General features: G+C 35.1%; 3 protein-coding genes and 1 pseudogene across 3 annotated transcripts; all 4 read left to right on the forward strand.

The window, feature by feature from the left end:
* Positions 1-220: 220 nt before the first annotated feature.
* On the forward strand, positions 221-916 carry LOC150037693 (uncharacterized). The gene has a single exon (XM_090310984.1). The coding sequence runs from the start codon at positions 221-223 to the stop codon at positions 914-916; it is 696 nt and encodes a 231-aa protein (XP_090167110.1).
* Positions 917-21911: 20995 nt separating this feature from the next.
* LOC120071764 (F-box protein PP2-B10-like) lies at positions 21912-23573 on the forward strand. The gene is made up of 3 exons (XM_039024145.2): positions 21912-22370; positions 22684-22802; positions 22906-23573. Exons 1-3 carry the CDS (start codon positions 22068-22070, stop codon positions 23429-23431), a joined length of 948 nt encoding a protein of 315 aa, XP_038880073.1. The 5' UTR covers positions 21912-22067; the 3' UTR covers positions 23432-23573.
* Positions 23574-27911: 4338 nt separating this feature from the next.
* On the forward strand, positions 27912-30200 carry LOC120071760 (F-box protein PP2-B10-like). Its single transcript, XM_039024136.2, has 3 exons — positions 27912-28400; positions 29362-29480; positions 29583-30200. Exons 1-3 carry the CDS (start codon positions 28080-28082, stop codon positions 30055-30057), a joined length of 915 nt encoding a protein of 304 aa, XP_038880064.1. The 5' UTR covers positions 27912-28079; the 3' UTR covers positions 30058-30200.
* A 2970-nt stretch (positions 30201-33170) lies between these two features.
* LOC150037694 (putative F-box protein PP2-B12) lies at positions 33171-44585 on the forward strand (annotated as a pseudogene).
* Positions 44586-72089: the final 27504 nt, after the last annotated feature.

Here is a 72089-nt window from a genome sequence, read left to right on the forward strand (position 1 = left end):
GACCTCCGCAGGGTAGAAAAGGAAGGCTGAGAACAGGACTCTTGAACATCAGCAAAGGGGTCAGAACACTGTACATGCTCCACGTCAGTGGGGACAACAGAGTACCCAGGTTGGGAATGGCAGGGAGGATAGACCCATATGCACCACTTACGGTAAGCAACACTGGGGACGTTGTTTAGCCGGCTCTGGGAATTGTTTATGATGTGGCCAGAAGGGACATATGGCAGATAAATGCCCAAGGAAGAATGTGCCTGAGCACAGGAGCCAGCCCGTAAGATCGTTCCAGGGAGGCCCGAACCGCCAGCAACAACAGGGAAAGGTATTTTCTACCACTTGGCGTGAGGCCGAGAAGTCAGGCACCGTGGTGACAGGTACACTTCCCATTTTGGGACACCATGCTTTTATTTTATTTGACTCTGGTTCTTCGCACTCGTTTATATCTGCTATATTTGTGAGACATGCCATGTTAGACTCAGAATCGTTGCCATTTGCATTGTCTATTTTCACTTCCTCGGGAGAGAACATGTTAGCAACAGAAAAGATAAAGGCATGTCAGGTAGAGGTAGCCAACCGCGCATTAGATGTAACCCTGATAATTTTAGATATGCACGATTTTGATGTTATATTATGCATGGATTGGTTAGTTGCTAACCATGCCAGCATAGATTGCTCTCGTAAGGAGGTTATCTTTAAGCCTCCTACAGGAGCCAGTTTTAAGTTTAAAGGGGTTGGGACCGTAGTCCTACCCAAGGTGATATCCGCATTGAAGGCCAGTAGGCTATTCGACCAAGGAGCCTGGGGCTTTATGGCCAGTGTGGTAGACACTAGGGAGAACAAAGTTACGTTGACTTCAGAGCCAGTAGTGAGGGATTTTCCAGATGTGTTTCCAGAAGACCTTCCCGGATTGTCCCCGTAGCGGGAGATAGATTTTGCCATTGAATTGGAGCTAGGCACAACCCCTATTTCGAGGGCCTTGTACAGGATGACCCCGACAGAGTTGTTGGACAAGGGTTTCATTCGCCCTAGTGTGTCACCATGGGGTGCACCCATTTTGTTTGTGAAAAAGAAGGATGGATCGTTACGTCTGTGCATTGACTATAAAGAGTTGAACAAGGTGACCGTCAAGAACAAATATCCCCTTCCCAGGATCGATGATTTGTTTGACCAGTTACAGGGAGCTACAGTATTCTCTAAGATTGACCTCCGATCAGGGTACCACCAGTTGAGGATAAAGGACAGTGACATACCCAAGACAGCCTTTCATTCGAGGTATGAACATTATGAGTTCATAGTGATGTCATTCGGCCTAACGAATGCACCAACAGTGTTCATGGATCTGATGAATAGGGTGTTCAAGGAATTCCTCGAAACCTTCGTGATTTTTTTTATTGATGATATTTTGATTTATTCCAATTTAGACGCCGAGCATGAGGAGCATTTGCGGAGAGTTTTAGAGTCATTGAGGGCCAATAAGCTATATGCTAAGTTTTCTAAATGTGAATTTTGGTTGAAGCAGCTGTTCTTTCTAGGGCATGTGGTATCCAAGGAAGGTGTCTCAGTGGATCCTGAAAAGGTGGAGGCAATTACGGGTTAGGCTCGTCCAACCACAGTCAGTGAGGTGCGCAGCTTCCTGGGGTTAGCAGGCTACTACAGATGGTTCGTGAAGGATTTCTCTAGCATAGCCGCCCCATTAACTCAGTTGACCCGGAAGGGGGCAGCATTTGTTTAGAATAAGGCTTGTGAAAGCAGTTTCCAGGACCTCAAGCAGAGGCTGGTTTCACCCCCAATTCTCATAATACCGGACGGATCAGGTGGTTTCGTCATTTTCAGTGATACATCCAAGAAGGGGTTGGGATGCGTATTGATGTAGCAGGCTAGAGTAGTTGCTTACGCTTCACGTCAGCTGAAGAAGCACGAACAGAATTATCCCACGCATGACTTGGAGTTAGCAGCGGTGGTTTTTGTTCTCAAGATCTGGAGATATTACTTGTATGGGGAAAAGATATAGATCTTCACCGACCACAAGAGTTTGAAGTACTTTTTCACTCAAAAGGAGCTAAACATGAGGCAAAGAAGGTGGTTGGAACTAGTAAAGGATTATGACTGTGAAATTTTGTACCACCCGGGGAAAGCAAACATAGTGGCAGATGCTTTAAGCAGAAAGGTGGCCCATTTCGCAGCTCTCATTACCGGACAGACTCACCTATGCAGGGAATTAAAGAAGGTAGAGATTGTAGTAGTCGTGGGGAAGGTCGCGGCACAGTTAGCACAGTTGTCGGTGCAACCAAGCCTAATGCAGAAGATTATTGATGCGCAGCGAGACGACCCTTATTTGGAGGAAAGAGTTCGTAGAGTGGAGTCAGGCCAGGATAGCGAATTCTCTATGTCACCAGAAGGTGGCCTCCTTTATCAGGGGCGTCTGTGTGTGTCGGCGGTTAGTGACATTGAGGAGGAGCTGTTGTCAGAGGCTCATAGTTCTCTATTCTCGGTCCACCCCGACAGCACCAAGATGTACCAGGATCTAAAATGTTATTATTGGTGGAATGATATGAAAAGAGAGGTTGTGGAGTTCGTCAGTAAGTGTTTGGTGTGCCAGCAGGTTAAAGCTCCGAGGGAGAGGCCAGTAGGCTTGTTACAACCATTAAATGTACCAGAATGGAAGTGTGAGCATGCGTCTATGGACTTCATTGTGGGGTTGCCTCGAACAGTTAAAGGTTTCACTATAATATGGGTCGTTGTAGACAACCTTACCAAGCTAGCACATTTCATCCCTGGAAAGTCCACCTTTTCAGTGAATAAGTAGGCACAGATATACATGAAGGAAGTGGTAAGATTGCATGGAGTACCCGTGTCCATTGTGTCGGACAGAGACCCTCATTTCACGTCTAACTTCTGGAAGAGTCTCTAGGCGGTATTGGGAACCCGGTTAAACTTCAGTACAGCGTTCAATCCTCAGACTGATGGATAGACAAAGAGATTGAATCAGATACTGGAAGACATGTTGCGTGCCTGTGCCATAGAGTTTTCCGGAAGCTGGGATGGTCACTTGCACTTAATGAAGTTTGCGTACAATAACAGCTACCAGTCCACTATTGGGATGTCACCCTTTGAGGCCCTATATGGGAAGAGTTGCAGGTCCCCTATGTGTTGGGATGAGGTAGGAGAGGGGAGATTATTAGGACCTGAATTAGTGCAGACCACATATGAGGCCATACAGAAGATCAGGGCTCGTATGCAGACAGCCCAGAGCAGACAGAAGAGCTATGCCGATGTAAGACGTAAGGACCTGGAATTTGAGATTGGGGTGAAAGTGTTCTTAAAGGTGGTACCCATGAAGGGTATTCTGAGGTTTGGCAAGAAAGGAAAGTTGAGTTCGAGATTTGGACCTTTCGAGGTCTTGGAACAAGTTGGCCCTGTAGCTTACCGTTTGGCCTTGCCCCCAGCATTGTCTTCAGTTCATAATGTCTTCCATGTTTCGATGCTAAGGAAGTATGTGGCAGACCCATCCCATGTAGTTGACTACGAGCCCTTACAGTTGAATGATAACTTGAGCTACAAGGAGAAGCCCATAGAGATTCTTGCCAGAGAGGTAAAGACATTGCGCCGTCGAGAAATTGCTTTTGTGAAAGTTCTGTGGCAGAACCACCAGTTCAGGGAAGCCACCTAGGGTTCAGAGAAGCCACCTGGGAACGAGAGGTTGAGATGAAGGCCCAGTACCCGGAGCTTTTTCAAGGATGAACTTTCGAGGACGAAAGTTTTTTGAGGGGGGAAGAATGTAACATCCCACAGCTTTTTATTTATATATTTATAATGTAAAACTTTTCCCTTTTCAGTAATTGTCCTTAGTTGAAGGACATGTTTGGAATTATGAATTTAAAGTATAAATGCGAGGATTTAAGTGTTGTCGTGGAATTTATTCAAAAAAATTTCAATTGGAAACGTTATGGCAGGAATTAATTATTTTTGGAAAAAGGAAAGGAATTAAATAGTATAAAGTGGGTTAAGGAAAAGATCTAATTAAAATTATACTATTTTCCTTTTATTATTATTATTTTTTTTATTATCATTATGATTATTATTATTATTAGTATTTTTTTTAATAAAAAGGCCACCCCCTTACCTTTTCCCTCACCCACGCGAGCCCTCCGTTTTCTTCTTCCTTGCCGTACACTCAGCCGCCACACCCCAGTCACCGTGCGCCTCCAACCGATTGCCGTTCGTCGACCTCGAAGCGTTGCACGTCTGCTTTCAACCGGTCGAACCACTGGATCCAGCCCCTCCCCCCCCCTGCGTGCCACCAGGCGCCCAGCCGTCGACCTCCCTCCAACTGTGTTGCTCGCCATTCGTGGGTTTCGACCGACCAGATCTCGCTGGCCAGACCACGCCGCTCGCCGTTGCGTCGTCCCTTTCAGCCGTTCGTTCCGTCCGCAAGCAACCAGAAGCTCTCCAGCCGCTGCCGTGAGCTTCCGTCTAGTCGGGCCGCTCGTAAAAATTCCCTTCAGCTGCGCGTCCGCGGCCTCAGTCTCACTACTACCAGTCGCTGTCGTCCCTACCGCGTTGGGTCCACTTTGGTCTTTGTCGAAATCTTGAATTAAGGGTAAGTGTAAATTTTTTTTGAATGGATTCCTTGAGGATTTTGAGCAATCACTAGAATTTGGCCTTAAATTGTTGGATCACATCATGTTTTGGATGTAGGGCAAAATTTTTAGGTTGCTGAAGTTGTCGTCCAGTCGAGTAAAGGGGTAGTCGGCGAATCTTGGTGAAGAGTAAGGCTCTAAACTTATGTGGGTTGTTAAGCATGTTGTATGTTTATGAATTTCTCGATTTAAGTTTAACTGAACCATGGACTGCGGCCTAAAATAATTTGCCATGATGTTGAGTGTTAGGTTTGGATCTTGAGGTGTCCTGGTGTCTTTGTTTTGGGTGTTTTTAAGTTTGATCCTGTGGGCTTTCGGTTTCGTTGGACAAGGAAGAGGTTGAGCTTGTTAGTTTCTGAAGTTTGCAAGTAAAGGTAAGTAATCTTATCACTAGAACTGCCCATGGGCCAGGCTCTAGTTGTATGCTAGCATGATAAGTGTATGTTATGGTAAATGTTAGCATGTTGATTGACAGTATGACTTGAATCAAAGTATGTTCTGGCACAAATTCTGATTTGTTTACATACATACTTAAGTGCTTGGTCGTAGTATGTGATAGTATGTGTTTTCATATGTCGATGTCTGATCTGCTGGCGTTGAGGCATACTTGTATGTTGTGGCCTTATGATATAAGTTATACATGGATGATATATAATATGTTGTTAAGAATTATGTGTATGTGATGTAGCCATGGTATTAAGGATTTTTATGTGTGCTTTAGAACCGTACAATGTTGAATCTTAGCACGTTAAGACTGTGTGAATATCCTCATTGATTAGTTAGATGCTCACCAGTTTTATGTTTCCTTCGGGATTCACCAGTTTTGTGTTTCTTTCGGGATTCACCAGTTTGTGTTTCCTTCGGGATTCACCAGTTTTGTGTTTCCTTCGGGATTCACCAGTTTGTGTTTCCTTTGGGATTCACCAGTTTTGTGTTTCCTTCGGGATTCACCAGTTTTGTGTTTCCCTCGAGATTCACCAGTTTGTGTTCCTTTGGGATCCACCAGTTTTGTGTTTCCTTCGGGATTTACCAGTTTTGTGTCTCCTTCAAGAGTCACCAGATTTGTGGGCATACTTAACTACAATAGGATAGGTTTAAGTCTCTTATATGTTACATGTATTTATGTGCCTTAGGCGGGTATCTAGAGGACATAGATGTCTAGCCTGACCCCAGTGGTGGGGTTACTTACTGAGTATTTCATACTCATTCTTTCTTATGTTGATGTTTTAGGTAAGGGTAGAGATGCACCGGCGATGGCGCAGCGAAATTCATGATCGAGCCACTGGGATTAGTTTTTACGCTTCCGCATCATGAGATTTAGAGTTCTTTTCATGTTTCCCTTAATGTTTAGTTTTGATGTTTGAAACTTATTATTAAGAATTGTTTTTCATATGTACTTATTAACCTTTATGATTTATGGGTACCCTATTATTGTTTTTAACAATTGCATTTAATAAATGTCTTTTGAACTTCTCTTGTTTTTAATTAGCATTTATTTCAAATGACTGAGCGTCGTTTTAAATTCTTTGCATGCATTTATTTTAGTAATGGCCTTACCTAAGTCCTAGGGGGTCGGGTCGTTACATATCGCATGCATTACAAAAATAGAAGTCGTAGCATTTGCATTTAGATATGATTTGCTATTGTATGTGTGTAGCATGATCGCATAATATGAACGCAATCCTAGGAAGTGTTAGCTAAACCTCTTCTCAACCCGTTCCCCTGCATACTCATCGCATCTTCCATATTATTAACGTTTTTCTCAACTCTGCCGCATACATTTTATACTGTAAACAACAAACCAATCAACTCCTTGATTTATTTTTTATCGAAAAGTGATCTAAAAATTACCATCGCATAGTGTTTTCCATAGTCCCTGAGTTCGACCCTAGACTTACCAGGAAACTCAGTAGGATTTATACTTGGATCATGCTGAGAAAACTTGCATGCTCAATGCATTTTCCATCATCGCATCCTTCTCCATTATTCCATCGCATAACAACACGCATCAGTACTTAAGGAGTTAGATGTAACTACAGGAACAAAATGGTAATATGACCCAGATGTACTTACGAGCAATTTATGAAGAGTCATCTACTGTTGATTGGTTATATAGAAATATATCTGTAGTGCGAAAAGTACAACTGTTAGTCTTTATTGGAGTGTCTGATAGTCAACGGTTGGTGGATAATGTAATTAAAATATTTAATTAGTTATTCACGTACCGTTGGAGGTTCAAGCTACAGTTCCATAATGTCCCCTTGGTAGCTCAAAAGGATCCCGTTGAGAATCAATTTTTGGGTTAATTTGAATTGTTCAAATTAATAAGAAGAAATTTTGTTATATATGATATAATAAATTAATTAAATTATATATGATATAATAGATATAATGAAATTGGTACATTAATTGGAGGAATAAATATTTGAATAAGATTCAAATAGTTGTTAACTTAATATAAATATAATTTATATTAAATGCCAAAATAGAGAAAAAAATTATAGTTTATATTGTATGTGATGCAATATTAAAACTATAGGTTATAAATATAATATGATAAGTTAGTTATCATATTTATTTATATTATTTATTATTCTGGATAATAATCTTTTTTCTCAAAAACTAACTTAGTAGGTGGTTATGGAAATTTTATGGAAATTGGAATAAAATGAAAAAGAATTTTTCATTTTTAGAAAATACATTAAGGCGACTAGAAATAAAACACAAAGAGAGACTATACGATAGTTTACACGACAAATGCAGTTTCTATACGATAGGCTTTTTGTCTATGCGATAACAGACTTATCTAAACGATAGTCTATACGATTGAAAGTCTTTAACTATGTGATAGCCTAAAGGATCGACAAGTTCCTATGTAATAGTGCTTCTTCGATTGTCTTCCTCTCCAAACTCACCAACATCCTCTTATCCAAAATAGTCAGAGCCCACCTCTCCTGGGTTCTCATCCTGAGCATACTAAGGAATCCGAGTGATAGTGTCCCTGTTAGTTCGAGGATCAAGTAGTTGTTTGCTATTTGTTCAAGAGGACTGTTGATGACTTATTTGAAGTGTTCATGAACAAGTTGGATTGAGGGATTACTTTAAGAATCGTTCTTCAAAGGTATAATCTCTCAATTCTTTGTTTTATTTGAAAAGCATGTTGTAATTTACGTTGATTGCATAATCTGTTGTATGACTGTAAATGTATGCGTTCAATCATAAAGGAATTTGGATATTCCGCTTCCGCTCAAGGAACTCCTCATGTTGAGTTCCCTTCAGTCAGCTGGAGTCCTCCCACTGCCACAGTTGAGACGACGTGCCTAGTTCCAACACGCATCGTCATCTCCTCAGCTTCCAGTTGCCACTAGGAACTAATTCTCTTAAATGAAGAACAATCATGGTTAGTGACGTCTGAATCAATTATCTAGGCATAATCATCGTGCTTCACTAAATAGGTCTCCAATACAAGTAAATCATATTTACCTTGCTTGGCCTTCTTCTTTTCTGCCAAGTATTTAGGACAGTTCCTCTTCCAATGTCCCTCGTGGTTGCAATGGAAATAGATTCTTTTTACAGCATTGGCTTTCTTGTCCATCTGGGCAGCATCTGATGGGTTAGCTTTCCCCTTTCCACCTTTCTTCTTCTTCCACTTTTTGGTGCCGAAAAAAGAAGGCACAGACTGTTGGATTTTATGTCCTAAAAACTCGTAATTTGTAAAATGATAAACATTTTCTATAGTCAATATACTTGTTATTGATCTCATAAATTGTATGAAAGTCTAAATCCAATAAACTAAGACCTATGACTATTGTATGAGTATTTGAACTTTATATGGAGACATAAGAGTGGATCAGGTTCAAGTAAATAGTCAAAATGATTTAGGTACATGAATAAGGTTGGGTATCTTATTCTAGTAACATCATTGGATGCGGCCTACTCTGTAGTTGTTACAAAGAGTTGTAAAATGTGATTCTAATTTGTACATGTTATGACATGAGGAGTGGAGGCGTCCTATGCAATGAGTTTGCATAAGATTAGTACCAAGAAATAATTCACTCTTACTTTATAATGTTGTTTACTGTTTAAGACTGAATATTTCACCTATATGACCTAGGTAACTCGATCTTAATCCTGAGCTAACTATGAACTCTTGTTTATTCGGGATTGCCCTTAAATTTGCATAGTTGAGGGTTGACTCAACAGCGCCGGCTCAATAAGACTCCCATTTCAGGGGCAAGACCAGATAGATAGCTGGGGACATAGGGTGCAAGATGGAGTTCACGCCTACCCGATTTAAGGATAGGAGAAAGGTTGTTGTCTTAAGTACTGAATCCAGGTCTTGAACAAGCGGCCCCACCCTCTCACTGGGCTAAGAGAGTTTGGTTTAATGATTGGATCACAAACCAATTGTTCATTAGATGACCAGGAGGGACTTAAGGAATAAGTCGTAATCTCGGGGGTAAAACAGATATTTGACCCAACCGTTATTATGAACACCCTATAAAGGATCAACTTGCTGATTATGGTTAAATCATGTGGACAAAATATATCTATAGTGAGGGGAGTGCAACTTTGTACTTTAGTAGAGTGACCCATTAGTTAACGAATGGAGATTAATTTGGTCTAATGAGTTTAGCTAATTAATCTCGGATCGTTGGAGTCCATGATCACCCGTGGGGTCCCCCTACTAGCTCGTAACGGACTAGCTCTAGAATAGCGTGATAAGTTAATTTGAAACGTTCAAATTAGAATTAAGTGAATTAGTAATTATATGAGATATAATTACATGTTTAATTTGAGAATTAAACGAAATAGGAGAATTTATATATATTTAAATATGATTCAAATATATAAAGATGGATATGTGTTAAAAGTAATTTAATATTTGATATTAAATTAATTAAGTTTTATTTAATAATTAATTTATGAAATTAATAAAATTTTCATTTTTAAAATCAAAATAGATTTTATAAAATCAAATTTTGATTTTTGAGATAAAATTTGAAAATTAGAAAACAAAACACTTAAATGGAAAATGAAGATTTTCCATTATCCATCTTTGAAGTAGCTTACACATAATGCATCTTCTTGGCCTTGTCTTCTCCAAGCATGAGATGAAACTCATGCAAGTCTCTCCTTTGCATGTTGATCTGCAATATAATGAAGAGATTGGAGTAAAAATCGGTGATGCAATCTATAGAGATATTGAGAGAAAATTTGGTTTGAAGAAAGAGTTCTTCAACTAGTTTTCTACAGTGAGCATATCTTCTTCATCCCTTGATTAAAGCTTGTTTTGAGTCTCATAACTCAATCTAGAGCACCAAGAGAATAGTGGGGAAGATCTTGAGGTGATCTACAACAAGATTTGAAGAAGATAGCAGCTGGAGAATGAGCTTTGAAGAAGTTCTACAAGAGGTATGTCTTGAAACTCACTTGTTTTTCTGCAAGAGCGTTCTTTATATTTTGCCAAAATTAGTGAATTTGAATGCTTAGATGATCCTTGTGCCTCCACTATTGTTGATACATTCCTACAATTGGTATCAGAGCATCAAATAAGCATTTAATTCGGTTTAATTTTGGTTTGGTGGGTGTTTTATATAAGAAATATGAAATTGGTGCACTGATATGCTTAGTTCCAGAGGATGATCCTGAAGGAACTCTTATACAAGAGTACCTCTAAGCGGAAGCGGATCGTTCCAAATACATTGTGACAAAATTACCACATTTACATTCAAACAGACAAGTTATGCAATAAACAACAAATTACCGGTATGCTTTTAGAACTAAACAATACAGAGAAGAGATACATACCAGTTGAAGAACACTTCTCCACAGAAAATCTCATTATCTCCAAGGGACTGCTTTTCTCGCTCTCACTAGAATGTCCAAGCAATTGTTCACCAAATCACCTGGTCGTCTACTCACGAACGACCTCCACATGAACACAAGAATGAGGATGACACCACCACTTAAAACCCTCGGTGTAAGAATCCAGAAGTGTGGACTTTGTTGGATTTGGTAGAAGGAATGAGGAAAAGAAGATCGTATACAATGACCAAACAAGTGGGAGAAGGTTGGGTCTATTGTATAAACAATGCTTGATCGTTTAGAAGAAAGTACATGATCGTTTAGTAAATAAGTTGTGATCATATAGACGATCATTTAGTAAACGCTCGGGCGCTAGACGGTCGTTGAGAAAAACTTATTCGATCGTTTAGAAAGAAGTGCACGTGTATACGATTGTGTGGCAACGTTTCATCAATATCTCTCTATCAAAATGAAAATGATTGTCATTTTATTCTTCAGTTACAAAAACCGAATGAAACCTCCCACTAACACACAGTTACAGAGAAAACGCCGACACTATTATCCCATAATTGTCCAATTAAAAATAATAAATATAATCATATTATATTCATTAACCTACAGTTTAATATCACATATAAACCATAGTGTTTTCTCATCCGCTAGATATAAATCATATTTATATCCATTTTCCTCCAAATAATGTATCTCATACATAAAGTCAATCATATCATATATAATGTTGGGGATGATGCCTTAAACTCTCATGTCCTGTAGTTTATAAACACAGTTTTGTACGAACGCTTGTGATGTATAATTTATGATAATTTTTTCACTACTTATCTTTGGACATTGGATGTTTTATTTACTTTACCACAAACCAATAAACTAAAATCCCTGGTTGTCATTATGTGACTTAAGCATGTATGTGGAGACATACAAGTGGATCATGTCTTAAGTGATAACCAAAATGGTATGTAGTATATAGATATAGGAGGGAAACCTTATCCTGGTAACGCTATGGATACGGCCGGCTTTGTAGAATAGTTACAAATGTTGTGACTTGCTACAGATAGTCTGATCCTGATCATTCATGTAGGGATATGCAAGCGGGGGCGTCCTATACAAAGAGTTTGTATAAGATCTGACCACGAAGTGTTAAAGTCTCGTTATATAACACCATTCATGACAGAGACTTCACTTCACTAGGATAACCTAGGTAACATGACCTCAATCCTGAGTGAGTTGGGAACTCCTGCATTTGAAGACAGTCCTTTGATTTGCATGGGTGTGAGTGGCCAGGTCACCGAGTCAAACCTACCACTTTGGGGATTCGTCTGATTTGGGAGCTGGGAACTCAGCTACACAAGATGAAATTCACTCATTCCCCGAAATAGGGGTAAGTAGATAGATTGCTCCCTTAAGGGCTGATCCCAGGGCTTGAACGATGTGGCACTATACACCTTCTTATAGCCCGAGAGGTGTCCACACATAGTAGGACTATGTCTTATTGTTCATTAGAGGGATCAGTGGTACTTAAGGAGTTAGATGTAACTACAGGGAAAAAAATGGTAAATTGGCCCAACTATACTTACGAGCATCTGTGAATAGTTCTCATACATTTGGTTATCATTTATGACATGATCCACTTGTATGTCTCCATATATATGCTTAAGTTACATAATGACAACCAGGGATTTTAGTTTATTGGTTTGTGGTAAAGCAAATAAAACATCCAATATTCATAGACAATAAGTGAAGAAAATATCATATATTATATATTACAAGCGTTTGTTCAAAACTGTGTTTACAAACTATAGTACACGGGAGTTTAGAGCATCATCCCCAACGGATCCTCTTTTGAACTTCTTTGAGGATGAGCCAGCATTTGCCTCTCCCTTTTTTCTTGCTTTTAATCAAGGATTGAAAAGTTTGAAGCTCATTGAGCAAGGTGATTAGGTTGTAGTCAATCCCGTTCATAACAGTATTACTACGAAACTATAAGAAACTTTCAAGTAAAGATTTCAAAATTAAGCTGACCTGGCTGGTTTCATCAATGACAGACCCATCTTTGCCACGTTGAAGTGGACCATCATGTTGAGACATTTTAAACAACTTTGGTTAATTTTTATTAAACATTTTAATAAAATTTAATCAATCATTGCATGCTTGTAACAAATCTATCTAATTCACCTTTTTAGGTAAGTTCCCAGGTATGGGTGTTACGTTTCTGTCAACTTAAATACCACAGCTTAGACAGAACTAGACTTAGACAAAAGGTCCCTTATAGATACATTTGCTACAAATTTAATCTTTTAATTAAGACCAATTTAATCAAATTAAACTGACTAAAAGATTAAACTTAAATTTATAATCTTATTAGAAAAGTGATCTTAGATCTATATGAATCATATTTGAAAACTGTTTTAAAAAATGATTTTGACTTAAGATTTGGATGCAATTCTGAATTATTAATTTTAATTCCTAATTTCATTTAATTATAACTTTTATAAAATAAATAAAATTATTTAAAATCATACATTTCATGTGAAAACATACTTAGGAAAAATTATAACAATTATAAATTACCCTAAAGTGGTGACCTGTTTCATGCAATTCTATTTCATTACTAACATACATAATATTTATATACTAAAGTAATGAAATAAATAATAACATACATCCAAACATACATCCATACTCTATATTATAACTCTTGTAATATAATTGAGGCATGTATATATATCTATGCATGCATGCATATATTATAACATTTATACTATATGATGCATGGACATGCTATATTAATTAAATCATGCAATTATATATATTATCACACTTATAATATAAATGATGCATGAAATTAAATGCATAACTTATGGTGAGATTTAATACTATATGACATATATATTTAAATAAAAATCATACATCAAATGTATAATTAATAAATAAAATTATTGGACTGGGATTGGACACTTCAACAATTAATTAAATTAATATAACACTTATATTAATTTAATTAATCAAAGTAACTATCTATTACATAAATAAATAGTTAATGGGTTCAAGCGAATTGGGCCTTGAACCACTCGAACCGAACCATTCAGCCTTCGAACTGGACTTGGACTCGAACTGACTGAACTGCAAGCGAACCAAATGAGCCACGAACTGAACCAGACAAGAATTGGTTTGTTCTTTCCATCTTGGAGCGTTGCAATGCTACGGAAAAAACAAAGTGTTGTTCTTCTTTGCAGTATTGCAACGCTGCGATACAATCTCCACTGTATAGTCACGATCTTCTTTGTTTTTCTGCCGAATTTGGTCTCGATTTCTCCAGAACACGACCGGAACAACCAAGAATGACTTAAGAACACAAAAATACAGACTCGATCGAAATAATATGCCCCAAAACATGGGCCCTTATAAATTAAATTGTAAAAACAAATCGACCAATCCTGAAAACATCCAATAATCTTAAACCAACACATTTAGAAACATTCATCACATGAACATACATAATGCTTAAATCCCACCATTAACCTGTAAAATTAATTTCGAAAATTTGAAAAATTTTGTGCCAACAACCCCACTTGATACCAATTGAAGAAACCATTGAAGGTCCTTGAATGGAAACATGCATCTAACCCAAATCCCAATTTTACAGAAAGTAAACAGAATGTTATGCATTTAAAATAAATATACAACATGCTAAAAAAAAGTGAAAGGGAGATGATAAGCGAAGAGACAGTAACCCCTGAAGAACTTTTCTTCTTGTGAGAAGTCTCCTTTACCAAATGGCCATGAACTCGAAACCATAATTTATCTCAAAAGGTAACCACCAATTAGATTCCTCTATATTCTTTAGGATAAGAATCCATGAGTTTTGTGGGCTCTGACTTTTTGGTGAGGGAAAGAATCAAATATGAGAGGATTGAGAGATTGGGAGAACTGAGATTTTTCTTTAGAGAAAAACTTGGAGGGAGAATTCTATGTGAAAAAACAAAGCAAATTGAAAAGTAGAAAAAACGATACCCTCCCAACCACGTACATTGGTTGAGAGAGAATAGGGGAAGGAAGTTATCTCCCTCCCATTAATTAAAATTAAATTATCATTAATTTAATTTTAATTAATTAATATTATATATATATATATATATATATATATATATTAAATAACAAATTTATTATATATATATATATATACACATAACTAGATGTTATAGTTTCTATATTGTATTAAATACAATATAATCTATAGTTTCAATTCTCTCACCAATGGCATTTAATATAAATCCCATTTATATTAAATTAATTATATGAATCCAATTCATACAATTAGTATTAAGATCATATTCAAGTACTTATTTCCTCGCAAATAAACTTTATATTATAATGTATCAAATACATTATAGTAATTATATCATAAATAATTAAATTAAATTAATTACATCACATATAATTAATTCCCTCAATTAATTTGAACAATTCAAATTAATCCCAAAATTGATTCTCATAAATTCCCGTTGAACTATAGAGGGGACCTCATTGACCTGTAGCTTCAAGCTCAAATGGTACGTGAATAAAAAATTAAACTCCTTCAATTAAATTATTTACCATCTGTTAACTGTCAGGCATTCTGCTAAAGATTGACAGCTGCACTTTTCACATTATAGATATATTCTGTGTCCATTGGATAAAATCAGTCAATAGGGAGATGACCCTTCACAAATTGCTTGTAAGTACAACTAGGCCAAAATTACTGTTTTACCCTTGTAGTTACCTCTAACTCTTTAAGTATCATCTAACATTGTTCAAGGCCCAAAATCAACCCTTAAATGAGTAATTTATCTACTTTCCCCAACATTGGGGATAGAGTGAATTTCTTCTTGTGTAGCTGTGTTCCTAACTTCCCAATTAGACAAATCCCTAAAATGGTAGACTTATTGAGTCGACCATGTGGCCACTCTCACCCATACAAATCAAAGAACCGCCTTCATAGGTAAGAGTTCACCCATGATCATCCTAATGAAATGTAAGTTTCCATTTGAACGACGTTATATTATGAGACTAGTCATTTTGTGGTCCAGTTTTATACAAACTCCTTTGTATAGCATATCCTTACTCACATGTCTCCACATGAATGATCAGAATCAGATCATTTGTAGCACTTTACAACAATTGTAACATCTACAAAGCAGGTCGTACTCGTAGTGTCACCAGGATAAGGTATCTAACCTTATCCATCTACTACAGACCAGTTAGGTTATAACTTAAACATGATCCACCTATTTGTCTCTACATACATGTTAAGCTACAGAAGATAGCCTTGGATGTTAGTTTATTGGTTTATGGCTTTAATGCTACTAAATGTTAAATAAATCATCTCATATTTTATTAAATAAATAAAATGTTTGTACAATGCAGTTATAAACTACAGAACCTTACGACATTTATGGCATCAACCCTAACATGAGACAAATCCTAAGAAATTGGAACCTCGTTCAAAATTGTGCCTATTTGTAGGCTACCTTAAAGGAACGAGAGATGGTTACTTCTACGATCCTAAACATAATAAAGTGTTTGTGTCGATAAACATTACCTTTTTAGAAAAGGACCACATATGTAAGCATAAACCCTGTAGTAAGATAGTGTTAAATGAACTTTCTAGTAAAACTACTGGACCTTTAACAAGAGTTGTTGAAGAGCCCAATACCTTAACAAGAGTTGTTGAAGTTGGTTCATCTAGTAGGTCACATCCACCTAAAACATTGAGGAAGTCTCGACGTAATGGGAGAGTTGTGAATCTGCTTATTCGTTACATGGTTTAACAAAAACCCTAGCTATTATAGTTGACAGAGATGTTGAGGATCCATTGTCTTACAAGAAGGCAATGCAGGATGTTGATAAAGATGAATAGATTAAAGCTATGGATCTTGGAATAAAGTCTATATACTTCAATTCTATCTGGGATCTTGTAGATCAACTTGATAGGGTTAAACCTATAGGTTGCAAATACATCTAAAAGAGAAAACGGGGCATTGATGGGAATATGCAAACCTTCAAAGCTAGACTTGTGGCAAAAGGTTATACCCAAGTTGAGGGAGTTGACTATGAGAAGACTTTCTGACCTATTACCCTATTGAAGTCTATCTGGATACTCCTGTACATTGTCTCATATTATGACTATGAGATTTGGCAAATGGACGTCAAAACTGCTTTTCTAAATGGCAAACTTGAGGAGACATATATATGGAGTAGCCTGAAGGATTCATAACCCAAGGTTAAGAGAAAAAGGTTTGCACGCTTAATCGGTCTATTTATGGATTAAAACAAGCTTCTCAATCTTGGAATATAAAATTTGATACTGCGATCAAATCTTATGGCTTTAATAAGAATGTTGATGTACCTTGTGTTTACAAGAGAATCATCAACGTTCAGTAGCTTTTCTTATGTCGTATGTAGACGATATCCTACTCATTGGAAATAATATAGGTTTACTTATTGAAATTAAAAATTAGCTAGGGACCTAATTCCAAATGAATGATTTGAGAGAGATGCAATTTGTTCTAGGAATTCAGATCTTTAGAGATCGAAAGAAAAAAACGTTGGCTTTGTCTCAGGCATCATACATTGACAAGATACTTGTCAAGTTTTCGATGCAAAACTCCAAGTGAGGCTTGCTCCCTTTCAGACATGGAGTTATTTTGTGTAAGGAACAGTATCCTAAGACACCTCAAAAAATTGAGGAAATGAGATGGATCCCTTATGTATCGGCTGTTGGTAGCCTGATGTATGTGATGTTATGTACTAGAACTGACATCTGTTATGCAATAGGGATAGTCAGTAGATATCAGTTTAATCCATGATTTAATTACTGGACCACCATTATGAACATCCTCAAGTATCTTTAGAGAACGAGGACTACGTGCTCGTGTATGGTTCTAAGGATTTGATCCTTACTAGATACACGGACTATGATTTCCAAACTGATAAGGATTCTAAAAAATCCACATCAGGATCAGTGTTGACTCTTAACGGAGGGGCAGTAGTTTGAAGATGTACCAAGCAAGGATGCATTGCTGACTCCACTATGGAGGCTGAGCATGTAGCAGCTTGTGAAACTGCAAGGAAGTTGTGTGGCTCAAGAAGGTTCCATACATGTTAAAGCCCATCACCCTTTATTGTGATAATAGTGGCATTGTGGCTAAATCCTGAGTGCCTAGGAGTTATAAACGCGGGAAATACATAGAGCGAAAGTATAATCTCATTCGAGAGATTGTGCATCGAAGGAACGTATCATCACACAAATAGCTTCAACGTACAATGTTGTTGGTCCATTTACAAAGGCCTTCATGAGTAAGGTGTTTGAGGGTCACCTGCAGAGTATGGGTTTATGAGACATGCCACATCTAGTTTAGGACAAGTGGGAGATTTTGTACTGGGCGCATATTATGCCATAGTTTCTTGTTTTGTGTACTTTTGTATTGATATGACTTTTATGATGTACACCCCACTAATTTTAGGACAAGTGGAAGATTGTTGGGGTTGATGTCCTAAATCTCGTGGGTTCTGTAGTTTGTAATTGTAATGTACAAACAATTTATTTATTATTCGACATTTTGTAGCATTAACCTATAAAATCAATAAACTTACATCCATGGTTATCTTCTGTAGCTTAAACATGTATGTAGAGACATACAAGTGGATCATGTTTAAGTGATAACCTAAATAGTCTGTAGTAGATGGATAAGATTGGGTACCTTATCCTGGTGAAACTACGAATATGGAAAGTTTTGTAGATGCTAAAGTTCTACAAATGATTTGATCCTGATCATTCATGTAGAGACATGTGAGTAGGGGTATTCTATACAAAAGAGTTTGTATAAATAGAGACTTACATTTCACTAGGATGATCATAGGTGACATGACCTGAATTCTGAGTGAGTTATAAACTCCTGTCTATGAAAGAAGTCCTTTGATTTGCATGGGTGAGAGTGACCATATTGCTGACTCAATATGCTTACTATTTTGAGAATTCTTCTTATTAGGGAGCTGGGAAGATAGCTATACAAGATGAAATTTGCTCTTCCCTTAATGTCGGGGTAAGTAGATAATTTGCTTCTTTAAAGGCTGATTCTGAGGCTTGAACAATGTGGCGCCACACCATCTTTTGGCTCGAGAGGGGTTTGGTCATAGGTGGACTATGACTTATTGTTCATAAGAGGGATTGGTGGTACTTAAGAAGTTAGATGTAACTACAAGGGCAAAACGGTAATTTTGACCCAGCTGTACTTATGAGCAATTTGTGAAAGGTCATTGGACTGTTGACTTATTATATCCAATGGACATAGAAATATATCTGTAGTGTGAAGAGTGCAGCTGTCGGTCTTTAGTGGAGTGACCAACAGTTAATGGATATTGAATTATTTAATTAAAAGAGTTTAATTAATTAAAATACCATTGGAGCTTCAATCTACAGATCTATAAGGTCCCCTTTGTAGCTCAACTGAGATTATTTAGAATTAATTTAGAATTAATTTGAATTGTTCAAATTAATCAAGAGAATTAGTTATATATGATATAATTAATATAATGTATTTAATACATTATAGTATAAAGTTTATTTTGAGAGGAATTAAATATTTGGATATGATTCAAATATTAATTATATAGATTATATTCAGATAATTAAATTTAGTATAAATGTGGTTTATATTAAATACCATATATTATCTAGAGAAATACAGACTATAGGTTATATTATATTTGATATAATATAAACTATAGGTTATGTGTTATATTTTGATATAACATATAGTTATATAATAATTTAGTTATTATATTTTAATTTAAATTAAATTTTGGTTTTAATTTAAAGTAAAGGGAGGGAGTTATTAAATAACTTCCCTCCCTATTTTTTCTCTAATAAGACGTGTGGTGGTGGGAGGTTGGAGGATCTTCATCTTTCTTTTGCCTTTTACGCGGAGGGACTTTGGTATGTTCTTTCTAAGAAAAATACACAGTCTCCCAACAAAATTCCTCTCTTCAAAATCTTACTCCATCTCCCGAAATCAACAAAGTCCATACAACTCCTATTAATTCTCAGCCCCTAAGGAGAATACGAAAGGCTCACTTGTGGTGGTGTCCACATTGGTTTTTGGTTCTGTTTGAGTTTCAATTGGAGAGTTCATGATCAATTGGAAGAGAATTCGTGAAGATTAATTTATTCTTCAAGGGTAAGTATAATTCTAAACCCTAATATCTTTCTCTACTTAATTCAAAAGCATGCTATAAAATTGTTGATATGCATAATGTTCTGCTGTATTTTAATTCACTGTGAAATTTAATATTGGAACACAATCCACGCTTCTGCATCAGACATCACAGTCTTTCAATTTTAACACAACAATAATTTTCTTCTTCACTTCTCTGCTTGTAGACGTTCTCTCTACACTTTTATCAAGTTTTACGATTTCCGAGCAACTTATATTGATTTGAAGGGGGTGAGTTTTTCGATCAATTCCAGTGCAACTCTGATGAGATAGATTTATTTCTTTTGAGTTGTTTTATCCTAAGGACAACTTGACAATTCTGTAGCATTTCTTGCACATTTGGGTAGAGCTGCGAAACATCTTAAAGAGAGCGAGATACACGACTCAGCCTATAACAATTTTTTTTTTGTAGGTTCTATTTTTTGATGACTACCGTTCGTGAGCATTTGTTGCTATCATCTTCTGTCTATCAGAGAGTAGCCGTTCCAACAGAGCAATATCAAATATATCTCAAGCCACATTATCATTTAAAAAAGGGCTTTCTACACATGAAACCCTGATAAGGGACCTATATTTCATTAGTGTTTAAGTTTTTCCTTATTTATAAGAATGTCCATCTTTCTTCGAAAATTACAATAAAATTAGGGCTAGATTACCATTTAGTCTCAATAAATTAATTATATATTTTTTTTAATATAGGAAAGAGAAAAAGAGTTTTAAATGAGACGTGGAGAAAAAGAGTTTTAAATGAGACGTGCTTTTTTAGGAAAAAAAAATCATAATAAAACCTTCATATATATATATATATATATATATATATATATATATACACACATATTTTATATATACTGTGATATATGCACTTTTTTCTTTCTTTTTTTTTTTTTGTAGTGTTTATAGGAAATTTGATATATATTGTGATATATATATTCGTTTATTTGATATAAATGAGAGTTTTTTTTATTATTATTATTATTTAGATTTCATGTATTATGATATATACACATTGTGATTTGTTGAGATTTTTGACTACCTAGATGGCATATATGATATATATACTGTGATGTAAATAAAATTTATGATATATACTGTGATTTATGTCGAACATTAAACCAATATGTGATTTATATACCTTGATAATTTCACATATTGATTTATACTGTGATTTATGTCAAGCATTGAGTCAAACTCTACTTTATATACTATGGTATATTTCATATATTGGTTAGGATATTTTCAGATATCTAACAAAATGTTGTAAGGTATATTTAAAATAACCATGAATCCAACCGGTAAACCAATAAGTTGATACATGGAACCAACGTAAATAGAAAATAAAATTTTATTAAATACATTTTCTCTCTCCAATTAAACAAAAGGAATAAAATCTCAATAAATAAATATATTTTCTCTCTTCAATTAAATAAAAAGAATAAAATCTCAATAAATAAATGTATTTTCTTTCCCCTAAATTAGGATGCTTTGTAGATATGAATTTTTTTTTTCCAATGCCTCATTCTCTCTCCAACCGTCCACAACACTCAAGGGTATTTTAGTCCAAAAGATTCATTAAATCTTATATACGAAAATATAAAAAAATTTGAACATTTATGAAAATAAATTTTGAAAATGAATTGAATCTATAATAATCCATTTAAAAAAAGAAAATTGAAATAAATTTTAAAAAGTTTTTGCTATTTGTCCAAATAGAAATTTAAATTCTCTATTTATCTGGTCAGCCCAGGAAAGAATTTGGCCCACCATAAACTATGATCGAATAACTAATTAGCTACACAATGCACCCAATTATGTTTTTTTAGGATTGACTCATTCCACACCTACACCTTTACCACTATATGGTGGGGAATTACAAAGGTCACTTTTTTCTTTATCACTAAATTAATTTCTTTTTATTTATACGGGTCTTCTTATTAAATAGTACACAAACACCCATTAAGATGAATAATAATCCGTTTAGATTGACTTGAGAAAAAAATATTTTTTTAAAAAAAATCATTTTTATTTAAACCCTTTTAAAAAGAGTTGAGAATATATTTCAAAAGTTATTTTTAGAAGTTGTCAAATATTTTGTTTTTTCATAAAATAACTCATTTTTTTAAATTAAATACTTGTAAATTTCCTATGACTTTGCTGTAATTGGATTAAGAAAAATTAAAACCTCTTCAAGTTTTGGTTCCGTTGTCCAGAAATTAAGGGGGGAAATGGAAAAGAAGGAGGTTGCAATTCTATAAAACATAATTTGTGGTTCAAATTTGCAAATAGTTTTCAAATACCTCACATATTTGCTGTTTATTTTTATCGGCCCTAATTGACCCCCAATGCGAATAACGCAATGGAATACGAAACAAGGATGGAAACGGAGCGCGAAGAAAATGGCGATTTGTCCTTTATGCCCGAAGGAGTAATAGCTAACCTCTTGTCTTTCACAACTCCAATCGATGCCTGCAGCTTGTCGGCGGTTTCCCGAATATTCAATGCGGCGGCGCAGTCCGATTTTGTGTGGGACAGGTTCCTGCCTACCGATTGTGATGTTTTGATTGCTCAAAGGAAATCTGTTGATCCAATCTCGAGTTCGAAGAAGGAGATCTTTTTCTCCCTTTGCAACAACCCGGTGCTAATTGACGACGGCAACAAGGTAAGCTTTCCGATTCCTCCAATTTCTCTAATATGAAGGTGGCCGGAGTTGGATGACAATGGATCCACCCGTGCCCATCATTGGAAGTCGCCTTCCGAATTGACCTTCAAGGCCCCATTTAATTCTAATTTATATCTAATGTATTCATCGAGTTTAAATTTTATTAGAAGATATGAACTAACAGCCTCTGCTGGCCCCTATTTCAGGTCTAGATCATTAAATATAGTTTGTATAACTTTTGTTGTATCAATCTTTTGTGCACTTTATTTGTATGGACATAAGTTGAGTGGGTTGAATCATTGGTCTATTACAGAGCTTGTCATTGGAAAAATGGAGTGGTAAGAAATGCATAATGCTCGGAGCTAGGGACCTCTCGATCATTTGGGGCGATACCTCTTTATATTGGAGCTGGGATCACCATCCTCGTTCGAGGTTCAAAGTCTATGAGATTGGAGCAAATCACGTCCCTATCTTTTTTTTCCCCCCTGCCCCAATCTAATACTCTGCTTTTTCAATGTGGGTGTGTGAGGATCAGATTTGCAGAGGTGGCTATACTGCTCAATGTGTGCTGGCTTGAAATACGTGGAAGAATAAGTTGCAGAATATTGTCTCCTAAAACAACTTATGCAGTTTACTTTGTATTCAGAATGAGGAACTGTAATTACGAAGGATTCAATGTTCATCCTGCTGATGCCACAGTTAGAATTATTGGGACTGATAACCATGGGAGGAGAAGCGTTTGTTTGGACCCTCATTTGGACAACCCTCGACGGTGGCAGCGACGCCAGCATGCACCATGGTCGATGAGGCCTCCGCCTGGACCATCTCTAGACATATTAGGGTTAGAGTGGCCACAGGAGAGACGTGATGGGTGGTTTGAAATTGAGTTGGGAGAGTTTGAAAATGGTGATGGAGATGATGAAGTTGAAATAGCTCTTATGGAGGTCAAGAGCCATTCTGCCAAGACTGGCCTTGTTGTTGAGGGGATTGAGATTAGGCCTAAACACTGTTGGACCTTATTAAAGCCGTGGTGTTGCAAATTAGCGCCACGATTCAAGTAAAATTTCAATGGAATATTGTTATTATTTTGTATTGTCATTTATTCATCAGGGCGAGGATGGAGATGGGGATTGGATCATGAGGATCCTATTGTGTATTCCCACCACTGTTTTGGTGTTCGTGTTTTATGTGTTTCGGATTGAAGTGTTCTCTTTCTTTTTTTTTTTTCCCAATATTTTTAAAATTCATATACCACCTTGAAGACACGAAGGACGAGGACGTACAAATTGTCAATTTCTCTTCCCCATCGGAAGGAGTTAATAGCTAACATATTGTTGCTCAATCCATTAAAATTTGAGAAAATTGCACAGGTGACCTATATACCCTACTTTTTGAAAGCAATTTCTATGAGTATAGTTACAAATTTGCTATTTCTTTGAATTTCTTTCTTCCTTTCTTTTTTCCTCTTTCCTCCTCCTTCAGCGAACCAACTTAAGCAAAACTTTTTTTTTCCCTTATCATTCTCCTTTTTCTTCGACGAAACTCCTTTTTTTTCTTTTCATTTTCTTCTCCTCCAACGCGATCAACTTTGGTGAAACCACACATGAGCTCCCACTGTGAGAGAGGAGAGCAGCTTCGAACAACTTCGACGAAACCAGAGTGCGAGAGAATGAAAGAGTGAGAAAAAATGAGAGTTTAAGCGAGAGAGTGGGAGAGAGAGGAGAATGATATGTGAGTGAAGAAGGAAAAGAGAGAGCAAGGGTGAGATAGACTTTTCCATGTGTGCGAGTTCATTCTGGTAATTTTACCCAAATTTTTGACATCAACAAAGGGTCAAATATCCTCCTTTTCGAAAAGCAGGTCAAATTTCACTTCCCTCCCCCCAAAAAATTGGGTCATCCCTACAAAGCCCCCTAAAGTTTGTTGTTCATTACAATTGTTAGAATGCCTTGAATTTGTCAAATTTGAACATATGGTTTTGCCTAAATTTTATATGTATTATATGTTATTGAGTTTGGGCCTAGAGTTTAGAAGGGTGCTCTATATATAAAATCCTTTAACCCTACTACTTCTGTAATCATCTGTATTATCTGTTATTATTCTTTGTTAGTAAAATTGGTTCATAATAAGATTTGGAAAAAATCACATACAATCTCGGTCTTCGTCATGGTCAAGATTCTAACACAATTTTTTTTTTAAAAAAAAAAAGTCGATAGGTTGGATGTCCATTGAAAATAGTTAAACTTTTATTTGAATTTTGAGGCGAATATCATATCTAGAAAAAAGCTGTATAATTAACTGCCAAAAAAGGTGCTATTTGTGAGAGAGGAAAACTTGTTGAGATTATTTATGACCATTTTCCATTTATTTTATTAGATTCTATTTTTATGTGATTTTAGAATATAAATACTTTTTCAGATTTTCAGTCGAGGGTGCCACACAAATTTTGTCCCTCATTTGAGTGATTTTGATTTTATCTTTACCCAATATAACTTTTCAAATCTAAATTCAGTTTTAAACCTTACAACTATTTTCCATTTTGTTTGTCTCCATATTTTTTTTTTGTCAATTTCAACCAATATTTATGTCCATTTTGTTTTTCTCCATGTTTTTGGTCAGTTTCAACCAATATTTGTTGTTATTTGTAAAGGAAAAAAATAAGTTTCATTGGAAATTTTGGTGAGGATTGAAAAAACTGCCACCAAAAAATGAAAAAAAATCCCGTAGATTCTAATTTTTATGGAAAATTTGTGAAATTATTTTTCATACTTAAAACTAAGAAGGGTAAATAAAAATTAAAAAAAAAAAACAAACTATTCCGTTACGGGAATTCCCATAAGTTTTAGTCTTAAAAAGAACTAACAACTTTAGCTTACGGAAAAAATTGGTATTGATTAAAAAAAAATTAAAATAAAGTTCACGGTAATTGACATTGGAACTTAAACTAACTCACTTAAATTCAAGTTAAAAAAATTGGCATTGATTCAAATTTAAAAAGAAAAATAAAACCTACACTAATGGAAAAAATGTCTATGATAACTTCGAAGAAACACTATAAAATAGATTTTTTATAGCATTTTATGCAAAGTCATAATGACTCATGCAATCAAAAGTCTGAAGCTTTTTATAGCGTTTTTAAAATGTTATAAAAAATTCACTTTTCTATAACATTCAGTTACATGCAATAAAAATTATTCTTTTATAGTACTTGGTACATGTTATGAAATGCTAGACATTTTATAGCATTTTGTAAAGGTTATAAAGACAAGTTTTAAATAGCACATTTAATCTTTTTAAATTTAACCGATATGAAGAAGAAAAAAAAAAAAAAAAAAAAAAAAAAAAAAAAAAAAAAAAAACTAAGCATTATCGGCAAAAAGAAAATCGAGCCCTAATTTTTGAAATTACCTTGAGGAAATGAAGCGAGGGATTTTCCACAAGCACCTTTGAGAAGACCATCACCATCGACAAACATGACGTATCCATAAAATTGATTCCCCAATACAAACACTTTCCTGATCTCATCCTAGCGAAACCAAAAGAAAAGAAAAACTAGTTAAAACAACAGAATCAGAAATCGGTTCCCTATGACTTCGGTATTGATGATTTAGGTATAATGTTTGAAAAAGGGGAAGAGAGTGGGTGTGGTGTTGTTAAAGAGGGTGAAGGTGAAGGTGCCGATGATTGTTGTTATGGAGGAAGATGAGAAAATAAAATATCTTCGTCATATGTATCTCATATGAAAGAAAGAGGAGGAAGACAACAAGGGAGCTTGCAAAAATAAATCGACGAGAAATTCGTGCACAAAAGGAAAGGAGAAAAAGAAACCAATTTTTCACTTGAGCGGCAGCCGTCAATGAGGAAGGAAAACGAGAAGGAAAGGGAAAAAGCAAAATCAAAGGAAGGTTTTAAAGCCACGCTTCATTTTTCAAAAATTTTGGCGGCAAACTAATTTCTTTTTCTTTTTCGTCTTCAAGGCCTTTTTTCCCTTTACATTTCATAGCATATTGTATAAAACGCTATAATTAAAAGCTATGGAAAGAAATTGTAGTGCTAAAAGATCGAGGTAAGCATCTTTACGGCAAATTCCCTAAACATAATTAAAGTCAGTTTAAGTTAACTAATTTCGATTCTCATAAACTAGTTTATTTTTTAAAAAATAAAATCTAATTCCAATTCCAATTTTTTTTAGTAAGTTTAATAAACTTAAACATGTGGGAATTCTTATGATGAGTTAATTTTATTTTTATTTTGTATTTACTATTCTTAATTTTGAGTTTGTAAGAATTAGATTTTACAGATCTTTTTTTTCAAATTTTCAATTTTTTTATAGAAAATTATTCAATGCTTACAATCCCAACGAAACTTCTTTCTCCCATTTTTTTTTCTTTAAAAATAACAACAAATCCACCACGAAGGTGATAACTGAAACCTGTAACAAAATGGAGACAAATAAAACAGAAAACTGAAGTTTAAATTTTAAAACTGAGGTTGGGTCTAAAAATTTTTATTAGGTCAAGGTAGAATTGAACACATTTAAATGAGAAATAAAATTATATTTTCACTATATGAGATCTTCACATACAATCTAAAAAATAAGATAGATGTTAGAAAAATAGTTTTTAGAAAAGATGTTATTTGAAAGATTAAAACTTTCTTAGGTTAAAAATAGCAAATTTTCAAGAGATATATTATGTGATTTTTGTACGGATATTTTCAGGGTCTTATATGAAAATTAGTCCAAATTTTAAAAACCAGTGGAATTTTAAGCATTTTGTGCATCATGTGAAATTTCAAGAATGCATGCAATAGGGTTTTCACTTTCGCTTCTTGTTTCTTGCTCAATCTATCCCCCTTCTCATTTTGCTTTTCCATAGTTAGGAATCTGAAAAAAAAAAAAAAAAACAAATTTATTTTAGTGGGAGAGCTTTTTAAAGAGAGAAAGAAATAAAGTATGGACACTAATACTCAATCTTCTATTATTTTTTTTTTCTCAACCTTGTCTTGGCAAAGATTACAATAACACTATATATGTAGTATCACAAAGTGTCTCCCTAAATTCCTGCAATAAATCACTAATAAAGGAAAAAGATTACAATAATTAAGACAGAATTTCAAAAGTTGCATAATTCTTAACTCTTCATTACTCAAACCGCCATAATTTTACATAGAAAATACCAAACGACTTGAGACTTGAACCATCAGAAAGTACACATTCGGGGCATCAAAATCCATAAGTCACATATTTAATTTGAACCTCGTTTGACCTTCCAAATGTCTGCTAAAAACTGCCCAAAAACTGACCATTTGAGTTCAATGCTCAACAGAATCTTCTTGTTTCTCAATGTTTGCCCATTCTATCATCTTCTCAATTTGCTTTTCTATATACAGAAATTTCCTCGTTCTTTGCTCGTTGTTCAAAATAGAAAATCACAGATTGAGTAAAATAACAACCAAAGAATCAATTGAAAAAGAAGAAACGAAGAATCGAGGAAGGAGAATCAAAGAATCTATACATACTGCAAATCGAAGAAGATATATGCAGTTGGGGTCAAAATGTTAATTTCACGTAGTGCTTAAATAAATAAGAAAACGTATAAAATTCATTTGTTTTGGGCGGGTATAAAGGGGCTCTGTACAATCTTTTTCATACATTATCCCTTTGTCCTGAAAATAAATCAGTAAATTCAATATTTTTCAGTTTTTGAAATGATGGAAGAAAAAGAAAATGGGAGGGCAATGGAAGGGGAAGAAATTTCAGATTTCTCTTCCCTGCCAGAAGGAGTCGTAGCTAAAATCTTGTCGCTGACCACTCCACCGGATGCCTGCAGATCGTCGGCGGTTTCCAGGACTTTCCATGCGGCGGCGCAGTCAGACATTGTGTGGAACGAATTCCTGCCCACGGATTGGGAACTTTTGATTTCTCGCCGGAAACCTGGCAAAATCAAATTTGATCCAATTTCGAGTCCGAAGAAGGATATCTTTTTCTCCCTTTGCTACAACCCAGTGCTAATTGATGACGGCAACAAGGTAAGCTTTCCGATTCCCCCAATTTCTTTAAACTGAAGGTGGCTGGAGTTATTGGATCAGTGGTCGGCCAACACAACTCCGACTCACCCCTGCCGGAAGTCCCTTTCTTGTAATGTTGCCTTCCAAATTGACTTTGGAGGCCCCATTTCTTTTCTTCTTTATATCAACATATTCATTTTGGTAGATTCTACATCTACCTTTACATGTAATTTTAGAATATGAACACATTCCAAATAGATTCTAAAAACTCAAATCCCTGTATCAAAAAAATAATATTAAAACCTCAAAACCCTATTTCATACCTTCTCACGTAATTTTGAATCTAAAATACAATCCAAACAAATGCTAAAAACCTCAAAACTTAATTTCATTATAAGTTTAATTTTGAAGTAATCTTGGATTCCTACAAAAACTTTTGCAATTATCTTGAGCAAGGTGTACTTCATATGTATTTAAATTCTTGTTCATGTGTGCTTGGAAACTTTTGATATCCTTTGGACTGGAGTTTCTAATTCGCTGTTCCATTTTTTCTTGGTTAAAAATTAGTTCTCATTGTAGTGCATCCCCTTTTGTTGTCTTAAAATTTTAACTTCTTTTCAAGATTCATCGAACAATTGGGTGGTAACATCTTAAATTGGAATAAGGGCTTTAATCTTTCAGATTTATATGTAAGTTCTTTGGTACTTTATATGCTTTATTCTTCAGTTATTCTTTACATCGAGTGTTATTAGAATTATGAACCTAGATATTAAGGGGGGAAGTGAAGTAAGCCTCCGCTGACACCAATTTCAGTGTAGATCGATATTTTTAGTCCCCAAGACCCCAACTAGTGAACTTAATGAATGAAAATCCACCGTTAGTGTGTATATATCTCTATCTTTTGTTGGATTAACAATGAAGCTTTTGTGCACTTTTTTTTCTGGGACATAAATGAGTAGGTTGAATCCTTGGTATGTTGTAGAGCTTGTCATTGGAAAAATGGAGTGGTAAGAAACGCATAATGCTTGGAGCAAGGGACCTCTCGGTTGTTTGGGGTGATACCTCTGGCTATTGGACCTGGGAACACCGTCTTGAGTCGAGGTTCAAATTCTAAGATTTGAGTAAATCATATTCTTAATCTTTTTTTTTTTTCAACTCCCCATTCTAATTCTCTGCCTTTTGAATGTGGGTGTGTGGAATCAGGTTTGCAGAGGTAGCTGTGCTCGTCAATGTGTGGTGGCTTGAAATACGTGGAAGAATAAGTTGCAGAATGCTGTCTCCTAAAACAACTTATGCAGTTTACTTTGTGTTCAACATGAGGCGATGTTATTACTATGGTTTCGATATCGATCCTGCTGATGCCACAGTGGGAATTCTTGGCACTGAAAACCATCGGAGAAGTGTATGTTTGGACCCTTATTTGGACAATCCTCAGGGGCGGCGCCGTCATGCACCGTGGATGATGAGGCCTCAGTCCGAAGGCATGTCAGGGTTAGAGCGGCCACAGAAGAGACATGATGGCTGGTTTGAAATTGAATTGGGAGAGTTTGAAAGTGGTGATGGAGATGATGAAGTTGAGATGGCTCTTAAGGAGCTGAAGGGCTCTTCTGATAAGAGTGGCCTTGTTGTTGAGGGGATTGAGATTAGGCCTAAACCTAGTCACTTGTTGTATAGATGACTTTGTTAAAGCAATGGTACTGCTATTACCCCATGAAAATAAAACATAAGACCTTGCTTTGTAAATTCTACAGATTTGTTCTCTATGATTCTAATATTCTTAGTTTCGTTCTAATAAATTGAGCTCAACTTCAAATTGGTTTACATAGTTTTAATAGTTTGAAGATTGTCTTGTGGATATATCTACTTTAATAGTCCCATTTTCTTTCACTTAAAAAGTTTATAATAGGTTCTCAAACTTTTAATGATTTAAACTTCCAATCTAATATTTAGAAATTTCAATTTCGAGTTTGATAGATTTATAAGTAAGATGTCAAATTTCCCACGGGGACAGGGCCCCGCCCTGATCGGGGCGGAGATTCCCCGATTAGGCGGGGAATGGGTGAGGGAGTGGGGGAAAAAAATTCCCCAGCTAAACGGGGATGGGGACAGTGACTGCATTCCCCATCCATGCCCCCGACCCCGACCCTGCCCCGTTCCCCAAGATTATATATGTAAATAATTTGATTTATGTTTTTTTCTTTCTACTAAAAAAAATTAATTAATTTTTTTAAGCCAAAATTTGAGTAATTTATCATTAAATTCAAATTGTCATATAAAACTAATTGTAATAAATAACGTAGTGATAAAGTTAATTATTAAATTAAAATTTGCTCACATTAGTGATTTAAATTAATTGAATTTTTACAAAAAAAAAAAAAAAGGTAACGGGGAAAATTTTCCCGTGGGGAACCCGATCCCCGTGAATTCCCTGAGGGGAATCCTCGCCCCGATCCCCATGAGAAATTTCACGAGGATGGAGAATGAAATGGGAAGCGGGGATGGGGATGGAGAATGACATCCCCGACCCCGCTCCATCCCGTGGACATCTCTATTTATAAGAAATATATGTCAATGACACAAAGGCAGTTAGATTTGTCAATAGATTAAATTGGAAGTTTAGTTTTGTAATTGAAACTTTTGCAAAAAGAAAATGCTTTTTTGTTGTTAAATGTTAAAAATGAAACAAATTCTTCAGTCTGAAGTGTAATATATATATATATATATATATATATATATATATATATGTATATATATTTGTGGCGCGGAGTAGAGTAAAACTACAACAGAGTACTCTTTAGAATCAGGGAGGGGGAAAGAAAAGCGAAACGAGGGCAAAGAAATTGGGAAATTTGTATGGACAACCTAATATTTGGGTCCAAAATGCCAAATGACCACTTTTTTAAAAAAATGTCAAATGACCCTCTGCTAACATCATCATCATACCAGATTATGAGAATTGCCTCCACACGATATGGTCTCGCTCTCGCTTCACCCACTCTCGCTCTTTCTCGTTGTCGCTCTTCCTTCGTGATGTGATTGTTTGTCAATGTACGAATGATTGAATAATTTTCACGAAATAATCTATCTGAAACCTCAAATTGTTAATATCCTAAACATACAATGGTGAAATCTTTAAAATCTAAACTTCATTTCAATAGTGCTTTTGTTGAACGGGGTTCACTTCAATGGTGTTTTGTTGAACAGAGTTATATTGAACGAGGTTTTCCAGAATAGGGATTTTCAAACCGAAAGTGATTTTTCCAGAACGTGGTTTCATTAGAGCTGTGTGATTTGTAAAAAAAAAGTTATGTAAATAACATAACAAAAGGAGTAACAAAGTGAGAGTGAGAGATCATTACAAGGGTTTAGAGCGGTGTCGAGAGAGAGCGATAGCATGAGAGAACGAAAGCGTGAGAGAGTGAGAGCGTAGAGAATGAGAGAAGAATTGAAATTGTGTATTAGACTGATATTCATCTGCTTGTACAACTTAATGACAAATGTTCTTTTGCTTTGTAGGATGATAGAAAAGTGTCTACTCATTCGATACGGAGGTGATCCAAAGTTTGTATATTATAGGCGAGCTGACAAGAATCATTTTGCCTATTACGTTGAAGTATGGAGAAATTAAAACTAACATTTATAGGGTTACAAATGTAAGTTCTTTAGAGTTTGATGTTATCATGAGAGTTAAATATAAGCTTGACTATGAAGCCCCTCCACAGTACATACAGAACGATGGTGATGTTCGCTTCCTTCTTTTCTGGGAAGATCTTTCTAGAGTTCAACTATTTGTAATGCTAAAATCAAACCATGACGAAAATTTGAATATGAGTTATGATGATACGGGTGTAGACAAACAACATAAGGAATCATATGAGTTGGATAGAGAAGATGATGATATTCCATTGTCTATGAACATTCAACCATCAATATTATCAATAGACAATGACCGCACTAATCCATGGGGACTTTCACTTTAAATAGTGTCGTATGTATTTTAGGGAGAGGGTACTTAATCGTTGGTTTGTCCAAAGGAAGTTGTACCCTACTTTCCTTCTATTTCGTTATTTTCTTCTTTGGTGGGGTCGGAGGTATGTACTTGTCAACACTCTTCCTTTTACAGGTGGTTTTCCAGATTTCGACCATAACCTACATAAATATAACAAAATGGTGAGCATGTCGAATAAAAAATATGAACAAGGAGATTTTCCAATCACAGAAGGATCATACTAGTGGATCGAGATGCGTGGTGTTAGACTATGCAATAGGCGCTAGCTCCAATAGACATTGTATCTTAGAAAGTGGAGGTTCAATGTCCTCTCCACTCGAATCAAGATCTGGATGTGGAATGATAGTGGGTAAGACAACAGTATCTTGCTTTAGAGGTGAAAGTAGGGTGGGTAAGGTAGAGGTATCGGTGTCTTGAAATGGAAGCAGGGTAGGTGAGGTTTTGTTATCAAGCTCTACAAGTGGGTGAGAAATAGGTGAGGTTATGGTATCGGGCTTACAGGTGGAAGAGGAATGGCTATGGTGGGGGTATTAGGATCCTGAAGTGGAAGTGAAGTACATGAGGTGATTGTATCCGAAGGGAAAAGTGAGGTAGGTGACCAAGGTAATGGTGAGGGTAGGTGACCTGGGTAGAGGCTGGATGGGTGACCGAGGTAAGGATGAAATGGGTAATCGAGGTAGTGGTAGGTGGGTGACCTAGGTAGAGGTTGGATAGGTGATCGGGGTAGGGGTGGTATGGGTGACCTAGGTAGAGGTGGGGTGGGTGACTGAGATAAAGGAGGGATGAGTGACCTAGTGGCATTATTGCCTGTCTGTGGAATGGGTGACCTCATCGCTTCAAACACCATGGAACCCTTCATAGGCTATAATAGAGACATAATAGCTGATAGTTGTGCTTTCATGTCTCTCGTGTCTTCCTTGAGGTTTGATACACGACCATCCAACCTCGATATTGAGCTATTAATACTCTGCAGGTATGAATATATAGAAGGATCAACATTGATTCCCTCCCTATGTCCTGAAACCTCAGGCTCAAGACGCTCCTTATCAAGCTCAAGACGTACGTGGCCCACTAGCACATCATGAAACATATCCTCACTAAGGGCATAAGTGGACTAGTGGATGTTTATGTCATTCTCAGATTCGTTGTCCTTCTATCCACCTTGAGCATCTTCCTACTCATCACCATCCTCACTTTCTAAACTATTGTCCTCATTCAAACTATGCCACCTTCTAAACTACTAGAGTTTCCCGAACCCCCGACATCAAAATGTACTTGTCTTACGACCCCTCTATCCACTGGGGTGTCCCGAAACTTCTTCTCAGCATCGGACATGACAAGACCCTCTTTGATTTTTTTCTATATTAATAGCCCAACCTAATAAGATGGTTAGTGTCAATTTAAAAACCAAATAAATATACTATTGCTAGATTACACTTACATTTTGAGACTAAAAAATGTCTCTCTCTAATACTTTGAATGATACCGAGTGGGAGTATGGCCACCACATAATAATACTCTAGCTTAGATCATTCTTGCCGATCTCACTCTCGCCAGTCTCGCTCTCGCATATATTGCTCTCGTAAATATCGCTCTTGCAAATATCTCTCTTGTAAATCTCGCTCTTACCTTATCTGGCTCTAACTATAGTTTGTCTTCATCCTCAATGAACCAGAACACATCGAACCCAAAATACAAACAAATGTGACCGATTACTAAACCCTAAAACCTACAAAACATGTCGACCAATTCCAACCCAAAACCTAAACAGACACAACATGCACGACGAAGATTAAATTCACTTATCCAAGAGCTCCGAATGTTGGTAGTAGATGGATGTTTTGCAAAGTGAGATTGAGTGATACTTCCACATAAGAAGACCGAGCGACATTTCCACACAAGAGTATCATTACATTTAAAAGGAGAAATTTCATATGGAAGACAAAAAGGGAAGCAATTTTGTAATATGGTATGATGATGGCGTAGCAGAGGATCATTTGAATTTTTTTTTTTTTTTTTTTAAAAGAGGTCATTTGGCATTTTGGGTCATCCACACAAATTTTCCAAAGAAATTGTCAAGTTCTCTTCGCATCGGAATGAGTAATAGCCAACAACTTGTCGCTGACGACTCCATCAATGCCTGCAGATCATCGGGGATTTCTTAGACTTTCTATGCGGTTGCTCAGTCAGATATCGCCTGGGAGAGGTTCATTCCTTCCGATTATGATGTTTTGATCTCTCAAATGAAACCTGATGATCTGACTGTTAGTCCGACCTCGAGTTCCAAGAAGGATTTTTTCTTCTCTCTTTGTGATACTCCGATGCTCATTGATGACTGCAACAAAGTAAGTTCCTGATTCCAACAATTTCTCTAAATTAAAGGTGGCTAACCAGAGTTTTATGAGTAGTTGGTAGATTGGGCATCGACCAATACAATAGGTTCTTCCATCTCCCACTTGCTTAATCATTTACACGATTATGTTTCCTCCATTGTTCTTCCTGAATCCAAGTCCACATAAAGCCCACCTTCTAGATTCTCACACCGAGAATACCAAGGTAGCCTTCTTGATGGTGTCATACTCAACTCGACACTGTCAAGAGGCCGTTCGTGTTGTTCGGGGTGCTCATGACCAAGGCGATCGCTTAGTTCGAGTGCGCGGTGTTCGTGCAGCATAGCGGTCGTGTTGGACGAGCATTTGTGTGTAGTTGTGATCGAGCGTTCGTGATCAAGGAGCTTTTTGATGTTTCTGCAAAAATGTGTTACTCTTGTCCTTGATCATTTGTAAAGCATGTTGTAATTTCTGTATTTTATGCATAACCGTATGTTTTTGTTTGAGATTGTAATTGTAAAGTTCATATACGATTGTAATTGGAATGATCTTTCCGCTGCTCATGGAAATCCTCGTGTTCGATTTCCTTCAATTGGTACTAGAGACAGGTTGTTTTGATATTCCAAATTTCATTTCAGTTTTGAACTTCTTTTACAGTCGTGGTGGGTTTTCTGCATTTGTATTTAATTGATAAGTGCATTTGTGGATGGAGATGATGAATGTTTACGGGTTTAATTGCCTTTGTTTAAATCTTGCTCTAATTAAAAGTGTTAATTTGTAATGGCTCTTATGTTTTTGGGTGTAATTAACATGCTATCGAGTCTGTAATTCAAATAGTTTAAGTTAGTTGAGTCGTTCGTGATGAATTTTCGAAGCATGGAGATGTAGTTCTCAACGAGGAAGGAGACCAAAAGTTGGTCGTATCGTGTAACCTAAGGTAAACGATCGTTGGGATTTATATAAGCGATCGTGTAGATTTTTCTATACGATCGTGTAGTATTTACTAAACGATCGTTTAGCTAATGCTAAATGATGGGGTAAATCGTTTACTCTATCGCGTAGCATTGGTTGCCCGATCGTGTAAGCATTGGAGGTAGACGATCGTAGTGGGAATATTTGATGCTCATCGTTTAGTAAAAGGCGCGTGCTACATGATCGTGTAGTTAGCAAGCCTCATCACTTAGTTACTACCTACACAATCGTGCGGTATACGATACTAAGGTGTTCACTAAGCGATCATTTAGGCGATGGTGCTTTGTCGCATCATAATAGTTTAGAGGATCGCATAAGGCGTGCGTTGTGCGGAGCACGCTAAGCGATCGCGTACCTGGGGCTTCATTGCTTAGTAAAAGGTAAACAATCATTGCTACACGATCATTTAGCTCTGGGAGCGTTGGTAAGCGATAGAGCGAAGTGTTTGTTTTATTGTGTAGACAATCGTGGGGAGTTTGGTACATGATGGTTGGAGACGCGTTGCTTCACCCAAGCGGTTCAAGACCCAGTTCGCCTCTTTGAATCGGAAACTCCTTGTTTTTGTAATAGTTAGCTTTAATTTTGTGGTTTTAAGTCAATTCTACCCGGTTAATCAACATTTGTTTATTATACATATGATGTATGGTGATTATATGCCAAAATGTTTGACATATAGTTTAAAAACCCACCATAGGTTGTGCAATTGTTCATGCATCATGTATTATAAATGTTATAATCTTGCATGAAGAAATTACATGAAAACATGTGCATGCATCATGAAATATAAGAGTTATATTTTGCATGCAATGAGCATTATCATGCATCATCATTTTATTATAAGTGTTATAGTCTAAGGGTGAATGGAAGCATGTTATGCTTGTTTCGTTGCTGTTTTTGTATAAGTGTTATATAAAAGAAGTAGCAATGAATGAACAATGCATTGAGCATGACACTTAGGCTGTTTATAATCATTATGAATACCTTGCATGTTTTAGCTTAGCATTGTGGTTTTGGTTGTTTTCGTTTATAAATGTTATAAAGGAAATTAGAACTAAAATCAATAAGAAAGAGTTGCATGCGAACTTAGGGAGAACTTAAGTTTTTTAAAAAGGGTTTTAAAATTAGATTGAGATAGACGTAAGTTCAAATGGTTCTAAAGAGTTTAGTAACCTAGATTAATCTTTAAAATTGGTTTAATAGGATTAAATTGGTTGGCATAAAAGATTAAATTTGTTTTAAATCTATCTATAATGGGCCTTTTGTCTAAGGCGGGTTCTGACTAGGGTGGAGTTCTTAAGTTGAAGGAAACGGAACACCCCTAACTGGGAACCTACTTGGAAAGGTGAATTAGATATTTTCAACAAGCATGCGACAGTTGGTCAAAGACTTCGTTAAAGAGTTTAATGGATGATGATCAAAAGTTCTTTCAACTATCCAAGGTAAAAGTTACTCTTGGGCAAACCTAAACAGTCACTTAGTTAAAATCCTTAGTCGTGTTTTTTCTAAGTAAACTAAACCCTAGGTTATAAAATACTCAGTGGGAGGAAGAGATGTCTCTGATATGTCTATGATTCCACTCACATTTCTCCCTAAATGTTCACACCGTGAGATTCATGCTTGGCCTCATGGTGCCCTGGAAGCATCCCCCTTTGGATGATGTTTGCACGATTCAATATCAAGGTGGACGAATAAAGTGTTTATAGTAAGTGGGTGAAGGGTGTGTGTCAACACGTCCTATGGTCTCTGTCATTGGTTCACACCGTGAGATCATTCTGTACTCCCTCGTGGCGCCTTGGGAGTGTCCCCCCTTCGAATGGGTTTTGTGCAGTTGGTCAAGATCAAGGTGAACTCCAGAAATGGATAGGGTCGCTTTAGGTTTTTCCCCGATCAGATTTTTTCCCTTCGAATTTGCTGCTTGAGGCAGATCTCTAGGGCCTAAAATGGCGGGTCACACTTACGGGAGATTGTTAAGTAAGTTAATGATCTCTTGGCCAAATCAATAATGGCTAGTCGTTATAGGAGCAAGAGTTGTTCTGGTATTAATGATTGGTTGAGGGCTTCTCAATTCAGAAGAGGGATAATTGAGCTCCCTTCGGCGATTTCTGTCCTAAACCTTTGAAGCGTCATTGTGAAATTAGATGTCTCACGAAGTTCATATTAGTTTTGCTAAAACCTTATTGGATGTTGTTTGTTTTACAACGGGTATTTGCTTAAAACCTAACGTAGGTCAATGTGTCTTTCTTTTCAGTAACTCGTTAGTATTTCTGTTTAGTGCTTTTACTATGACTGTTTACATACAGTGGAAAGAATCGTGTAAAACGTATTTCGTGGCAAATGACCTCGATTTTGTCATGGTTGAGGAATTTCCTCAAGTATCGACCCTTGATGCACCACGAAGTGTTCGCAATGCATATGAGGTGTGGATGAAGGCTAATTCATTGGCCTGACTTCACATTTTGGCTAACATACCTGATGTTATGTCCAAAAGGATTGAGAACATGGTCATTGCACGCGAGATCATGGACTCGTTGCAAGTTATATTTGAATGTAAGTTCTTACTTGTCGAGCACAAAGGGATGGATGACAAAATCAGTAGTGTCAGTTGTTCTGACACTGATCCCACTACTCTCCAAAAGAGGAGGAAAGACAGTAAATCTGATTTATTGGTCTTGAAGACGTGTTTGGTAGAGAATGATGATTTTTCCTGGATCTTAGATTCAGGTGCTACCAATCATGTCAGTTCCTCTCACCAAGGATTCAGCTCCTAGCAAATGTTGCCAAAAGGAGAGATTCCTCTACGAGTCGGTATTAGTGAGGTTGTTTCAGCTATTGCTATAGGCAGCCTAAAGTTATTTATTGACAAGAAACGTTATCTGTTACTGGATAATGTTTTTGTAGTTCCTCAAATTAAGAGAAACTTAATCTCGGTTTCTTGTCTTATTGAACAAGGATACACCATCTCTTTTTCTGAGAATAAAGTGTTTATTTTCAAGAATGGAACGAAAATTGGTTATGGTTCAATAGAAAGTAACTTATATGTACTAAGATCGTTAGTCATAAAAGCCTTGTTTAACACTGAAATGTTCAGTACGACAACAACAGCTAAAAGACCAAAGGTTTCTCCTAAGGAAAACGCCCATCTTTAGAATCTAAGGTTAGGTCACATCAACCTCAATAGGATTGAGAAGTTGGTGAAAAGTGGACTTCTAAAGAGTTTAGAAGAAAACTTCTTGCCGGTATGTGAATCATACCTTGAAGGAATGATGCCCAAATGACCTTTTACTAGAAAAGGTTACAGAGCCAAGGAAGCCTTGGAGCTTGTACATTCAGACCTCTGTGGTCCAATGAATGTTAGAGCTCGGGGTGGGTATGAATATTTCATCTCTTTCATAAATGATTATTCAAGGTATGGGTATCTCTACCTAATGCAACGTAAGTCTGACGCCCTTGATAAGTTCAAGGAGTATAAGGCCGAAGTTGAAAACTTGTTAGGTACAAAGCTAAAAACACTACGATCTGATCGTGGTGGAGAGTATATGAACCTCCAATTCCAGAACTATATGATAAAACATGGGACTGCGTCTCAACTCTCGGCCCCTGGTACACCTCAGCAGAATGGTGTATTAGAAAAGAGAAACAGAACTTTGTTGGACATGGTTCGGTCTATGATGATTTATGCTCATCTTCCAGACTCGTTTTGGGGTTTTGTAGTGGAGACTGCATGCTATATCCTGAACAACATTTCCTCGAAAAGTGTTTCTGGAACACCTTTTGATTTGTAGAGAGATCATAAAGGTAGTTTACGCCAGTTCAAGATTTGGGGTTTTCCAGCATATGTGCTCGTGACTAACCCAAAGAAGTTGGAACCGCGTTTGAAGTTTTGCCTCTTTGTAGGCTACCCCAAGGGAACGAGAGGTGGATACTTCTATGATCCAAGTGAGAACAAAGTGTTTGTTACTACAAATGCTATCTTCTTGGAAGAAGACCACATATGGGATCATAAGCCACGAAGTAAGCTCGTTTACAAGAGATTTCTAGTGAGACTGAGACTGCTGAGGGTTTAACAAGAGTTGTTGAACAAGTCGACAGATCAACAAGAATTGTTGAGGTCGGAACTTCTAGTCAACCAGCTCAAGAGTTAAGACTGCCTCAACATAGTCGGAGGATTATGAACCTACCGGATCACTACATGGGTTTGATTGAAGCCCAAAACATTATTTCGAATGATGGGGTCGAGGATTTGTTGTCTTTTAAGAAAGTAATGGAGGATGTTGACAAAGATGAATAGATTAAAGCCATGAACCAGGAAATTGAGTGTACTTCAATAATGTCTAGGAGCTTGTTGTTCCACTTGATGGGGTAAGATATATTGGATGTTAGTGGATCTATAAGAAAAAGAGAGATGTAGATGGAAAGGTGCTAACCTTTAAGGCTCGACTCGTGGCAAAGGGTTATACCCAGGTTGAGGAAGTTGACTATGAGGAAACTCTCACCTGTTGTCATGCTCCAGTCTATCAAGATTCTCCTGTCTATAGCCACATTTTATGATTATGAAATATGGTAAATGGACGTCAAGACTGCTTTTCTTAATGGTAATCTTGAGGAGACCATCTATATGACTCAACTAGAGGGGTTCATAGTTCCAGATCAAGAGCAAAAAGTTTGTAAGCTTAATAGGCCCATTTATGGGCTGAAACAAGCATCTAAATCATAGAACATTAGATTTGACACTGTGGTCAAGTCATTTGGCTTTGATTAGAATGTTGATGAGCCTTGTGTTTACAAGAAAATCATCAACAACTCAGTAGCTTTCCTGGTACTGTATGTGGATGTTATCCTACTCACTGGGAATGATGTATGGTATTTGACTGACATTAAGAAATGGCTAGCTGCCTAGTTCCAAATGAAAGATTTGGGTGAGGCACAGTATATTCTAGGGATGCAGATCATTCGGGATCATAAGAACAAACGATTAGCCCTATCTCAAGCATTGTACATCGATCAAATATTGATCAGGTACAAGATGTAGGATTCCAAGAGAGGTTTGTTACCTTTCAGGCAAGGAATCGTTTTGTCTAAGGATCAATGTCCTAAGACACCTCAAGAGGTTAAGGAAATGAGACGGATTCCCTATGCTTCAGCTGTAGAAAGCTTGATGTATGCAATGTTGAGTACCCGACCCAACATTTGCTGTATAGTAGAGACTATCAATCGGTATCAGTCCAATCCAAGATTTGATCATTGGACAACGGTTAAGACGATCCTTAAGTATCTTCGGAGAACGAGAGACTACATGCTTATGTATGCAAATAAGGATCTGATCCTTACAGGATACACAGACTCTAACTTTCAGACCGATAGAGATTCTCGTAAATCTACATCGAGGTTAGTTTTCACTCTGAATGGAGGGGTTGTAGTGTGGCGAAGCATCAAGCAAGGATGCATCTCGGACACTACTATGGAAGCTTAATACGTAGCCGCTTGGAAGCAGCTAAGGAGGTTGTTTGGCTAAAGAAATTCCTTTCAGATTTGGAAGTTGTTCCAAATATGGATTTGCCTATCACATTTTTTTTGTGATAACAGTGGGGCTGTGGAAAATTCAAAAGAGCCTCGGAGTCATCGTCGGGGTAAGCATATTGAATAGAAATACCACTTGATTAGGGAGATTGTGCATCGTGGTGATATGATAGTCACAAAGATCGCGTCCGAGCACAACGTTGCTTATCCTTTTACAAAGGTTCTCACGGCTAAAGTGTTCGAGGGTCACCTGGAGAGTCTGGGTCTGCAGCACATGCGACATCTTGTTTAAGGCAAGTGGGAGATGATACTGGGGTATGCCCTAGTTTATTGTATATTTACATGTTTTATATTGTATTGTACATTAGTCTCCCGAGGCATTAGAACAAGTGAGAGATTGTTGGGATTGGTGTCCTAATTCTTCTGGAGTCTCGTTGTTTGTGATGATACACATTGTTTTATGAATAAAAATAATTATTATTTCATTCTGGCATTTACTCATATCCAATAAACAAAGCTCTATGGTTATCTTATGTAAACTTAAGCATGTATATGTGATATATAAGTGGATCATGCCTTAAGTGATAACCTAAATAGGTATATAGTATAAGGATTAAGGTGGGATACCTGATCCTGGTGACACTATGGATACGATCTGCTTTGTAGAGGTTTACAAATGTTGTAAACTACTACAGATGGTAGATCCTGACCATTCATGTGGAGACATGCGAAGGAGGGTGTCCTATACAAAGAGTTTGTATAAGATCGGACCACAAGATGATTAGACTCTATATATAACGCCGTTGATACTAGAGACTTACATCTCACCTAAATGACCATTGGTGACACGACCTCAATCTTGAGTGTTTTGGGAACTCTTGCCTTTGAGGGCAGTCATTTGATTAGTATGGGTGAGAGTGGCTAGATTGTCAATTCAACATACCTACCTTTTTGGGGACTTGTCTGATTTGGGAGCTGGGAACTCAATACACAAGATGGAATTCACTCTTTTCCAGAAGCAAGGAAAAGTAGAGAGATTTCTCCCTTAAGGGCTGATTTCGGGGCTTGAACATAGTGGTCACAACTTCTCTTTGGAAGAGATGACTCAGTCCTAGTAGGACTATGACTTATGTTCATTAGAGGGATTAATGGTACTTAAGGAATCAGATGTAACTATAGGGGCATAACGGTTATTGGCCGAGCTGTACTTACGAACGATCTATGAAGGGTTATTGCACTGTTAATTGGTTAAGATGGACACATAATATATCTGTAGTAAGAAAAGTTCAGTTGTCGGTCTTTAGTGGAGTGTCTGGAAGTTAACAGATGGTGGATCCCGTGTACTAAAGAGTTTAGTCAGTTATTCACGTACTGTTAGAACTTTGAGCTACAGGTCCATAAGGTTCCCTTGGTAGCTCAATGGATTCAGTTGAGGATCAGTTCTTGGTGTTGGTTTGAAATGTTCAAATTGATAAGAGGTATTTTAATTATATATGATATAATCGGTATGGTGTATAAGATACATGAAGTGGAGGATTAATGTAAATGAGATTTACATTAAGTACCATAGAATAAAAGAAGAGCTATGGTTTATATGTTTCATGAGATGAAATATTAAAACTATAGGTTATAAATATAGTATGATAAGTTGGTTATCATTTATATTTATAATAACATTAATTATTGGATAATTATCTCTTTTTCTCTAATAACTAATTGAGTGGGAGGCTCTTGGTGGTTTCATGGTAACCATGAGATAAAAGAAAAAATGTTTTCCTAATTTTAGTAAGGTTGAGAAATTGTGAATTTGAGATTTCCAATTTCGGAAGATTCTCAAAGGAAGTTTTTAAGTAAATATGATTTACTAAGTGACAGCTTGGAGTTAGCTAATCGATTGTGTAGTGTTAGTAGGCGACAGACACTTAGCTAAACGATGAGCTAAACGATCGCATAACTTTTGCTCGACAATCGCTTAGCTTTTCCTAAATGATTGGGCATCGACCTATACGATAGGTTCTTCCATCTCCCACTTGCTCAAATGTTTACACAATTGTGTTTCCTTCATTGTTCTACCTCAAACCAAGTTCACACAGAACCTACCCTTTGGATTCTCACATCGAGAATACCAAGGTAGCCTTCTTGGTGGTGTCATACTCAACTCGACACTGTCGAGGTTCTATGGAGGTCATTCGTGTTGTTCGGGGTGTTCGTGACCAAGGCGATCGCTTAATTCGAGTACGTGGTGTTCGTACAACGTAGCGGTCATATTGGACGAGCGTTCGTGTGTAGCTGTAATCGAGCGTTCATTATCCTTGATCATTTGTATAGCATGCTGTAATTTTTGTATTTTATGCATAACCATATCTTTCTGTTTGAGATTGTAATTATAAAGTTCATATACGATTGTAATTTGGAATGTTCTTTCTGTTGCTCATGGAAATTCTCGTGTTCGATTTCTTCAGAAAGACCATTGCAGAGGCTTTTAGGGTCAGAAGGTTTATGTATAGCGTGCCATTCTAAACCGTAGGACCAAACTCAAGGCACTCCAACACACACATGGGAGAATATTATTTGATTGTATGCACACTTATACCAATCTTATTCACAAAAGATTTGAAGTCCACTGGTTTATATCATATACATTTTTGTCACTTGTTGAATCATCAGTGGAGTTATTTTGCACTCTCCTTTTGTAAATTGACTAGGTTCTTCAACATTTCGTATGTGGCAGAGCTTGTCATTAGAAAAATGGAGTGGTAAGAAATGCATAATGCTTGGAGCAAGGGACTTGTCGATTGATGGTAGTGATACACTTTCCTATTGGAAATGGGAACCTCATCAGGGGTCAAGGTTTTAAATTTACTCAATGCTTAAATACCATTTTATATTTTGATTTTCCCCTTTCAATTAGTCAATAAAACACTTTACCTTTTAATATGGGATTGAGGAACAGGTTTGGAGAGGTAGCCGTGCTACTTGACATGTGGTTGCTTGAAATATGTGAAAAGATAAGTTGCAAAATGTTGTCTCCTGCAATAACATACTCTGCTTACTTTGTATTTATGTTGCAGAAACATAAATCTTATGGATTGAAATCTTATCCTATGGATGTCGTGTTGGGAGTTGTTGACAATGAACGTTATATTAAGAGTTTTTTTTTTTTTTTTTTTACCCGTACTTGGATAACTTGTCACTTCATCAACTCAGCTTGACCATGAGTTTGCAATATTGTTCGAGTAGCCAAGCATGAGATCTGATGGTTGGTTTGAAATTGAGTTAGAAAAGTTTCAAAATGATGGGAAGGATGATGAAGTTGAGGTCATTCTTAGGGAGGTTTATGGTAGTTCTGCTAAGAGTATGTTGGGTGTTACGCCCTAAAACTCGTAGATAGAAAGTGTAATTAATTGATAATCATCAACAAAGAGTTATCAATGTTATTTCATCAATAAAGAGCTATCGATGTTATTTCAATAAATGTTATTGATTGTGCTGTATTCTATATTGTCTTAATAACCCCAAATCTAATAAATTAACATTCTAGGTTGTCTTATGAGTCTTGAACAGTATGTGGAGATATATAGGGATCAATATTCAAGATATAACCTAAAAAGTTTATAATATAAGGATAAGGCTTAGGGATGGCAACAGGGTCGGGCCAGGCCGGGCATGCACTCCCCATCCCCGTCCCTGTGGGGATTTTTAATCCCCATCCCCTCCCCATTCCCCATTTTAGGGAGTTGGGGTTAGGGTTGGGGAATCCTCGTTCGGGCATTCGGGTCCCCGCAGGAAAAAATCCCCACTTTCTATTTTATTATTTTATTATTTTTATTATTTTTATTATTTAAAATTAGCTAAATTTAATATATATTGAAATTTTAAATTTTAAATTTTATATAGAAAATTAGTATTATTATTACATCTAGTTGTTTAAATTAAACCTTACATGTTTTTTTTTATTATAAATTAATAAAAATAAATAAATTTATTATATTAGACTTTTAAAATTAAAAAAAGAAAAAAAAACTAAAACATATTATTTTAATATATTATTATTATTATTATTACTATTATTAGGTGTGTATATATATATTGACAATTAAAAAAAACCGGGGCAGGGATGGGGACCCGATTTAAATTTTCGGTTTTACCCCCATCCTCGGTCAAACCGGGGATTTTCAGCCCCGATCGGGTCGAGGACACGACCTCGTGGGGAATTTTGCCATCCCTAATAAGGTTAGGCACCTTATCCTGGTAACACTATAGATACGACCTATTGAAGTTGATGCCCTAAATCTCGTAGGGTCTTATAGTTTATAAGTGTTTTTTAAAAAATTCATTGTGTATTCAATAAAATATATGATATTTTATTCCATATTTTAGTTGCATTAACCACACACCAATAAACTGACATCTAAGATTATTTTGTAGCTTTAACATGTATGTAAAGACATACGGGTGGATCATGTTTAAGTGATAACATAAATGGTCAGTAGTATACGGATAAGGTTGGGTATCTTATCCTGGTGACACTACGAGTATGACCTGCTTTGTGGGTATTACAATTGTTATAAAGTGCTACAAATGATCATATCCTGATCATTCATGTATAGACATGTGAGCGGGGATATTCTATACAAAGAAGTTTCTATGAATCCTGAGTGAGATTTGAACTACCATTTTGGAGATATATGTGATTGGGGAGTTGGGAACACAACTACACAAAAAGGAATTCACTTCTTCCCCGAGGTCAGGGTAAGTAAATAAATTGCTCTCTTAAGGGCTGATTTCGGGCTTGAACAATATAGTGACACACCCTCTCTTGGCTCAAGAGGAATTTATGAATGAGTAATATAACATGCAACGGAAGAATTCAACATCAATAAGCACTTAAACTACATTTAATTTGAGTTTTAAACATGCTATTTATATGACATTCATAAAAGGGTTTGAAACATATATTACATTTGAAGATCTCTTCCACGAATTTAGCAGAATTTCACCAAGATTGAGCTTGAGTCTTTAAGAAAACCACCACCAAGATCTTCTCCACTATGTTCAAGAAGGAATGTGTGGTGGAAACACTCAAACCAAGCTGAATTGTGAATGAACTAGTGAGGGTTGAGTAGGGTTTTCAGATCTTTTTTTCACTTCAATAAGTAAAACTCAGAATACTCTTCTTTCTGCATGGAGCTTTTATATATACATATAAATCATGCAAACCAATAGGGCTGCATGGATGGCACCACCTACATGATGATTATTGCATAAATCAATTGGAATTTCGTGAGATTCCATTAAATTGTAGTTAATGGATTTTTCCTAAAATTGGAAAAATCCACTAACTTAAAAACTAATTTAAAAAGAAAAAATGATTTTAAATAAAATCATTTTTATTTTAAATTAGTTTAAATTAATTCAAAATAATTAATATAAATTAAAACTAATTTTAATTTTAATTAAACTTTTTAATTAAAAGAATATTAATTTAATATCTTAATATTAAATTAATAGGACACGAATTTCACCAATATAATTCAAATTCATATTTAAATCATAATTCAAATATTAATTGATTCTCCAAGAAATAGCCAAATATTTCAATACAACTGGATTAAAATCCATAAACAAGAGAGTTTGAACAATGTTTTATCAAGAACAAGTCTCACAACTAAACTAAGAGGGGAAAGCAATCAAACCCAAGCTAGAATACTAAAGCAATCAAACCCAAGCTAGAATACTTAGCTTAGCCACTAATTATCCTTCAAAATGACAATAATCAAGCTCGAAGATGATAAAATGGCAAGGAATTAGTGTTCTTGGTAGAGAGGAGAAGAAAACAAGTGAAAAAGTGGAAGAACGGCATGATAACATATGTTTCGAACAGAAAACGCAATATAAAGCAGCTGTCACAACATTGCAACGTTGCACAAGCCAATGCGCGCACTTCCGTTTGGTGTTCATAACATTGCAACGACGCTCTATTTCTACGCAAAATATGAAGCTTCTGTCCCCTAGCGTTGCACAATGCTCCGGCTGAGGGCATTGTGGTGATTATTCGACCTTCTTTCCCTTTTGTGTAATTTAGCTCCCAACTTGGCCGTTTTATCATCTTTTTGCATCGAATGCTTCATTCAACCTCTTGTATACATTAAATAGCCTAACGATCCCATATTAATGAGAGGAAGATAGCATATTTTCAATGCTATCATCGAGCATATATAATTCTGTATATCTGTAATTTTAGGCATCTAAAGATTCTTAATATGAACCGTCTTGGGTATCAAATTATTATTTATGTATTATTTAATAATTTAGATGTAATTTTGGTATTTTCCAAATTTATCCATTTTATGACATATTAAGTATGGGTATTTTTGTAATTTTGTTATTAACTATGATGTGACATTATGGTTTTATTGGGAGACTAAGTCTTACTATTAAGATAAGATTGATCGACTTGCTTGTGGAGTATTCAAACCATGAGTAGCGAAGTAATTCTTCTTACTTCATGGTCTTGGATCTAAAGGTAGTCCAAATCTAATTCTTCCTTTTGGATTGAGTCAATTAGTTTGGATGGGGGTTGACGAAGGAGGTGGATCATATCTCACGTGTTGGTGGTGCAACTAATGTCTTTGAAGACTGATCCCTTAATTCCATCAATGTATTTCCATGATCCCTTTGCAGATGATAAGAATGTAGAGCCGGGTTTAAAGTCAAACTGTTTGGTGTTGTATTTCTTAGATATTACCTCCATCCAAGGAGCAATTTTTCCATTGTGAAAACTCCAAATCTATTTTGCCAGCAGAGACAGGTTTTTTGTTTGAAGCGGGAAAGAAAAAAACGTTTTTCATTATGGATTGTGGACGGTGCTCGATTTTCTTTTTAATAAGATACTTCAGGAGAGCGGAATCAGTAGGTATACCCGAACATCTCTACTAGGTTGACACCTCCTTAGTACCCTCATCATATCTCAAATCAAAAGTATATATTGTATTCTAAAATATATACAAGAAGAATCGTGATTACAAATAAAGCCAAAAGGAGAGACTTGAGGAAAGCCTTTCAAGGGCAATAGATGCAACATAATAATCACAAAATAAAGAAGATTTAGTGCACTAGGAGGCCACGAGGTAAAGGATATCGTCACCCGATTTAATATTTGATTTGTCCATAGATTGAAATATTCTATGTTTCTTTCCAGCTACAAGCACTAAAGTATAGCTCTCACCATGTTGGTTCTAATGATGTTTTTGGAGGAGGATTATGGAAGTAGTAGAAAGGTGTTTAGCAACAAAGCCACACTGTCTTGGGGAGAAAAGATGTTTTAAAACCTGCAGAAAAATAGTCCCAGATAACAGTCGAAAAAGGGCACTTTAGAAATAAGTGCGGTAGAGTTTCCTATTGGTTTCTGCAAACCACACACCAATTCGGATTGAGGAGCCTCGAAGGATTCCGAGCTTGACGTCTATCCAATGTGTTGAGACCCTTATGAAGGATGGTCCATATAAAACCTTGCATTTTTTGGGCAAGAGAGAAGACCAGAGATATTGTATTATTAGGAGCAGATGTGGCAGCCATATGCTATTTCATGGATTTAACTGAGAAGATACCATTGGCATTGAGCAACCAGACGACTATATCTATACCATCATCAGTGCTAAGGGGAGTCCAACCATTAGAGATCTCATTCCAAGCCTGTCTTTCTCTATCTCTCAGCTGCCTTATGGGAAAAAGATTCCATTCAACAAGTGAGTGATTCTATGCCTCTTTAACAGTGATGAGTTTACTATTGATAAGTGCAAAGAAACGAGGGTGTTGCTGATTAAGTGGGCATGAACCAGTCCAATTTTTATACCAGAACAAGGTGTTCCTCCCTCTAGTAAATTTCCAGCTAATGTTGTTAAGGATCATTAGCTTGATGAGCTATAGATATTAATGGAAACGTTCTTAATTAACATTTGATTAATTATTAGTGCTTAATTTGAAGTTTGGGTTGCATCCCCCTATCATTCTTATCTTGCAGTTGAAGGGAGTTTGATTTTTCTGGTACTGCCATGCCTTGCCAGTTTTCTTCTGGTTCAAGACCATTCTTTTTCATTTTCTCTCATCTTCTTCATCAACTGGTTTGCTTTTGTTTCTCAACACTTTTTTGGACTTTTATTTTGGAGTAGAGCTACCTCAACTTCACAAAAGATGTATTAATCATGTAAAAATTCTCCATTATTTGTCTATAATTCTCCTTCTTATAATTTGAAAGTTAGATTGTTTTAATTCTAGAAACTTAATACGTCTCGGTCATCTACGTTATATGATTCTGAGTCTTCCATGCTTTGGTAGTTTGTATAAATTAAATATTAGTTTCATACTGTATAATTTCTTTTGGCATGATGCATTTATTTTTAAATTATCTATTTTATATACTTAAGCGAGCATATCTTCTTTCCATATTTTTTGGATAGTAACTATATGACCCTCCAAAATAGACAACTAACTCTCTCGATCTTTAGATTTTAGAACTCTATGTATATAATGATCAATGTAATTTGTTATAGGTTATTTTGTTAAATGATTTGTCACTTTCTTTTTTGTGAATTAGATAGTTTGTGTTTGTTGAAAGTTGGGTTGTATATAGGTAAAAGAGAAATATTATTATTTCTAAAAAAGATATATTATTGATTTGCACGTGCATAAGCAGAATATATATATATGTGTGTGTGTGTAAATATATATATGTATGTATATATGTATATATATGTGTATGTTTGTGTATATACAATAAGAAAACAATGACAAATACTTAATATTAGACAATTACTAACAAAAAGCAGGTGAACAACCGACATAGAAGATGATGTTCAGTGTCGATTGAAAATCGACATTAAAGATGGTATTCTATATCGGTCGAAAACCAATATTGAAGGTAGTTGGCATTGAAATGTTAGTCATGTATAATGTCAGTGGAATATCAACATTAAAGACAACCGACATTGAAGACCTTTAATAACGCGATCTTCAATGTCGGTTTTCAATCGACATTGTACCATTATAATATCGGTTTCCAATGACATTAAAGCCCATATTTGTACTAGTGGTTGAACCATTTATTTCTGGAGAAGCATGTGTTAGTAGTAGTAGAGTAGAGAAAGTAGATGGTAATGAACTTGAAACTATAGTATTTTGTGCTAATATTGGTTTTCCATTAAATCCCAAGATAATATTTGATCCTACTATTGTATTATTGCTTCCAAGGGAAGTAACACTTGATGTGTGTGAGTTGGAAAGTAAAAGGCATGAAACCAAGATAAAAGCAATATAACTATATGAAAAAGAAAAGTGTGCAGACATAAATGCAAGAGAAAAACATGTGAAGGATTGTTCTATAAATAAAAAGGAGAGAAAAGCCAAAACTACGAGTTTAAAAATTTGTGAAGTTAACAAAAGAGTTTGTTTTCTAAAAGTGAGCTTCAACAAGTTTGCCTAGTTTTCCTTTTAAGTTTTTACAGGATATTAAAGCATTGACTTTGAAGCAAAGCTCAGATCGCAGTTCCCTTGGTGATCACACATTGGATGAGGATTGGAAGGACCAATATTCTTTCCAAAATAGACGGAATCTAAGGCAATATCAACATTTGACATCTCATGACTACAAAGTTGCTTTACAAGGGAGACCATCCAAGAGAAGTGCTAGAAAATTGACCTTATTTTCTTCTCATGATTTTAAGGCTACTTTACAAGGCTTGATTTGGATTTGACGATGAATCCGTCAAAAGGAGGAGAGGTTGAACCACCCGGACATCAAATTATCATTTATGTATCATTTAATAATTTAGATGTAAATTTGGTGTTTTTCAATTTTATCCAGTTTATGACATATTAAGTATGGGTATTTTTGTAATTTTATCATGAATTATAATGTGGCATTAGGGTTTCGTTGGGAGGCAATATAAAATCTTAGGCATTAGGGTTTCATTGGGGGAATCTTTAGATTTTGAATTTGGGAATGATAATTTTCCTCTGTGATCTAGGGTTGCATGCGTGAACGTTCAGGTAAGAATGATCAACTTACTTGTGGAGTGTTCAAAACGTGAGTAGAGAAGTAGTTCTTCTTGCCTCGTGGTATTCGATCAATAGGTAATCCAAATTTAATTTTTCCCTTTGCATTGATGATAATTGATTTGGATGTTTTAGAATTTTTTATTAGGGATTCAACTAAAGGGTTCCTAATATCTACAAATTTTTAGGGTTTTCATATCAAGTATGATTATCTACCTTCCTAAAAAACAAATGGTTTAATTTCTTATTCTTCTTCTTCTTATTTTTATTTTTATTTATTATTTTTAAACAAAACTTAATTAAAGTAGGGTTGTTTTCATATATAGAAAAACAACCAATTTATTTACAAATATAGCAAAATAGTAAAAAGTTTTCTCATATGAAAACTTACTATTTTGTTATATTTAAAAAAATCCAACAATTTTGCCATTTAAAACAATTTCTCATTAGAGTAATATTCAATAACAATATTTTAGGACATTTTAACCTTTTTATATTATTTTTCAGTTTTAATTTTGTGATATTTTAAAATAAAAAATACTATTTTTGGATTTACTATTAATTATATAAGGAATTTATTCTTGGGTTGTTTTCAAATATCGCAAAATGAACCAACTTATTTATAAAAATAGCAAAAGGTCACTGCCTATCATTGATAAACAGTGATTTTTTGTTATATTTGAGAATATTTCAGTAGATTTGTCATTTAAAACAATTACCTTTTATTTTTTTAAAATATCATTAATTACATTATTTCTCATCAATAAATTTTTTAAATATTGAACTCATTTTTTATTAATACCATTTTGGAAACTTTACTTTGGTTAGTTATTAATTTCATTTGAGATTCTTTTAATATAACATATTTTAAATTAATATTTTCTTAATTTTAGGAGATTTCATTTATTTTCTTTTATATCCATAGTTGAAAATTGATCGTTCCTCCATTGATATCTAAAGCATATGTCGAATATACTAGAAAATGTAAATATACAAAGTATATATTGTTGATGCTAAATTTTGGTGAAGAGAAAACAAAATTGACCTTCATGTGGAAACAATGGTAAATTTGTAATTTAGAAAAGTGAGGACCTGCAGAAAAAAGAAAAATGGCTCTAATGCCTAAGTAAGAGAATTAAATAATATAGAAGAAGTCAGAAGTTCTTAGTTATAGATTAAGATCTAGATCCAAGCTCAAGTTATCTTATATAGAGTTATAATGATATATTTATAGGGAGAATGAAATGGAATTTACTTTCTTAATCCTCATAAGTTAGGATTTGATATGATAAGTTAACAGATTATTTGACACTTGGACTTATTTGAATTAAGTCTACTTTATCTTGTTTATCTTTACTTATATTTTCCTAATTTTTGGCCTATTTTGTCAAGTCTAAATTCACCTAATAGCAAAAATAAAATAATTATCAATTATTTCATTATTCTGCTCATATAATTATTACAATCATACTTGAAGGTAGTAGATTGTGAGCCTACTAGTGCAACCAATGTAGTGGCAACATGCAAATATTGACACATCGGGCAAAGGTAGAAGGCGAAAAGAAGTGCATCATCCAACTCACCAAGATAGGTGGAAAAGCATGCCATGGAAATAGCAAGCAAGAAGAGAAACTTTACTGGTGTCAATAACAAGCTTAGTGGGGGTAAATGAGGCCCTAGCCCTAGGCCATGACCTTGGAAGGTTGGAAGTTAGATGTAGATTAATGAGATATGTAAACACATTAGATTTCATGTCAATCAAAGTTTAAATGGTGTTTTACGCTGGTGAATGACTCTTCATCAATTCCATCGGAGGAGGAGGCATGGTGTTAGCTCTCCACCACCCCCGAGTCTCATGGCCTAAGTAAACTACTCTATGGCACATGTGTGTGTCATGGCATGGGCAAGCATTGTGAAACAAGTGGCTTAAGCGTCTTCCATCAAGAATTGGGTTTCATGGACAGTTTCAGGCAACACAAGTATGCAAACATGGCATTGGGCCCCCTTTCCATGCGTTAGAGGTTTTGGTATAGCTACGAGGTAACACTTGATATACAATTTTTGCTCAACATGGACATGAGAGAGGGTTCATGAATCGATATATCTAGATGGATGGATGTGTATGAGTTGGCAGGTTGCTGATCGACCAAATGTGTATGAGTAATAAAAATGAGAACAAATATGGTCTAAGTGCAAGCATACATTGTCAATAAAGTTATAAATTTTGGAGTATTCCAAGAGTCAAATCCCACGAGACTATTTATGCAATTCAATTTTTCTAAGAAAGAGAATTTTTTATGCAAACTAAGGGGTAACCAACAAATAAGTGATTTTGAGGTTGAATGTTGATAAAAGCAATAAATAAGAGTGTTGAATAGGGATACAGTTATGCTTCAACCAAAACGGTTGTGTGCCTTGCACAATGCAGCTGCATCATACCTGGATAGTGAGATAGTCATAGATAGAAAACTTCTCCTATTTGGTTTTGTATTAAGTTTCTTTAGAAAGTTTAAGCAACAATGCCTGTATTTCTATGGTTAGCTAGATCTTAGATTAATTCACATACAATTTCTTTATCCTATGGTGTCCCTTATTTCTAAGGTGACATGGGAGTCCTATTTTTAAGCTTTTAGTCCCATATTCCTTTGGGACATCAGTTTACTTCCTAACCTTCTTAGTATTGAGACTCCACTAGATTGCTAAATTAAGTGATCAGTTTAACTTAACGATATTAATCTATGAACTCAACAAAGAAAATGTAAAGTCAAAGAGGTGTGAAGTATAGCCATTGCTCAAGCCATAAAAACACTTTAGAGAATTTAACTCATGATTAAGAACAAATGAATAGATTTTATTAGATCATAAATCATGATTGAAAGATAATGTTCAACAGATGGAACAAAATAAAGATAGAAAAATGCAAAGAGAAACTAAAAGAAATGTTGAAAAATACAATATAATGATTCCTTGAGGCAATCTCTCACTCTCCTAATCATTTCTTAGGGTGATTTATTGGGTTTTATGTCCTAAAACTCGCAGTTTGTAAAATGATAAATATTTTCTATAGTCAATAAACTTATTATTGATTTTATAAATTGTATGAAAGTCTAAATCTAATAAACTAAGACCCATGACTATTACATGAGTACTTGAACTTTATGTGGAGACATAAGAGTGGATCAAGTTCGAGTAAATAGTCAAAATGATCTATAGTACATGAATAAGGCTGGGTACCTTATTCTGGTAACACTATTGGATGCGGCCTACTCTGTAGTTGTTACAAAGAGTTATAAAGTGTTACATACGAAGTGATCCTAATTCGTACATATTATAACATGAAGAGTGAGGGCGTCCTATGCAATGAGTTTGCATAGGATCGGACTAAGAAATAAGTCACTCTTACTTTATAACGTTGTTTACTGTATAAGACTGACTATTTCACCTAGATGACCTAGGTAACTCGATCTTAATCCTGAGCTAACTATGAACTCCTGTTTATTCGAGATTATCCTTAGATTTGCATAGGTGAGGGTTGGCTCAACAACGCGGGTTCAATAAGCCTCCCATTTCAGGGGTAAAACCTTATAGATAGCTGGGGACATAGGGTGCAAGACAGAGTTCACGCCTACCCGATTTAGGGATAAGAGAAAGGTTATTCTCTCAAGTACTGAATCCAGGTCTTGAACAAGGGGCTCCACCCTCTCACTGGGCTAAGAGAGTTTGCTTTAGTGATTGGATCATAAACTAGTTGTTCATTAGAGGATCAGTGGGAACTTAAGGAATAAGACATAATCTCGAGGGTAAAACAAATATTTGACCCAACCATTATTACAAATAACATGTGAAGGGTCGACTTGCTGATTATGGTTAAATCATGTAGACATAATATATCTATAGTGAGGGGAGTGCAACTGTGGGCTTTAGTAAAGTGACCCATTAGTTAACGAATGGGGGTTAATTTAGTCTAGTGAGTTTAGCCAATTAATATCTGATCGTTGGAGCCCATGATCTGTAGGTCCGCGAGGTCCCCTACTAGCTCATAATTGGACTAGCTCTAGAATAGCATGATAAGTTAATTTGAAATGTTCAAATTAGAATTAAGGGAATGAGTAACTATATGAGATATAATTACGTGTTTAATTTGAGAATTAAACGGAATAGGAGAATTTATATTTAAATATGATTTAAATATATAAAGATGAATGTGTGTAAAAATTAATCTAATATTTGATATTAAATTAATTATATTTTATTTAAAATTAATTTATGAAATTAATTGTATAAAGTTATATTTTTTCAGTTTTAAAATCAAAATGGATTTTAAGAAAAAATCAAGTTTTGATTTTGAAATAAAATTGGTAAAACAATACACAAAATGGAAAAACAAGTTTTTCCATTATCCATCTTCTTCATGCTCACACATTTTCCATTTCCTCTTCTTTATTAACTCCAAGCATGAGCTGCAACTCATGCAACTCTCTTCCTTGCATGATGATTTGCAATATATTGAAGAGATTGGAGTGAATTTGAGGCATGCAATCAAGAGAGAATTTTAGAGAAAATTCGTGTTGAAGAAAGTGTTCTTCAACAAGATTGTTGCTGTGAGCAATTCTCCATCATCCCTTGATTCAAGCTTGTTTTGAGTCCCACAACTCAATCTAGAGCACCAAGAGAATAGTGGGGAAGATCTTGAGGTGGTCTGCAACAAGGTTTGGAGAAGATTGCAGCTGGAGATCGTGCTTTAAAGAGGTTCTACAAAGGTATGTCATGAAACTCACTTGTTTTCTGCAAGAGCATGCTTTATGTTTTGCCAAAATTAATGAATTAGAGTGTTTAAATGTTCCTTGCTGCTTCTGTTGTTTCTGATACATTCCTACATGATTCTCCTCTTTCAAGGATGAATCCTATCACTCTAAACGTTTTCATTAGGTTGGGATCACCTAGAGCTCTTAAACTTCGAAGGAACTTTCATTCTTGAAGCTTTTTTATTGGGAACGATGAGATTTCATCCAAGGAGGAATGAATCTCATGGATGGGTCGTGGATGGTTGAAAAGAGATGTTTCCCATCCTTTTATAGGCAAAATTGGTTAAAGAATGACCTAAAATTGTGGTCTGAACATTTACCCAACATTTTAGGCGTTAACTAACAATTTTTACTGAGAAAGTAACAACCAGAATAATTGGACACAAATTTGGAAAATTAGATTTTTTTTTATGAGGGTGCATCGTTCGAGTGCATCAAACACTGCGGGCGCATCATCCAAGCCACTCCATGGCCATCTAAACAAATTCCTACAAAACAGTAAAAAAAAAAAAACCTTAGTAAAAGGCCATACAAACAACACAAAATAGCAAAAACACACTTAAGACAGTTCATAGACATGTGCTTACCCATCTTACTCAATTTAGGTCATCCCGAGATCAAAACATCATATAAAATGTCTTTTTACTATAAAAAATAATGAAATAGATGGTAAAAAATGCACCTTCTTGACATCTATCAATTGCATGGGTTGGTTTTTTATGGTTTTTGATAAGCATGTCCAAGCAGAAGAGAAAAAGCTTATAATGTCGAGAAGCATCGATAGGAGTCAATAGTTTTTAGTTGGCACTGTACTTTTTAGTGTAGTCATGTTAAGCATTATAATGACCCAATAAAGCCCATTGGGCTACCATTAGGCTGATGGAAGCTCAGTAGGCATCAAAGTAGGTCGGTAGTGAAGGAAATTTTTAGAAAAGATCCTTTGAGTGGAAGCAAAGATCGTCCCAAATTCTATTTTTTATTGAATATAAAGTTTTACAGTAAAACAACAACAAGATATGCATTTACTTCAAATTACATCATGCTTTAAAACAATCATATAGAGTTTCAGAAACCCTTACCATTAAAGAACCCTTTCTTCAAGAACTCCCTCGTACAAGCCACGAACAGAATACCTTCCACGCAAATCTCCTTCTTCAAGACAGACACCACCACTCAAGAATCCTCTGTATTCTCTTGAGATAGAGGATTCAAGCAAATACAAGCAAGAATTGTGGGCTTTGCTTGAATCCTTGGAAGAGGGAAAGGAGATGGAGGGGAGGAGAGGGAAGAGAAAAACTTTTCTTCTCTGTGAGTTTTTTCCTTAGAGAGAACACTTTTTCTCTGAATAACTGAGGAAGAAGATGATTATTCAACTGTTTGAATCCCACGTAAATTGACTTGAAAGAATGGGGTGAGGGAGTTATAACTCCTTCCATTTTTATTAATTAAAATTAGATTAATAAAATAGAATATATATATATATATATATATATATAATAAGTTTATGTTTATGTTATAGTATGTCTACATTTTTTACAAGAGTTATAAAATGGTTTAGACATTTAAAATCTATAAGATAAGATGCATGCTCACTTAGGTTCAATAAAAACTTGTTTTAATAGTTAAAATAGGTCGTTATCTTATAAAACACAGTTACAAACTCAATCGATCTATAATCCTATCTAAGGCTAGGGGTACTTAAGTTGACGGTTTATATAACACCTCCTACCTAGGGATTTTAGCCAGATTACTGAGCATTGTTAACCAGTTTTATGAGCATGCGTGAGTGGTATGAGGTAATAAAATGGTTTTATCACTTAGACATCGTAGATTAAATCCAAATATAAACGTTGTACTTGGATAAACCACATAGACTTAGGATTTTTTTTAGCCAAAATATACCTAAGTACAAGAAATACATAAATAAATGGAACACTTCAGTAGGAGACTAATAGTATATATGAGAATCCACGACCTTCCAAGTAGCAGGTTGAAGGAAGTCGGGATATTATTTTTAGCTCTTGTGTCCCTAAGAGTTCACACAGTGAGATTCATGTTCGGGTTTGTGTCGCTTTTACCACAATTGCTCCATTCAGAAAGTGTTTGCATGGGCCAATATCAAGGTGAATAAGGGAAGTAGTTCATAGTAAATGGATGTAGGAAATGTGTCAACATATCTTACGGTCTCTTCCATTAGTTTGAACCGTGAGATTCCTAGTTGCGCCTACTGTCGTTTTTAAGTGACATTAGCTAGTCTTTTTTACGACGATCCCCATGGAGAGTTGTAATGTAGGATTCGGAGCAACCCAAACTTAAAAAATATATAGGGTTAGTTTCGGTTTGAACATTGTCTTCCTATTCGAGGAAATATTCATACCATTCTATGAAATCTGAAAATGGAGGGTCACACTTATAAGAATTACTAAGTCTTAGTAAGTTCTTAACCAAAAACAGTAACTAAATGACTATAGGAATAAGAGTTATTCTGGATATAGTATTTGGCCGAGATTGTCTTTCTCTAGTGAAGAAGTATTTGACTGCTCCTCAGTAGCATCTATTCTAACTCACTAAAGTATCGCTGCAAATAAATAAAGAAATACGGGTACTTTATGAATTTTGCTAAAATTGGTTTTAAATGCATTTTACTTATAGAATTTTTTTATGTTTCAGCATGTTAACTTGATCATACAACTCTCAGCTTCCTACAAATTTAATGGAGAGGGTTATACAAATTGGAAGTCTAACATAAACAAAATACTAGTAGTTGATGATTTGAGATTTGTATTAATGGAGGAACGTCCTCTTTTTCCCAATCCTAATGCAACCTAAAATGTTCGGGATATCTATGACTGTTTAGTCCGATAAATGAAAAAGCCAAATCCTATATTTTGGCAAGCATATCTGATGTGCTTACCAAAAAAAACATGAAACCATGGTCATTGTGAGAGAGATCATGGAGTCGTTGCAAGGGATGTTTGGACAACCGTCCTCATCGGCATGACACAATGCTATTAAATACGTTTATAATTTGTATATGAAGGAAGGGACCTTTGTTAGAGAACTTGTCCTGGACATGATGATCCACTTCAATATATTAGAGGCAAACGAGGTCGTCATAGATGAGAAGAGCCAAGTTAGTATGATAATGGAATCTCTTCCGAAGAGTTTTCTAACTTTTCGTACGAATCATTATAGATTGAATACAACTTAACAACTCTTCTCAATGAACTCTAGATTTACCAATCTTTAATGTAAAATAAGGAAGGGGAAGTAAATGTTGTTTCCCAAAGGAAATTTCATAAGGGTGTTTCATCTAGTTCAAGGCCCTTTAAAAAGGAGTCTGAATCTTCGAAGAATAAGAGTATCCAAATGAAGAAAAATAGAAAAGGGAAGAAACAGTCTCTTGCCAATAAAAGCAAGATGAAAGTTACAAACGGAAAATGTTTCCATTGCAATGTCGACGGGCATTGGAAATGCAATTGCCCTAACTATCTTGCAGAAAAGAAAGCTAAGAAGGCAAATCAAGGTAAATTCAATTTACTTGTAATAGAAACATGTTTAGTGGAAAGTTCTCACTTAACCTGGATACTGGATTCAGGCACCGCTAATCATATTTGCATTTTCTTACAAGAAACTAGTTCTGGGAAGCAACTATTAGAAAATGAAATGACTTTCAAGGTGGGAATAGGTGAAGTCATTTCAGCAGAAGTAATGGGAGATATCAAGTTATTTTTTGGAGATTCCTACACTTTACTTGAAAATGTATATTATGTACGTAAAATGAAAATGAACTTAATCTATGTATCTTGTTTGTTGGAACGTATGTAGAAAGTCACTTTTGATATAAATGAAGTGTTCATTAGTTCAAAAGGTGTTCAAATGTGTACAATTAAACTTGAAAATAACTTGTATGTGTTAAAACCAACTGAGGCAAAAGCCATTTGAATGTATAGATGTTTAGAATGACAAAAACTCAAAATAGGAAAAGAAAGATTTCTCTTAATGCCTATCTTTGGCACTTAAGACTTGGTCGCATCAATCTCAATAGGATTGAGAGATTGGTTAAAAATTGTCATATAAATTACTTAGAAGACAGATCCTTACCTCCATGTGAATCATGTCTTGATGGAAAAATGACTAAAGGATATTTTTCAGAAAAAGATCTTAAAGCTAAAGAACCTCTAGAAATTATACATTTAGCCTTTGTGGTCCGATGAATGTCAAAGCTCGGGGAGGATATGAATATTATGTCAATTTCATTTATGATTATTCCAAATATGGCTATGTTTACCTAATACATCAAAATTTTGAGACTCTTGAAAAGTTCAAAGAACATAATCTGGGGTTGAGAACCTATTAGGTAAAAGGATAAAAACACTTTGATCAGATTGAGGTGATGAGTATATAGATTTACAATTCAAAAACTATTTAGTAGAACATGGAATTCAATCCCAAGTCACAGCGCCTGGTACACCATAGCAAAATGGTGTAGCAAAAAGGAGAAATCGAACCTTGTTAGACATGGTTCGTTCAATGATGAGTTATACTCAGTGACCTCAGTTCTTTTTGGGGTATATAGTACAAGTTGTTGTACATATACTGAACATGGTTCCCTCAAAAAGTGTTTCAGAAACACCGTATGAGCTATGGAGAGGACGTAAAGGTAGTTACGTCACTTCAGAATTTAGGGATGCCCGACACACGTGTTGGTGCAAAACCATAAAAAGTTGGAATGACATTAAAAACTATGCCTATTTGTAGGATACCTTAAAGAAATAAAAGGTGGGTTATTTTATGATCCTAAAAAAGATTAGGTATTTTTATCGACAAACTTAGAAGAGGATCACATAAGAAATCATTAACCTCACAAAAAACTAGTATTAGATGAGATGTCCAGAGAATTTATAGATAAATCAACAAGAGTTGTTGATCAAGTTGATTCTTCAACAAGAGTTATTGCTCCATCACATATTTCGCGTGAGATGAGAATACCTCGACGTAGTAGGAGGGTTGTTTAATAGCCTGATCGTTATATGGGTTTAGCAGAAACTTATATCATCATACCTAATGATGGCTTAGAGGATCCATTAACCTTTAAACAAGCAATGGAAGATGCATATAGAGATCGATGGACTGAAGTCATGGACCTAGAAATGGAGTTGATGTACTTTAATTCAGTCTGGAAACTTGTAGATAAACCAAATGGAGTAAAACCTATTGGTGGTAAGTGGATCTACAAGAGAAAACGAGACCAAACTGGTAATGTGCGAACCTAAAAAGCCAGGCTCATGGCAAAAGGTTTTACCCAAAGAGAGGGGGTAGATTATGAAGAAACCTTATTTCTATTGCCATGATTAAATATATAAGAATATTTTTATCCATTGCTACTTTCTATGATTATGAAATCTAGCAAATGAATATCAAGACAACTTTTTTGAATCGTCATCTTGACGAATGTATTTATATGTCTCAACTAGAAGGGGTTTATTGAACAGGGTCAGGAGTAAAAGATTTGCAAGCTTAATAAATCCATTTATGGATTGAAAAAGATATCTCGATCCTAGAATATAAGGTTTGATACTGCAATCAAATATTATGGCTTTGAACAGAATGTTGACAATCCTTGTGTTTACAAGAAGATAATCAACAAGACTGTAGCTTTCTTGGTCCTATATGTTGATGATATCCTACTCATTGGGAATGAGATAGGATTCCTTGCCGACGTAAAGAGATGGCTAGCATCACAATTTCAAATGAAAGATTTGAGAGATGCACAATATGTTCTTGGAATCTAAATTGTTCGGAATCGCAAGAACAAAACGTTAGCATTATCTCAAGCATCTTTTATTGACAAGATATTGTCAAGATATAACATGCAAAATTCCAAAAAGGATATGTTACCTTTTAGACCCGAAATACATTTGTCTAAGGAACAATGTCCAGAACTTGAGGAAATGAAAAGATTTCCTTATTTATCAACATTCGGGAGTTTGTTGTACGCTATGTTACGTACACGTCCCGACATATGCTTTGCAGTTGGAATTTTCATCAGGTTTCAGTTCAACCCTGGATATAACCATTTGACTGCTCTTAAGAACATCCTCAAGTATCTTCAGAGAACGAGGAACTATATGCTCATGTATGGTCCTAAGGATTTGATCCTTATGGGATACACTAATTCTGATTTTCAGACTGATGTAGATTCTAGGAAATCTACTTCAGGATTAATATTTACTCTTAACGGAGGAGCAATAGTGTGGAGAAGCATCAAACAGAGTTGAATTGTTGATTCCACGATGGAGGCTAAATATGTAGCTGCATGTGAAGCAGCTAAAGAAGTAGTATGACTCAAAAAGTTTCTGATAGATTTAGAAGTGGTTCCAAATATGCATATTTCGATCACCCTCTATTGTGATAATAGTGGAACAGTTGCTAACTCAAAGGAACCAAGGAGCCATAAATGCGGAACACACATCGAGAGAAAGTACTATCTCATCAAGAAGATAGTACACAAAGAAGGCGTGATAGTCACGAAAATAGCCTCTGAAGATAATCTTGCTGATCCATTTATGAAGGCTCTCACAGTTAAAGTGTTCGAGGGTCACCTGGTCGGACTGGGACTATCAGTTTCATAAATCTAGGGCAAGTGGGAGAATTCAAGAGTATATAGATGCTCTGGTTTATTATTTTTTCTCTTTTCTTAACACTATATATTTGTATATATTAGTAACCTACTAGAGTTTTTAGTCCAAGAGGGAGATTGTTGGGAATGTCCTAAAACTCGCAGTTTATAATCATGGAAACATATTTTATTTATCAATAGAAGTATTATTGAAGCATTTATTCAATAAAAGTGTTATTGTAATTGTATTTTGTAATAAAAATCCAATAAACGAATCCATGGCTATAGTATGAATACTATAACTTTATGTAGAGACATAAAAGAGGATCAAGTTATAATATATAGTAGAAAAGGTCTATAAGTATATGGATGAGATTGAGTACCTCGTCTTGGAGACACTATGTTTGTATACTGCAACAAATAACGTGATCCCGAAATCGTTCATATGGAGACATGTGAGTAGGGGAATCCTATTGAAAAGAGTTTTACATAAGATCGGACCACGAAATAGTCACTTTTTCTTTATAACGATTGTTTACTCTTAAAACTGACTATTTCAATTCGATGACCTAGGGTAATTTGATCTTAATCCTAAGCTAATTATGAACTCCTGTTTATTCGGGATTGTCCTTTGATCTGCATAGGTGAGAGTAGTTCAATAGGACTACTTAACAAACCTCTCATTTTGGGGATAAGATCGGATAGATAGCTGGGGACATAGTCCTACAAGATGGAGTTCACTCCTACCCGTTTGAGGGTTAGCAAATAGGTTGTTCCCTTAAGTACTGATTCCTAGTCTTGAACAAATAGCCCCACCCTCTTATGGCCGAGAAGGACATGGTTTATTAGTTGGATTATTATTCAATAGAGGATCAGTGGGGGCTTAAGGAGCAAGATGTATTACAAGGGTAAAACGATAATTTTGACCTAGCTGTAAATATGAACGACCTATGAAGGATCAACTTACTGATTATGGTTAAATCAAGTGGACAGAAATATATTTATAGTGAGGAGAGTGCAACCATCGAGCTTTAGTGGTATGTCTCGGTGGTTAAAGAATATTGATTAATTCGATTTAAAGATTTTAGCCAATTAATCTCAAATCAAGCTCATGAAGTGTTCAAATTTGGAATTAAGATTTGAATTTGAAATATTCAAATTCAATTTAGGGTTTGGATAATTATATTCGATATAATTAAACATTTTAGTTTATTGAAATTAAACGTAAATTGGAGAATTTAAAATATTTAAATATCAATTTAAATATAATTTACATGAATAGGGATTCATGTTTAATTTAGACGTTTTATTAATTTAATATTTGATATTAAATTATTATTTAATAAATTAAATGTGTTTAATTAATTAAATTAAAACTAATTTCAATTCTTTATGAAATTCAATTTTTGCAAAATTGACTTTAAATTATATTTAGTTAAATTTTAAATTAAACATGATAAAATTGGAGAAATTGGATTTTTTTAGTAGAAAAATCCAACATTGAGGGTTTTAGTGGAGTTTTCCATTTCTGACATCTTGCTCACTCACTTAATGCTAGATGAGGTGTCAATTAGCTTAATGTATGAGTGCTTGTATGCTACAACTTGTTAAATACTTCATTAATTAGAATTTTAATGGCCATGCATTCTGAAATTTGATGAAATTTCTGTAAAAACTCTTCAACTCTAAAACTCTCTCCAATCCTTTGCCCAATCCATCTCAAATTAGAATAGCCACCACTCAATCCAAGGCGAGAATAGTAGAGAAGCTCCTTTTGGTTGTCTAATAAGGATTTGGAGATCAATTGCGTGGAGTTCAGCAAGGATCAAGAGAGATTCTACAAAGGTATACAAATTAAGCGTAATTAGAGTGCTTAATGATTATGTTTTCTTCTGATTTATGCATGTTTTTCCTATCAGGCATGCCTTCCCATACACCAACGCATACGATGACATACCAATTGGCATCTTGTACACAATTCGATAGGCCCAAAGAGCCTCGTCTAGTCGTTGCGTCCAGTTTATCCTAGAGGTATTTACCACCTTTTCTAAAATATACTTGATCTCCCTATTTGAAACCTCCGTTTGATCGTTGGTTTGTGGGTGATAAGCAGTCACAACCCTATGTTTGACATTGAATTTAAGAAGTAGGATAGTAATGATGCAAGTTAATAAAATGTGTACCTTTATCGTTGATCAACGCACGAGGTGTCCCAAAACAAGAGAAGCTATTTTTCTTCAGGAATTTGCCAGAGTGGCAACATCATTCTTTGTGCAGGAGATGGCCTCCACACTCTTCGCATCATTTATATTTCATTTTTCTCTATATCCTTTTATATTTCTTATGTTTATATTAATGTTCTTTCTTTCCTTTATATTTCCTTTTTCTCTATTTTTTTAAATTTCTATTTATTTTCTTTTTTCTTTATTTTATATTTATTTTTTCTCTATATTTTTTTTATATTTATTTTCTTTATTGTTTTTTATATCTATATGTTAATTTAATTTTAAATTTTGAATTTTCAAATACTTGGATTTATATATTATTTTGATTTTCAAATTTCAAATTTTTACTAGGGTTATTTTCAAATATAGGAAAATGAACCAAAATATATACAAATATAGTAAATTTTATTTTAAATTTTGAAATATTTAGATTTATATATTATTTTTATTTTCAATAAGGTTATTCTCAAATATAGGAAAATAAACCAAAATATTTACAAATATAGTAAATTTAATTTTGAATTTTGAATTTTCAAATATTAAGATTTATATATGATTTTCAAATTTCAAAGTTTTAGTAGGGTTGTTTTCAAATATAGGAAAATGAACCAAAATATTTACAAATATAGTAAAATTTTACTGGCTATCTTGGTCTATCGTAGATAGGCTATGATATTTTGTTATTATTTATAAATATCTTCAACAGTTTTGTCATTTAAAATAATTTTCCTTGTCAACATGTATATATAAATATTTTTTTAATTTTGAATTTTAAATTTTGCAATATGAACTTTTATATTTTTTATATTTTAAATTTTTAAATTTTTCTTACATATGAAACCAGTTGTAAATTTACATTAATATAAATTTTGTTTACTAAGGTATTCATGGTTTCATTTTAATGTTTTTACAATCACGACATTTACATAATAATATAATTGAGTTAGATTTGAGTCTGCATCATTTAAAATTTAAAACAAATTACTTGAGTGAGAAATAATATTATAAATCAAATTTGAGTAAAATATGAATGGTAGAAATAATTATATTATCGATATTCATTTTACATCGGACTTATGTGTCTTCGATAGTCTAGATATTTGACAATTATTTTTTATATTTTAATGCATGTTATATGTCTTTTTATTTTATATAATTAAATTATTTTTAGACTATAAAATATAGAAAAAAATATAAGGAAAAAAGTATAAGAAACGAGAAACAATAAATAGTTATGAAACAACTTTCTGTTCTTGTTTCTTTTTTTTTTCCAAAAAACATGAAACAAGAATAGTTATCAAACATGTTTTTTTTCCAAGAAACAGGAAACAAGAATAGTTATCAAACATATTCCTATTTCTTGTTCTAAAAAAAGAGGAAACAGAAAACAAGAATAGTTATCAAACATGTTTTTTTTCCCAAGAAACAGGAAACAAGAATAGTTATCAAACATATTTCTGTTTGTTGTTCTAAAAAAAAGAGGAAACGGGAAACAAAAAATAGGAAATGAAAAATAGGAAACAAGAAACGGAAATATTGTTGAAAATGGAAAATATAATTTTTCTCTGTTAGTGTATATTATGAGAAACCAAACTTTGATCTGAGTAGAGATTTAAGTAGCCTTTGTTGAAATATGTGCACGTTCCTAAAGATTCCATCAGATCTTCACTTAGCTATTTTTCACTTCAATCAGATGAAACAAGTCAAGAAGTAAAGTTGAAGTGAATCAGTAAGGACAAGTGACAACAAAATACTCCTCAATTTGATTTTAGTCGAACCAATAAACCAAATAAGACTATTAAATGCAGTACATGACAAAAACCAACAGTCACATAAAGTTGACACAAACCAATTCCATTTTGAATTTTGGGTGCTCGAAAAAATTATTAGAGTTAAGCGAAGTTTCCAAAAATCAATCAAAACGGAAAGTAAACAATTGAAATCTAAAGAAAGATAGAAATGGATATAATACCAGGGAAATATCTGGGGTGAATGGTTCGGAATACCCCGAAGCGGAAGCAAACGAATACGTGTGTCTCCCATTTCGTTTTACAAAACATTATAATTCAGAGGGACGAAAACTACAATAAACAGTTTTCATGAAACATGCTTTTCTATTGTGAAATTCAAAAAGAAATTAGGGAATTCGAAACTCACCCTTGAAGAATTGTCTTCTCGCTTCTTCTCCACTACTGGATTACGAATTGGTCTCTTCTTCTTGCATTCAGAGCAACTAGGCTCCTTGGACATCACCACAAGTGAAACCTTATTATTCTCAAGGTGAGAATCAAGACGAAGTTTTGTGAGCTCGTTTGGATTAATTTTGGTGAAGGGAAGAAGTCTTTTGTATTTTAGAGAATTACACACAAATCTCATAGAGAAGAAGAAGGAAGAAGATGAACATGATGAAGTTGTAGTCTCGTTCTCTGTATGTGTTTTTCAAGTATATGAGAGAGTGGTTAAGGGGTTAAGGGAAATTATCAAAATAACTCCTTCCCCTTTATTATTATTATTATTATTAAATCATATGTTATATCACATATAACATATAACTTATACTTTATATTATATCACATATAATGTAACATATAGTTTATTATTCTCTCATATAACCTATAGTATTAATATGAATCGTATTCATATTAATTCTAACATATAGTTTTTATATGAATCACATTCATATAATTAATATTTAAATTATATTCAAATATTTAGTTATCTCAATATAACTTTATAATATAATATATCATATACATTATATTAATTATATCTTATATAATTAATTCCCTTTTAATTAATTTGAATCGTTCAAATTAATCCAAAATTAATTTGATGCTCATTAATCCTTACTGAGCTAACAATGGGACCTTATGGACCTATAGATTGAAGCTCCAATAATACTTGATTAATCAATTAAGCTCTTTAATTAAATTAATCAACTTTCATTAACTGTCAGTCACTCAAGTATCATAGATCCCTCTAATGAACAATTAGTTATAGTCCAACTATAACCGAACCCCTCTTGACCAGGAAAGAGTGTGGTGCCACATTGTTCAGCCCCGGAATCAGCCCTTAAGGGAGCAATTTACCTACTTACTCCAACAAGAGGGAATGAGTGAATTTCTTCTTCTGTAGCTTCCCAATCAAATAAGTCTCCAAAATGGTAGGCTTATTGAGTCAGCGAATCTGTTGCTCTCACCCATACAAATCAAAGGACCGCCCTCATAGGCATAAGTTCACAACTCACTCACTCACTCAAGATTCAGGTCAAGTCACTTATGGTCATTCTAGTGAAATGTAAGTCTCTTCTTGTAACAGTTTATAAAGAGAGACTATTCATTTCGTGGTCTGATCTTATACAAACTCTTTATATAGGATACTCTCGCTCGCATGTTTTCACATGAATGATCAGGATCAGATCATTATAGCACTTTACAACAATTGTAACAACTACAAAGCAGGTCATATCCGTAGTGTCACCAAGATAAGGTACCCAACCTTATTTATCTACTAAAAATCATTCAAGTATTTACATAAATATGATCCACCTGTATGTCTCCACATACATATTACATCTAATAACCTTGGATCTTAATGTATTGTGTTTTGGATTAATATAACTAAATGTCAAATAAAACACAATCTATTTTATTAGATAAATAATAAATTTGTACAAATACAATTACAAACTACAAGCCCACGAGATTTAGGGCATCGATCCCAACATGGGGGTCGAGAAAAATTTTGCGAAAAGATGGAAAATCCAAGTGGTTGAATTTCTGTGATGGTAAAAGGGGAGTGGCAGGGGAGAAATTATTGAAAGCTTGTGTGAAGTGGAGACTAAAGAAGAAGGGTTGAGAGAAAATAAGCTATGAAATTGACGAAAATTTTTCTCAACGAGAGTGACAAAGAAACTATCCTTACTAAAACTTACCAAAAAGTCTCCAGACGATGCTATCAAGTGTTTGAAAACATTCGAGGAAGAAGGCGTTGAAGACAAATGGGCAATTGGCTACGACTGAAGAAGACCGCATGGCGATAGTGTTGAAGAAAAGTGGACAATCAGTGGTGGTGACTCACATATAGAGGTCTAAATATACAAGTTTCAAGGGTTCTTTGGTCCTATGACCTTTTCCAGTAAAACGTTTTTCAGTCATTTTGCCTTCAAGGCATGACTCACATACAGGTAAAAAATTTTCTTCTAACTCGCTTATAAGTCCATTCTTAACTAGTCTCTCAATCCTATTAAGATTTATGTATCCTAATCTTAGGTGTCAAAGATGGAAATTTTCTTTCGGAAAAATTTTCTGTCTTTTATTCTAAATTACCAGAGCTTTAAACAATTTAGTATTTAGGAGAGCTTTAGTTGCTAACAATCTTAGCACATATAAATTATCCTCCAGTTTAGTAGAACAAATATTAATACCATTTTTGTAAATAAATACTTTATTTACATTAAAAGATAAAAGTATAATTATGTTCAAGAGGACACTTTATAGAGATTAAGTTCCTCTTTAAATCAAGAACTGCATATACATTATTTCCAACAAAATATAATTTTTTTGTAAAGTAAGTCGAATTCTTCCTACTGCCCTTGCAAAGGCAACGTGCCCAGTTTCTACACGCATCATCATCACGCCAGGTGTCAACTATCGCCAGGAATCAATTCCTTGAAACAAGAACAAATGAGGTTAGCAGCACTTTAATCTATTACCCAAGCCGGATCATCATTCTCTACTAAGCAAGTCTCTAAAACAAGTAAATTGTATTTACGTTGCTTGACCTTCTTCTTTTTCACTAAGTATTTAGGATAATTCCTACTCCAATGTCCCTCCTGATTGCAATGGAAAAGAATTCCCTTTTTAGCCTTGACCTTCTTGCCCTTTTGGGCATCAACTAGTGGGTTAGCTTTCCCTTTTCCACCTTTCTTCTTCTTCTTCCATTTTTTGGTGCTGGAAGAGAAAGGCATAGACTTAGTTCCAGAGGTCAAACCTCTGTAAAACTTTTTGGAGGACGAGGTAACATTTACCTTACCCTTTTGTTCTTTGACTTTCATCAAGGATTGGAAAGTTTGTAGCTCGTTGAGCAAGGTGGCTAGGTTGTAGTCAATCTTGTTCATAACAGCATTCCTACAGAACTGTAGGAAACTTTCAGGTAAAGTTTCCAGGATAAAGCTAATCTGACTGACTTCATCAATGACAGACCCATTCATCTCAACCACATTAAAGTGTACAATCATGTTTAGAACGTGTTCTCGAACAGAGGCCTCCTCTTGCATACGGGCATTGAAAATGAATTTAAGAGCGCCATGCCTGAGTTAAGCAGACAATTGTCTGAACATTCCCTGTAGGGACTCCATGATCTCAGAGGTAGTGAGCATGAGCTCATGATTCTTGGCCAAGACTTCAAAAAGACGTGCCAAGATATACGCTCAAACTTTTTCATTTGCCTGCACCCAGCATTCGTATGCCTCTCGAACGTTTTGAGTGCCATTTTGAGTTGGGATTGGAGGACATTCCTCCAATAGGACAAATCATAAGTCATTGATGATTAGAACTATATTGATTGTTTTTTTTTCCCATGTGATGTAATTATCGCTGGTTAATTTATTGGCGGCAAGCATATTTAGAGTTGTGGAAGTCATATTGGAAAAATGTTGAAACATCCAATTTAATCTATGCATTGCCCATTTTGGAAAAAACCAATCAAATTTAGCAAACTAATTTAATACACCCTATGTGACATCTATTTTGCAATGATGTTTTAGTGAGACAGGGTAAAAACCACTGTAGGGTGATCTGGTACCCTTTCATGGAAATGAGACCATCTTAACCAATATATAGAACAACTCTTTGTTTCTATGATTATTAGTCACCATTTTTCGGTTAAAAAATTGTTAACTAGCTTAACATTTTTTTATAAGTGTAACCCCTCATTTTAGATTCTAGAGTTCTGCCCAAATGATCCAAATGTAGAAAAAAATCAATTGGGACAAAAACTAAAGCAACCCTATCCATTTCTGGAGTTTGAGTAAAGAGTCATGCAAATGTCATCCATAGGGGGACACAAGCAAAAGTGCCTTAAGGCCAAACATGAAAACTTACTATAAACTAATGAGAGAGACCATGGGATGTGTTGACACATGTCTCGTCCCACTTACTATAAACACTATCTCGATTCATCTTAGTATTGACCTATACAAACACCACTCGTAGGGGGACACAAGCATAGGTGTCTCAAGACTGAGTATATTTCTCACGGTGTGAACTATGAGGGAGAAATATGGAAAGAGAAATGAAGTATCATTTCCTCATTTTCCTCCCACTGAGTATTTTACCTAGGGTTAATTTACCTTAGGAAAAATACAACTACTTATTTTTACTATGTGGTTCTTTAAGTTTTCCCAATAGTAACACTTACTTTAGATAGTTAAACAATTTTTTTATTAATGCTCATCAAACATTTTATCAAACTTTAATCAACAATTGCATACTTGTGACAAATCTATCTAATTCACCTTCCAAATCAGTTTCCAGGTAAGGGTGTTATGTTAACTAGATCCAAGTAGCAATAAAACCCTTAGGCATGAAAGTGATAATTCATTTTTCGGGATGAATGGAAACTACCACTGAATGGATTGAATTTCCCATAACCCTTTTTCATCTCCAAAAGGAAAATCTAGCTCGAGAGTAAAAGAAGGCGGCAGAGTCTTTTGATGATCTCGTGAAGCACCTAAAATGGCATTCCTTTATCGGGTAGGAGGGTTTAGCTTAAGCCAATAGCATATGACGCAGTAGCTTCAGTAACACTAGCTACATCAATAGATCATTGATTAACATACCTCCTCTGAATAGTCTACGTGGCCCCCTAATTTCCAAGCTATCATCAAAGCAAAAAAGGAGCGAGTTTGAAGTGGATTGACAAGATTCAACATTGGTCTTTGGAGCGTTATAAAGTGCTTCTTCTAGTCCAAGGTTTCACTAAAGCATTTCTTTCTCATAAACAACTGCAAAAGAACCCCAGCGAAATCAGAGGCCCACTCTCATTCTTTGGACCAACTTCTGACCGAACAAAAAAGGGTTAGTCACTTTTTTTCACATACATCGGGAGAAAAGGTTACGATAGAAAGCCCATTCTCGTTCAAAGAGGCTCTAGGAGAAGGGGTGGTAGTCAACCA

Source organism: Benincasa hispida, chromosome 2, assembly GCF_027475165.1.
Source record: "Benincasa hispida cultivar pf3 chromosome 2, pf3_genome.v1.1, whole genome shotgun sequence".
In the NCBI taxonomy this organism is placed as follows: domain Eukaryota; kingdom Viridiplantae; phylum Streptophyta; class Magnoliopsida; order Cucurbitales; family Cucurbitaceae; genus Benincasa; species Benincasa hispida.

What these genes read in the sequence shown, in the direction of transcription:
- LOC150037693 (XM_090310984.1), top strand. Translation starts at nt 221, where the DNA reads ATGGCAGATAAATGCCCAAGGAAGAATGTGCCTGAGCACAGGAGCCAG.
- LOC120071764 (XM_039024145.2), top strand. Translation starts at nt 22,068, where the DNA reads ATGGAATACGAAACAAGGATGGAAACGGAGCGCGAAGAAAATGGCGAT. An exon ending in TAATTGACGACGGCAACAAG is followed by an intron (nt 22,371 to 22,683) that starts GTAAGCTTTCCG and finishes GGTCTATTACAG; the next exon opens with AGCTTGTCATTGGAAAAATG. An exon ending in GATCACCATCCTCGTTCGAG is followed by an intron (nt 22,803 to 22,905) that starts GTTCAAAGTCTA and finishes TGTGAGGATCAG; the next exon opens with ATTTGCAGAGGTGGCTATAC.
- LOC120071760 (XM_039024136.2), top strand. Translation starts at nt 28,080, where the DNA reads ATGATGGAAGAAAAAGAAAATGGGAGGGCAATGGAAGGGGAAGAAATT. An exon ending in TAATTGATGACGGCAACAAG is followed by an intron (nt 28,401 to 29,361) that starts GTAAGCTTTCCG and finishes GGTATGTTGTAG; the next exon opens with AGCTTGTCATTGGAAAAATG. An exon ending in GAACACCGTCTTGAGTCGAG is followed by an intron (nt 29,481 to 29,582) that starts GTTCAAATTCTA and finishes GTGTGGAATCAG; the next exon opens with GTTTGCAGAGGTAGCTGTGC.